At 48.4% G+C, this 70998-nt stretch overlaps 1 protein-coding gene and 1 long non-coding RNA gene across 8 annotated transcripts; one reads left to right on the forward strand and one right to left on the reverse strand.

Moving 5' to 3' along the window:
* Positions 1–15336: 15336 nt before the first annotated feature.
* On the reverse strand, positions 15337–30777 carry LOC116638018 (zinc finger protein 596-like). Of its 6 annotated transcripts, none has more exons than XM_032413777.1 (7): positions 30741–30776; positions 27658–27743; positions 20404–20486; positions 18651–18777; positions 17668–17763; positions 17119–17201; positions 15337–16661 (listed from the first exon to the last, which is right to left on the reverse strand). In XM_032413777.1, exons 3-7 carry the CDS (start codon positions 20413–20415, stop codon positions 15417–15419), a joined length of 1563 nt encoding a protein of 520 aa, XP_032269668.1. In that variant the 5' UTR covers positions 20416–20486; positions 27658–27743; positions 30741–30776; the 3' UTR covers positions 15337–15416. The 6 variants fall into 6 exon arrangements, with proteins under 6 accessions (XP_032269668.1, XP_032269664.1, XP_032269666.1 ...); XM_032413773.1 differs by having other exon boundaries at positions 15337–16664; XM_032413775.1 differs by lacking the exon at positions 27658–27743 and having other exon boundaries at positions 15337–16664; positions 30741–30777.
* Positions 30778–31423: 646 nt separating this feature from the next.
* On the forward strand, positions 31424–33366 carry LOC116638025. Of its 2 annotated transcripts, none has more exons than XR_004300595.1 (3): positions 31424–31601; positions 33078–33199; positions 33328–33366. It is a non-coding gene; the product is annotated as an uncharacterized LOC116638025 (long non-coding RNA). The 2 variants fall into 2 exon arrangements; XR_004300596.1 differs by having other exon boundaries at positions 33309–33347.
* Positions 33367–70998: the final 37632 nt, after the last annotated feature.

The following is a 70998-nucleotide window of genomic DNA, read 5'->3' on the forward strand; positions in this document are numbered from 1 at the left end:
GAGATAATGTGATATTTGTACGTTATATGTGTTATACACTGTATTTTTACAGTGAGGTAAGCCAGAGAAAAGAAATTATTGATATTAAGAAAACAGAAGGAAAATACATTTACAGTGTGTTACGGTGTTGAAAACAAGGCATGTGTAAGTGTCCCGTGCAATTCAACTGTGTACGTACACATGTACATCATACATACACACGTGTGTACGCACGCACATAACACACTACATACGTGTGTGTGTGGTGTCTTCCCCCACAGCCTCCAATCAGGCCCATGCTTGTCGACACAACCAAGGGGACATGGACCCTGGACCCTCTCACAAGTCAGCTGCTGGGAAAGAAACCTACTGTGAGATCCATGTGCCCTAGAGGGTCTCCCGTTAAAAGACCTGAAGTGAGCGTCACCCCACCACGGGCAGATCGGACCGGAGATGGCGGTCAGGATATGCCAGGACCCTGCCCTCATCATCACCTTGACAGACAGGCCTGAAGTTTGCCCCTAAAACACATGGCCTGAGCCTCGTCCTAATCACGTGTCATAATACGAACTCCAACCTGGGCCAGGACTCCAAGCTCAGCCTCCAGGCATTGGGCCAGAGATCTGACCATGCCCGTCCTGACTCCCCACAAGCCCCCAAGTACACTAAGACCTGGTCCCTTCCAGATCACGCAGCAGAGCTCTCAGAGACCTGACTGGGGCTGCGCAGACCGCAGGTTCTGTCCATCGCAACTGGCCTTGGACCGAAAGCAACCCCCACGTGGCAGGAAGCTGCGGGCTGGGGCGCAGAGCACTGGCCCGCCTGAGTGCCGTGTGGACCCGCACTGGTCCTCATCGTCACCAGCCAGCCCCGTTCTCGGCCCGTCCCTCCGAATGGTCCTCCCCACGGCAGACAGTGCGCAACGGGGCTCCAGACCCACGGCAGCTCCCGCCCCGCCCTCCGGTCCGCTCGGTCCAGTCCAGAGCCCTCCGCTTGCCCGGACTGTCCCGATGTCCCCTTGAGCGTCCTCTGTGAACCCCTCTGAGAAGAACGGCCGGAGCGGGACGCCGTGCAGGAGGTGAGCTCAGCCTGCAGTCTCACGGGGCGTGGACGTGACTGTCGCATCCGCACGGGGAGAGGTAGGAGGCCGCTGTTCGCGGCTCTGCAGAGCTTCCCAGCTCCGGCATGTGTGCGGCGGTGGAACCGCAGACCGTGCTCGGGGGACACCCGGCAGACGCCGCACAGGTGCGTAAACTTAACTGTTCTTAACTGGAACTTACTAAACTGTTAATGGCTTTTACTAAAAATGAGTCAGGTTGTGTGAGTAGGTTTTAAACTATAATGTAAATAGAATGCTATGAAATTAACCTGCTTTGGGTCTGTGAATGATTACATTTTGATAAAATCTGGGAAAAGGACCCAGCCTATCTGGTGTGCATCTTTTAAGCAGTGACCTGTCCAGAGACAAGCGTTTTTGGCTCTGTTGAAGTGTTTCAGTGGGAACCATTATGGGCAAGAGTCTGTTGTCTTGTATATTTTGGTTATTAAACATCATTATAAATGTCTTTTACTTTATTTTTTAAAAAATATTTCATTCATTTATTTGAGAGAGAGAGCTTGCACACAAGTAGGGGGAGTGCGAGGGGGAGAAGCAGACTCCCCACTGAGCAAGGAGCCCAATGCGGGGCTCCATCCCAGGACCCCAGGATCATGACCTGAGCTGAAGGGAGACTCTTCACTGAATGAGCCACCCAGGCGCCCCTGTAAATAAGTATTTCAAAAATTAGTTCAGGATCTGCCTGGGTGACTCAGTCAGTGAAGTGTCTGCCTTTGGCTCAGGTCATGATTTCAGGGTCCTGGGATCAAGCCCCAGGGACTCCGTGCTCAATGGGGAGTCTGCTTCTCTCTCTGCCCCTCCCCGCGCTTGTGCGCTCGCTCTCTTTCTCTCTCTGTTAAATAAATCTTTAAGATAAATAAGAGGCACTTGGGTGGCTTAGATGGTTAAGTGTCTGCCTTCGGCTCAGGTCATGGTCCTACGGTCCTGGGATGGAGCCCTGCCTCAGGCTCCCTGCTCTGCGGGAGGCCTGCTTCTCTCTCTCCCGCTTCCCCTGCTCGTGCTCTCTCTCTGTCAAATAAATAAATAAAATCTTAAAAAAAAAAAAAATTAATAAAATTCTCCCAAATAATTTAAAATACATACAATTATTTCAATATTAATAAAATTCTCCCAGATATGATATACAGGTATATTAACTTTTCAGCATTGAAGATCATTTTATAAATCAGTTTTATTCATCAAAGTTTATTTATCTGGGAATAAAAAGAAGTTTGGTAGAACCTGTGTCTTAATTAAAAACATGAAATCTTAGGCATAATTCAGCCCAGTGCATCAAGGTATGCATATAAACAATGTTCCTTAGTGGATCTTAGGTATATTAAATTGTGGAAAGCACTGCATACAGACTGATTCTGTTTTTCTCACACTGGAAATGGTTGTTGAGTTTTTGTTGTTGGTTTTTTTTTTTTTTTTTAAAGATTTTATTTATTTATTTGACAGAGAGAGACACAGCGAGAGAGGGAACACAAGCAGGGGGAGTGGGAGAGGGAGAAGCAGGCTTCCCGCGGAGCAGGGAGCCCGACGTGGGGCTCGATCCCAGGACCCTGGGATCATGACCTGAGCCGAAGGCAGACGCTTAACGACTGAGCCACCCAGGCGCCCCTATTGTTGGTTTTTTTTTGGTAACAGGTGTTGAGTGTTTTTTTTTAAACGTTTTATTTATTAATTTATTTTTAAGATTTTATTTATTTATTTGACACAGAGAGACAGCGAGAGAGGGAATACAAGCAGGGGGAGTGGGAGAGGGAGAAGCAGGCTTCCCGCAGAGCAGGGAGCCCAATGTGGGGCTGGATCCCAGACCCCTGGGATCATGACCTGAGCCGAAGGCAGACGCTTAACGACTGAGCCACCCAGGCGCCCCGAAATTTCACTTTTCAAGTCACGGCAGGTGCAGATGTTGGTCCCCCAGACACCCCCTCAAGTAGCACGAAGCTTAAGGAAAGAGCACAGCACACACGGTCCCTTACACTCAACCATCATTTCTCAGCGCACACAGATGTGGTTCCAGTGACATGCCTGTTAGTCCTCCTGCCCTTGTCTTTCTTGCTGACCCTTATTAAATTGAGAGAAGTCAGTCGCGTCTGAGCAAGGCAGTATTTGAGAACCAGCAAGCATTCATTCATTAAAACATGACTGAGCATTTACCATGTGCTCTCAGGCCTGCTGGGATAGGCTGTGGGCAAGGCAATGCGCTGGGGTCCTCAGCACGCTGTCGTTAACCCGCTATGTGCCCCGGCAGCTGGTGGTCCCCGCTGGACGGACCCGGTGGAGCCATCTGGGTTCGGTGGGGACTCTGTTGCCCAGTGCATGGAGCTCTGTCTTTGGAAATGACCTGAGATTCCGCCTGAGGCCAGGCCCTCTGAAGGCTGTGTCTAAGTCTGGGCGTGAGGGTCTCATTCGCCCATGGGTTTTGATTACTCATTGCGTTTGTGCTCACCATCCCCCACTTTCTACTTCTGGACTGTCGTTTCCTTCCCTACCAACTCGGCACTGGGAAACAGCATATACACTTGGTGCCTTCTACCCCCTCATGTGCTCACGGCCTCATGAGGGGATGGGAGCCCAAAGATACTAGAATTTATAAGTCATCTCTACAAGTTCTGAGCAGAACGAAGTCAATGGAAAGGAGAAAGGACTGAACGGGCATGTCTGTGTTTCTACCCTCCGTGTGGACCTGGACCAGCGACAGACTCAGGCCCTGCAGTCTCCCCGCCCTGGCCCAGCGCGGCCCGCCCCGCCCGGGGCCCCGGACCCCGCAGCCCACCCGCTCCACGGCCCGGGTGCGCCCCCGCCCGCCCCGCCCGGGGCCCCGGACCCCGCAGCCCACCCGCTCCACGGCCCGGATGCGCCCCCGCCCGCCCCGCCCGGGGCCCCGGACCCCGCAGCCCACCCGCTCCACGGCCCGGGTGCGCCCCCGCCCGCCCCGCCCGGGGCCCCGGACCCCGCAGCCCGCCCGCTCCCGCCGCACTCCCAGGGAACACTGAGAAAAAGCTTGTTGTGACCGAAGCCCTTTCCAGGTGCGGGCAGGAGCCGGCTCAGCGCTTGCCCCGTCCGTTGCTGCGAGCTGTAACGGCGAAGCACCTGAAGGACCTGCGGAACGGAAGCTCCCTGCGCACCCGCGCGTGCGCAAGCCGGACCGTCAAAGTCCGCGGCCGGAAGCCCAGACCGGAAGCGCCGCGGCCCGGAGGACGGAAGTGCTGGCACCGTTCCCGCTGGCCCCGCCCTTCTCGGGGCCCCGCGACCAGCGACCCTGCGACCCGCGACCCGCGACCCGGAAGCGCTGTCCGGAGGCGCCGCTCCCGCCCGCGAGTGTGAGCTTCCATGCGGCGGGGAACCGCGCTGCGCGGCAGGGGTGCGGCCCGGTCTTGCTGCAGAGCCCGGAGCTGGGAGGGAGGGCCGGTGTGCGCGGGACCCCCCTGCCCGGGCTGTGCCTGCCAGGGTGTCTTTACGTTCCGCCGGGCAACGCCTCCCCCGGAGGCCCTCTGGTGGAGGTGGGCGCGGGGGTGGGGGGGCGGGACGGGGGAGGGCGTGCGGAGGGGTGACGGGTCCGTGTGCACGTGGGGGAGGGCGCAGGGGAGGGGTGACGGGTCCGTGTGCACGTGGGGGAGGGGGCGAAGAGGGGTGACGGGTCCGTGTGCACGTGGGGGAGGGCGCAGGGGAGGGGGTGACGGGTCCGTGTGCACATGGGGGAGGGGGCGAAGAGGGGTGACGGGTCCGTGTGCACGTGGGGGAGGGCGCAGGGGAGGGGTGACGGATCCGTGTGCACGTGGGGAAGGGGTGCAGAGTGGGTGACGGGTCCGTGTGCACGTGGGGGAGGGGGCGAAGAGGGGCTGACGGTAGGGGAGCACCGTCGGAAGGTGAAGGACTGCGGTCTGGGCAAGCAGCACGGAGAAGGGACAGAAAGGGGTTCAGCGTGGAGATGGAGGAGGGGCGATGACCGAAGGGTAGACACCAGAGTCATAGTTTGTTTTTTATCTTCTGCGTTTATAGTGTCACACTCGGATCATGAAGACTCAGTAGTTTTCCGCTCTTTGTTGTATACTGAAAATATTCTTTGGAACTTAATAATTTTCCACTCTTTCAATGTGCATTTATTAAGGATAGTGATTTTTATTTTTTATTTTGGCATCACCAAAGTTTTGTTTAAGCAGTTTGTCTAATAATACATTTTCTTTATGTGATCTTTTAACCTCGTGGGCTGTGAACTGAAGTTTCCCACTAAGTATGTGCTCCCTCTATCCTTTCTCAGTGAATGTTCAAGGATGGGCTGGATGACAGGGATGTGTTGTTCTAACAAAGCCCATCTGTTCAGGATGAACACATCACACAGAGCTGTTTCCATGGGTGGCTAGCCTTCATGATTTCCAGTGCCAGTAATTAGTTCTTAACTTCATATTTTCTGAGAGTCCAATGTGATGTTTGAGCAAAGAGAACTACTTGAGATCATTATGATTAAAACCGTGAGAGAGAAGTTGCTGAGGGGTATGAGATACGGCCTGTAATCTGTGAGGTCGGGCTGCGAAGAGAAAGCCTGTTCCTGTGCGGGGGCTGGTGGTTGCATCCTGCGGCTTCTGCGGACCTCCTTGCCTGTCCCAACACACATGAACAGGGTTCCAGGGCAGTTGGGTAGGTGAGGGCCAAGACTGTTTACACTAAGCACAGAACATAGGTGTCTCTCCCAAGAAGAGGGGCACCCAGTGATGTGTCCTGAGCTTGGGGAAGGAAAAGAAGAATGCAGAAGGGGGTTAAGGAACCAGGAGTGGGTGGGACACTGGGAAGCTCCAGAATAGGAGAAGTGAAAATCTCTGCCTGTCTTCACCTGGAGATCTCTGCTCAGCAGGCACTACAGTGTCTTCAGTGTCTGATTTCAGTCACATGCCCACTGCTCCCAAGTGACATGTGGGTTTCACTAGGATAGGAAGACTTTCTGAAGAAACAGAAAAACCAGACTCTGGGTCTCCATGTTGAAGTTTATTGTCGATGCAAGTTCTGAAGAAAAGATTCATGGCAGCCAAACTCTCTGCTTCGAAGGGGAAAAAACACTCCATTGGTATTATAAAAATCTAATAGAAACCGAAAGAAGAAAAGGGAGATCTGCACATAGATGAGGGCAGGAGTAAGCAGTAAAGGAGAACAAGACAAAGTTCCATCAACTCGGGTGCTTAGAACATCCAACCTCATCAGCTGGGGAAGCCCTGTGGAAACAGCCGGGCTGCAGTCCCGGTGGAGAGGCCTGGGCGGAGTGTCCTCCGTCCTCCCCTCAGCTGAAACTTCCCACTGACCATCCCCACAAGGGCTGTATTTATAGGGCACAGGACGGGGTCTGAAGTTAAACATTTGTTTGCCTACGTGCAGTTTGGAGTGAGCTGCATTTCTGTGTTATCACGTCTTTGCATCTTCAAGGAGTCTGGGCTGTGTTTGTTTGCCTCCCTCCCAGACTCCATTCCGGGGTACAGCCCAGCCTGGAGCAGGAGGGGATGTAAGACGAGACTTACAGCTCTTGGCGTCCAGACCAGAAGGGCCCGTTCTGACCTGGAAGCCAGCTAATGTCCACTGACCAGGCTCCCGAGGTCACTCATGCAGCAGGAGTCTCACACACATCATTGTTTAGCCTGCCTGTGTTCGTGCAGGTCGGGGTGGAAGGTTCTGCGGGACAAATCACAGAAACCTCCATCCATATCATACAGTGTAGGAGTGTGGGAGGTGTCCCCATGTTTCAGTAGAAAGAGGACTCCTGATATGTATGGTTGTGGCACAAGAAGATGTATTGATTCCAAGCCCTGAAAGGCATAGTCTCAACACTCAGGAGTGAGTTAAGAGTGATCTTGCCTCGGAAGGAAGCTCAGACAAGAAGGAAGATGAGCAGGAGTCAGGAATGCCTCTTTCTTAGAAGAAAAATTATATTCTCTGTTGATCGTTATGTCCTCTCCCTCTGAAATGCGATTTTAGACCCTCAATGAGGTAGGGTAGCAGGGATTTCCTAGGGACCAAAGCAGGATGCCCTGCCAATTCTCTGTGAATAAGGACTAATTAATGTGCAGGAATTGCTGGAAAATCTTGGAAAATAAGATTGGTAATGGAAAATTTGATCTCCCTGACTTTATAATGCACTCCAACCTTAGCAAAGTGAGCCTGTGTGGATCTGGCTTCAAAATATTAATTTCTTGGAATAAGGTGAGAGAATGCAGAAACTGATCATGAAAATCAAGGTTGCATTCATTTAATCCACATGATGGGATGGGTTTTATTCCACAATTGCTTTTTAAAAATGAAATCAGGGGCGCCTGGGTGGCTCAGTTGGTGAAGCGTCTGCTTCAGCTCAAGTCATGATCTCACGGTCCTAGGTTCGAGTCCCGCATCTTCTCCCTCTCCCTCTGCCTGCCACTCCCCCTGCTTGTGCTCTCTCTGTCAAATAAATAAATAAAATCTTAAAAAAAAAGGAACTCAACCTAAATGTCTAAGAGTAGGAGTTTTAAAAATAGCTCACAACACATACATTCCAGAGACCTTACGTTACTGGATTTGTAAAGAATCGTTCAGTGGCTGCCTCTAAGCACAGTGACTTCTCTGAAGAGCTCTGTGTGCTCCTATGCTCTGGGCAAGATGGAGTCTGAGTGCTGGTGTGAAGTATGGTGCATTCATGGTTTGATAGATTCTGGCAAGACAGACCCTGCCTAGAGTCGCAGTGATACCGTCAACCATCACCAAAATGTGGGCTTCTCACTCAACTGCAAACAGGAGTCATTATTACATTCTTTATTTTTATGTATATAAGGAAAAATAACTATATTTCACTGATTACTGAATAAATGTTATTAATACAGTTGTATTTATAGACATGTCCATGTAAATTAATTTTCCTACTTGGCTCATTTTTCACGTATTTTCCTACCTGGCTCATTTTTCACGTGATTTTACAAAATATTTTGTATTCTAGTTTTATCACACACATAGTTATATGTACACATATGTGTGTGCACTTTGATCTATTTTAGTTATAATCTTTATACAGTGAAATAGAAATCTTTACTTCATGCTATCATGTTTTTAATTTTATTTTGGAAGTCTTCCCTTATTCTGTCATTATAAAATATTCTGTTCATTTTAGTCTGAGTATCATATTGTTTGATATACTTACACATGTTCTATCTTCTTGATGAACTCACCTCTGTGTCAACGTATAATGGTGCTGTTTCTTGTTATAATTTCTGAGTTAAAGTCTGTTTTGTCTGATGTAAGTATAGCTACCTCTGCTCTCTCAGGATTGCCGTTGACCTGGAATATGTTTTCCTGTCCCACCACTTTGGATCTGTATGTGTCTTTAAAGCTGAAGCAAATCTTTTGTAGGTAGGGTATATTTGGGTAATTTTTTTAATGCAGTCACCCACTCTGCCTTTTTTTTTTTTTTAAGATTTTATTTATTTATTTGACAGAGAGAGACACAGCGAGAGAGGGAACACAAGCACGGGGAGTGGGAGAGGGAGAAGCAGGCTTCCCGCGGAGCAGGGAGCCCGAAGCCGGGCTCGATCCCAGGACCCTGGGACCATGACCTGAGCCGAAGGCAGACTCTTAACGACTGAGCCACCCAGGCCCCCTCCCCCTTTTTTTAAGATTTTATTTGACAGACACAGCGAGAGAGGGAACACAAGCAGGGGAATGGGAGAGGGAGAAGCAGGCTTCCCGCCGAGCAGGGAGCCCGATGCGGGGCTCAATCCCAGGACCCCGGGACCATGACCTGAGCCGAAGGCAGACGCTTAAGGACTGAGCCACCCAGGCACCCCCACTCTGCCTTTTCATTGTAGAATTTATCCACTCATGTCTTAGATAATTATTATAGACGAGGACTCACTAATGCCATCTCATTCTTTTCTCGATGCTCTGCAGGTCTCGTGCTGCGCTGTCTTTGTGTACTGATGATTTTCTGTAGTGGTGTGCTTTGATTCCTGTCTTTGTATCTTCTGTGTATCTACTGTTGCTTTGTGCTCATCGTAAGACTTACATAAAACATCATCTAGATATAACAGTCTAACGTAAGCTGATAAGCAACTTAACTTTACTCTCCCCCATATGTTTTACGTTTTTGATGTCACAATTTATTTTTCACATTGTGTGTCCTTTAAAAATTATGGTGGCTATAGTTATTCTCAGTACTTTTGTCCTTTAACCTTGATGCTGGAAGTAAGTGGTTAATGTATCACCATATAATAGGATTGCAGTATTCTGAATTTGGGTATATAACTACATTATATGCTTATTTTATTATTTTTTAAAAATATTTCATTTATTTGTCCGAGAGAGAGGGAGCGCACAAGCAGGGGCATAGGGCACAAAGGAAGAGCCAATGTCCTAATTACCACGTTTTTAAAAGTTAAGGCTTCTGTTCTGTCCTCCATCCCTGAGGGAGCAGCAGAGGGAGAGGGAGAACCAGCAGGGAGCAGGGAGCCCGATGCGCGGGACTCGATCCCAGAACCCTGGGATGATGACCTGAGCCAAAGGCAGACGCTCAACCAGCTGAGCCACCCAGGTGCCCCTTTAAAATTTTTTAAAAACAGATTTATTTATTTATTTTAAAGATTTTATTTATTTGACAGAGAGCACAAGTAGGCAGAGCGGCAGGCAGAGGGAGAGGGAGAAGCAGGCTCCCCGCGGAGCAGGGAGCCCGATGCGGGGCTCAGTCCCAGGACTCTGGGATCATGACCTGAGCCGAAGGCAGACGCTTAACCGACTGAGCCACCCAGGCGCCCAAAACAGATGTATTTTTTTATTTGAAAGAGCGAGAACATGAGTAGCGGGAAGGGCAGAGGGCAGAGGGAGAGAGAATCTCAAGCAGTTTCCCTGCTGAGCTTTGAGCCCAGTGTGGGGCTAGATCTCACGACCCTGAGATCAGGACGGGAGACAAAATCAAGAGTTGGATACTTAACCGACTGAGCCACCCAGGCACCCATGTTCTTTTAAATCTTGTCAGACTTTGGTCAAAAAACAAATCCTGCATTTGCTGTATCCTCTCTCATACCTTTTCTACGTATAGTCGTGCTCTGCACTTCTTGTCTCCTCTTGGGGCCTGTGGAATTTCTGATTGTAGGCCTTCTCTTGATAGTGCAAAGCCAGGCCAGGTGCTGACAGCCTTCCTTTTGCTTTCCCTAGTGTGGTGCTGAGTGCTCCCGTTTTGTGTTGACGCACAGTCCCACAGAGTCGGGCCGGCGTTGTCTGCATGCTCTCTAGCCTTCTGCAAGGCTCACTCTGGACGCAGTTGGGAGCGCACTCAGGGAGCTGACCGCCAGGTTGAGAGATGTGTGGGTGATGTGCACTGAGCACTGGGGGGTTCAGAGGTGTAGTGTCCCTGGCAGCTCATGGACAGGCTTCCTGATGGAGTCTGCAGTGGAGTTAGCAGGATCTGCATCTCTTCCGTTGCCCCGTAAGACCTCCACCTGCTCTTTTCACAGAGGCTTCCCAGCCCCAGGTCATGCAGCACACCCCGGTATTGTAGGGAGTGCAGGAAGACCTGGGTTTCTTTGGCTAGAGGAGCAGGTCACTCACTTAGATGCTCTCCCTTTCTCCCGTGGGAGAAAACATGGGTTAGGATGTGCCACTGAGATGTGCCATTTTGGGAGAATGGTGATCCAGTTAAAGTGAAACTGTTACTCTTACCCTTTTTAATGCACCTAGTCTTCGATGACTTCTTTTTATTTCCTTGCTCCAACAGTGTGCTGGAACTTCTCTGCTGGGCTCCCGAATTTCCACAAAGGCCCTCTCATGCTGGATTTTTGTCTAATCAGTGTTCTTTGAGAGGAAGACAGTAGAAAAGTATCCTGGCATGTTGATGAAGTCTGTTTTCTCAGAAAGTAATATTTTATAATAACAGTTGGAGCCCTTTCACAGGAAGGCAAGAAAGAGGGCATGAAGGGAAGGTTTTATGTTTGACTGCATGAAAATTTTAAGTAAAAGATCCAGGAAAACCTGAGAAGTCTGCTATAGACATGGCTCTGTGCAATTTATCAGTCATGTTGAGCTCACTGCTCGGTGAGTCAGAAGATCACGTAAAGAAAGCAAGGATGCTGCTGATAAAAGACTAGCTGGTTAAACAAGGTCTTACTGGTTAATATGAAAAATCTAATGTCTTTACAAACTACATATTGAAATCATGTAAAATTATTTTATTGTCACGAGGCCTCAGTGTTTTTCAGTATTATATACTGAAAATATTCTTCAGTCCTTGTTAATTTTGAGGGGGAAATAATTTAAAAAATTTTAAAAACATGATAATTAGGACATTGGCTCTTCCTTTGTGCCCTATGCCGCTGTTAAGGCTTCTGTTCTGTCCTCCATCCCTGATGACCCCACTGATTCTTGTCTAGATCACTCTTATTTTGCTGCTGTTATGTCTTTATGAGCCCATTGGATCCACCTGCCCCCCATCCTTTATTTAACTCTCATTCGACCTTACTTTCTCTGACTCGTTCTGTCTCCCTTGTTGTTCTCCCTCTCTGATGTGTTCTTTCCTCCATACCCCACACCGGACTAGAAATCCGTACGGACGTACTGAAGATAGCCTCCTAGGAAGAGCCCACTTTCCAGTGACACACTGGGAATGTAAACATACCATGCCAGACACAGCACGGAAGGTGAAATTCGGAACAGGAGAGGTTGGTGCCCCCCCCGCCCCCGGCCCCGGGACCTTCCTGAGGCAGCCTGAAGGGCGGGCCTGAGAAACAGCAGGGCACAGCTCCCAGGAGAACAGAAAAGGGGTCTCAGGACAGGACTGCGGTCTGCAGAATGCTAGGACCAGGAATGGCATGGCACCTGGGGGATGGTCTGGAGGGCCAACAGGGTTGATGGTGGTGAAAGGCAATAATCCACTTCCCTAATTGTGACTTGTCATAGCGTTGGGACAGGAGACAGTGAAGAGCCCAAAGACAGAAAGTCCAAACAGGGATAGCTTCCCATCCATTTTAACTAGAAACAAAGTGAGTTAGACCTGGCGGCAGAACGGCCGTGTCCTGAGCCTCTCGGGGGTCTCCCTGCTGATGGTATGGACAGGTGCGTGGACTGTGCTATCTGCTGGGACTCCTGCAACGAGGTGTGAAGAATGGGTGGGGAGGGGAGGTACCAGTGAATGCAGGATTTGAGTCTCAAAGACAGGAGCACCTGGTCCACTTGGGTGGCACCTTTGCTCCAGCAAATCTGCTTCTAGCTCAACAGGAAGCTATAGGGCGGGTAGTGTTGGTCAAAGAGGCCTCCCCCAGGAAGGGGCAGGGCCAGTGAGGCTTGGGTGAGGTGGTGCTGGGCCTTGAGAAACACATAGCCAGTGTGAGCCGTCCATGCCCCACCTACCCTATTCAGGTGTTTCTGCACCTGCCCCTTCCTCCACCAGTATGTATCACCTCACACTTTTGCTTTGGGGTTTTGCTTCAAAGTAGCTTTGGTCCTTTCCCCTAGTGGAGAATTCAGAATCCTTGATCCCCCAACCTACAGGCTTTCCACCACATAGCTCTATAACTAACTCCTCACCATTCTGCCCAAACTAACACTCTCACTCAGAGCCCCCATCCCTGGTGCCCACAGCTCCCGCATCTCTGGACTGTTCAGACCCTGGGTTCTAGTCTTCCCTTCTCCGGAGCCCCTGCAAGTCCCACAGGCCTGACCCCACAATGCTGGTTTCACTTCTCCCAGGCTCCCCAGTGGGCGTGCTCTGTGGGTCTTTACTGCACTGCTGAGCTGGTGCTTTCTACCTCGTGTGCCCTCTAAGACATCACACACCCTGATCCCACAAGCCCTGACACGTGCATGTGCACAGAGGAGATCTGAGAACACGTGCCTGTGTTGTGACAGTCACGTGTGCACCTTGCACACTGATCACATACTCTCAGACACCATAATGACCCATGCCTTCTAAAGTCACAGAAACAAGGAAACATGACTGTGTACAGGTCACAGAATCACCATATGCCCTCTGCCCACACACACAATTGCTGACACAGTCCTCAAAGGAAAACCCGGCTGTGCCCACGTGTGCTTTGATAATAGGGTATTTCAGCCTTGGACATCAACACGGAAGCCCAGGGCTGAGGCGGCCAGGCATTTGGCACTGGAATGAAATGCATGCTGACCTCCAGCAGAACCCAGCACAACTGCTTTGTATGGCTGACCTGTGGGTTTGATACGAACACAGTACCAAGAAATTAAGTTAGGGAAGTGTAGATAATTAGGCCCATGAGAAAGTATCAAAGTTTTAATGTGATTCCAACTTGTAAACTGGAGAATATAAATAGTTACTATTTTCTAAATTCTGACAAATATATTATGCATTAAAAATAGAGATGAATCATTCTCTGGTTTAAAATGTCTCCAGGTGAATTATTTCCGTTTTGGCCCTGAGTAGCTTGTCCTGGACCAACTAACCAGTGACAGCAGTGAAACCTTACTAAAGTACACAAGCACCTGCTCAGAGGTACTGAAGTGTGGCCTGTTCAGATGACGTGATACAGTCTGAGAAAAGGGAAGCTCGACGATGTGATTTTCATATTCATACTGGCTTTTTCTACTGAAGCATCTGGAAATGAACACCACGGAAGGACAGTCCAGAGAAATAGGCAGCTTTTCTTGACTGAGAACAAAATCAGCTGGAAATTTGTTCAAGCAAAATATTGAGGCTTCTGCTTCCAGGTAAGATGTTGAGTAGAGACAAGACAGACAACAGGAAATTAGATGTTTTAAATTCAGAGATTTGTGAAACCAGAGAGCACTATAAGAACCAGGAAGAGACCATCTGATTTCCACACCTGGGGGAATTTGCTTAGTATAGACACTGAAAATCATGGGCAAAAAAATCACTACACGGAAATAACAAGTAGATGGATATATAAACATGTGGACTGACATAGGCTGATTGAAATATAGAGAATCTCCAATGCTGGGATCCTTTTCCCCATAGGTTTTTAGGTGGGGATAAAGAAGAAAAGAAAGTGTTTTGTCTTCTCAGTTTATACTACTTTGGAAGGTGTCTTCAGTAAATCTAGAGGAATGACTTGAAAGACATGAATGTCTGAATGAAATCAAAGCTGCCACCTAGCCAGAGTCTATTTCAATTCCTGGATGGAAGAAGTGATGTTTCCTCACTCTAAGAGAATAATAAACTTGTCTGGGTAAAACCACATCAACTTCAGTCTCCTTTTTTTGAAGACAATGTGTGAAATTAAAAAATACAAAAACATCTTTGCAAAGCAGCAGGAAAGGTGATGGGAAAAAAAGACACAATGAACAAATCCACATCTATCTTTAGGTTGGAGTTAGGAAAATTTATAATATTACTACACAAAATAGAAGTTATAAGAAACATGAGAAGATGGAGAAATTCAATAGTTCTAGGTTTGGGAAGCTATGTCCTGTTGGTGACATTAATGGGTGAGTTTAAGACTTTACACATAGAAAACAAATTAGTGTGAGGACACATCAATAATCTCTTCAAACCAAAGGGCAGAGATAAAGTGGGGATTGACAAGGCATTGCATACTCACTCATAACGTTATAAGTTAATCATAAGCATCTGCATTCTCTTTCTTGCCACGTGTGAACAAGGATGACTAATCATACTCAAGCGAGTGAAGACCAATGACTCGGCCTGTCCTCTGGCCTCCCGGCTTTCTGCGTTTGCCTGTGGGGGGAACCGGGACGCACAGGTCTCCTCAGTTGGGTGATGTGTGCGTCCGTGGCTGTTGTGTCAGGGACATGGGCAAGGCTGGGTTGCCTCTGCTTCAGCCCTCGGCTGTGCCAGACTGTGGTTTTTGCCACTAGCAGACGTTAGCGTGAGTGTGCTAGGCATTCTGGAAATAGGATACTCCAAATATCCTCAGTCTCTTTCATGTCCTAGTTCTCACCGAACACAACCCTTTGGCAACAAAATTCTCTTGTCTTCCTAGGAATGATTTTTTCCCCAGTTACTTCTTGTTTTAGCAGACTTCTTCTGCATGCCAAATGAGTTGCTAAATTGAATGAGTGCATAGTGATTACAGATCTAGGCTTTCCTGCACAACTGGCTTGTTTAAAGGATAAATGAAAGTATTTCTGCATTGATTACAGACATATTTTCTCTGACATGTAACTTCTCCATTTTATTTGACGGAACTGTGGATGAAAATTCTTCCACACTCACTTCATTTACATCCTTCCGTGTCAGTCCATTATCTAAAGGTTTTGTCATATAGATGACCCACATACGGATTCTCTCCACTTTGGATTACCTTCAGTTGAGTGAAGTAATAAGGATGAATAAATGCTCTCCCACACTGATTATAAATATGGTGTTTCTTGAGTATTTGAGCCCTCAGGAGTGTTTGTAGTTTGAAGCTACAGGTGGTGAATCTTCCACATTTATTACCTTTACATGTATTTTCTCGTGTTGTCTAAGGTTAAAATATTTACTGAAGGCTTTCCCGCATACAAAACATTTATATGGTTTCTCTCCAGTGTGGATTCTCTTATGCAATCTAAAGTTATAGCTTCTATTGAAGGCTTTGCCACATACATTGCATTCATATGGTTTCTCACCGGTATGAGTTCTCTCATGTCGTCTAAGGACAGAAGAGTGATTGAAAGCTTTCCCACATAGGTGACATTCATACGGTTTCTCTCCAGTGTGAGTTCTCTCATGTCGTTTAAGGACAGAAGAATCAGTAAAGGCTTTCCAACACAGATGACATTCATACGGTTTCTCTCCAGTGTGGGTTCTCTTGTGTCGTCTAAGGACAGAAGATTCAGTGAAAGCTTTCCCACACAGATGACATTCGTATGGTTTCTCTCCAGTGTGAGTTCTCTCATGTTTTCTGAGGTGAGAACAGTGGGTGAACGCCTTCCCACACAGATGACACTCATATGGTTTCTCTCCATTATGAGTTCGCTCATGTTGTCTAAGGTAAGAAGTTTTACTGAATGTCTTCCCGCATAGATGGCACCCATATGGTTTCTCTCCAAAGTGAGTTCTTTCATGTTTGTTAAGGTCAGAACAGTGGGTGAAGGCTTTCCCACATAGATGGCATCCATGGGGTTTTTTCCTGGTGTGAATCATCTCGTGTCGCCTAAGGTTATAACTCTTACTGAAGGCTTTCCCACATAGATGGCATCCATATGATTTCTCTCCCGTGTGCGTTCTCTCATGCTTCCTAAGGTCAGAGCAATGAGTGAAGGCTTTCCCACACAGATGGCATCCATGTGGTTTCACTCCAGTGTGAATCATCTCGTGTCGCCTAAGGTTGGAACTTTTTCCAAAGGCTTTCCCACATTCATGACATTCAAATGTTTTCTCTCCATTTTGAGTATTATTGGTTTGTCTATGGGCAGAGCTTTGAATAAAGGCATTCCCACGTTGATGACATTCGTATGATTTACTTGTACTGTGACTCTGCTTATATGTATTAAAAGATGTCAAATAACTGCTGTCTTTTCCACATTCTTTGCTGATATAGGGATTCTTTCTCATTTTAGGTACCACATATTGAGTCCATGTTAGTATTTCAGTAAAATTTTCTCCGAAATCATTGCATTCAAAAGGATCCTCTTGAGTGTGAGATCTCTGCTTTTTGAAAGGAAATGAGAGACTGTTAAAAATTCCCTCACATTTATTCCTTCCCTCTTTCATCTACATATAAATTCTACAGTCATCATTCAGTGATAGAGTCCTACAACATTGTCTCAAGATTAGTTACATAAACAGGGGGTATTCTTCTCCAGCAAGCATAGAGATTTTCTTTTTTGTAGCATCCCAAATGCAGAGATACCTGATTAAAGACATTATTATGTTTCAAATGTTAGGTATGTAAGTCATGATCATGCAGCTGTCTGTTTACAAGACCTCAGGTTATGGTTTTGACTTCAGATTAATTTCTTCCCTAAAATCAAACTAACCAAAACTTCCTGCTGTGAAAACCCTTGATTCCAACTTAAATTATGGTTGGGTAATTGTGCCCAATTCCTTACTTATTCAATACCCACATCATTTGGAAACACAGGTTCATTCCCTTAAAGCTTACCATTTCACTGATTAATGTTGTGTCCTTCTTGCAGATATGTTGCATGAATATCATTTCTTGTTTTTTAAGATCATCTTCCCTATCTGAAATGATTGGGGAAAAAATTGCCATAGTGACTGACGGAATTAAAATGCTGAAGACACTAAATGCTCGTTGAGTATGTTTCAAATACTGACAGAGATGGGAAAGAATGTCAAATTAAGGAATACCATAAGGAGAAGAAACACAAAGGACATCAACAGCTGACCTTTTCAGGACTGAAATATGAGAAAAAATAAGATGGAGATGGTAAGTTGGGGAGGAAAAGAGGGAAAATCTTCATAGAAGAGAATCATGGAAAGGGACATTTTGTGTATTTTAACTCCAATAAGTACATAACTATTACCTTCCCACAGACAGAATAGAAATTGACACCTGTTAAGTAGAATGATGATATCTGAAAAAATTTTCCCCTATCATACTGTTTTATTTTTTTAAAAAGCCACTAAATTTCATTTGATGATTCTTAGGGCCTACTCACTCACTGACTAGGCTCTTACTGTAGCTCACCTGGACTCTGGCATTGCAGCAAACCCCTCTCTTCTTTTGAAAGGTGCTCTCCTGGTTCCAAGTGGGAAATCGTATCTGATTTGTAGAGTTGTCTGCCTGTTCATAGAAAAAAGATAATTGAATTTTGACTTCTGTGCTCATAACACTGCATGATCATCAATATAGGACCAACTAATGAGAAAGAATAAGGTAACCTCTGAAAGTCATCCCAGGTAAGAGTATGTTGAAAACAACATGGACAGTCCTTCACCAACAGAAGTTTAACTCTTGACTTTTCCCAAAGACATTAAGGACCTATCATTGTTGATGCCTAACTAAGTTCAGAGATAAACTGTGTAATCTTCAATATTTTAACACAGCGAGAAGATACAAGTTCTCACAGTGTTTGAATAGTATATCCTAAATGAATCCAATAATAAACCCCACCAGAAAAATCTTGGTTCTACATGGAAAACCATTTGTCTGTTTTTTTTTTTTTTAGATTTATTTATTTTAGAGAGACTGGGGGGGGGGGGGGAGGGGGAGAGGGAGAGAGAAACTTAAGCAGATTCTGCACTGAGCATGGAGCCCGATGCAGGGCTCAATCCCACGACCCTGAGATCATGACCTGAGATGAAACAAAGAGTCGGATACTCAACCGACTGAGCCACCCAGGTGCCCCTGTTTGTTTGTTTTTTTTTTAAATACTGTGGTCTGATCGGTCCCCATAGGAAAAAAAAAAAAAGTCAGTATATTTACTTACCAATTCAAAAATAATGAGTTCCCACCACTGTTTGGTTGTTGTGGAGATTGAGTAGCAAGAAAGACATGAAATTCTAGTGGGATGACAAATGTAAAATGTGAAGAAGATTGCTGTGAGGTAGTTGTGGGTAAGAAAGAAGACAGTCTTCAGAAATCACAGAAATGAGCAATCTTTTCCACACAGCTGTTGAATGAATGAGTGAACGGACATATACATACATCATAAACACTAAGAGACTCACCAATTGAGACCAGGTGACTGATGTTCTCCAGCATCACATCTCTGAAGAGTTTTCTCTGGGACCTGTCCAGCAGGGTCCACTCTTCCTGAGTGAAGTCTACAGCTACATCCTCAAAGGTCACCGATTCCTAGAAGATGATGGACGTTGTTTTCAGACAGGGCCATCTCTGCCAATACTCCGGGGAGGTTGGTACAGGGGACGGCACTGAGGAAGTGGGGGCTGCGTGGACAGAGAGCTCACACAGGATGTTGGCCTCAGTCCGTTTTCAGTGCACACCTTGGACACTGGACTTTCAGATATACCCAGACACACACTCAAAGTACATATATTTCATTATAGAGATACCAAATGAGATGTGGATATAACCTGTGGATTTCCCAATAAACTTGTAATTAAGACTTCCAGATCATGAGTATAAAAGTCTCTCTGGAAAACTTAAAACTAAAACACTAGTCTCCACCAATTTCAAATAAATTTATGGACTCATTACACAACCTGCCACTTTTTAAGAACTTTGATTAGATTACTCCCTTATATGACCTCAGTTTCACCATCCATGAAATGGTGTAATGACCTTTTATGAGTTCTTAAAGATCCAGTGACATAGTAAATGTCAATAGCAAACATTTCTTAAACACAACTTCTAGTTTTATTATCCAATAACTGTCAGAGTATTGAAGCAATCTCCATAATTCTGCAAAACTGAACAGAATTCACACAGGATATGAGATCAGCAGCACATCCTTTTATCTTCACATTACAGGTGTTCATTATAAAGTATAAGCCTAAGTGGTTCATGAGCACAAGCCAGAGGCTCTGAGACTTCCGTAATGAAGGATAGTATTATCCCCGACCCTTCTATTGCATGAGGCCCTTCACATATCAGTTATCATTGTGCTTTTCTTTATCTTGTCTTTCTGTTCAAGTATGCTTAAAGCCATTTTATTGTTCTTATCTCTTCAGCTCATCAAAAATTTCCAGAGGTCCTTAGGTTTTATTTTACCTCCTATACTCCTTTTCCTGAATTACACTCAAAGTTAAGAAAACAATACTCCCTATACATTGTTTCCAGTTACCAAACTTGAACTAAGGGAAATTACAAAGAGGGGAAAAAAGAATCCCCTCATTTGGGACAAGAGAAGTAATGAATTTTAGTTTTCTCTTTTATAAGTTTCAAAAAGTACAAATACATTCTATCAAAACTTTTAAGAGGTTTACATTTGAAAAAAAAAAGAATGACTCCACATTGGCTTCTCTGGCATGACCATCATTTATTTTCCCTCAGTAGTAATTAGCATTCCCCACCCCCACCGCCCCAGCACATATAATACTGGATTGACTGAGCTCACATGTGGGAACATCTGCCTTCCTCTTGGGTTGTAAAGTTTCACTCCTTATTCATCTCTATCACCTGCATTGACCTGAATCCTAAGCCCATTACAGTCAATAAAATGGTTAATGAATGAATTTTTGGTGCCGACTAGGGCATGGGATGGATATGAAAAAAAACTCTCATCTCTCCTGAAAATACAGGGCATTAACTGAGGCTGAGATATCTTAGCATAACATTGGGAAAGAGATTACCATGTGATGAGTCCTTGACCAAACAGGACCATTCCACAGTTCGTGGAAAGCTTAAAGTTCAGATCCTTGAAACACTTGAGTGTACTTAGAACACGAATGCTTGTAGATTTATGTCCACATGATGGCAACAGACATGCTATTTCAGTAGAAAGAATAACTCCCTACTCACTTGTGAGTCCATTCTTAGTAGCTCGATTGTCAAGTGTCTTCTGGATTTTCACTCATACACAGTCTCACCAATAGGAGGCAAAGCTGAGGAAGGAGAAAGGAATCATGACACTCCAGCTGCCCACAATTTCCATACCCACTCGTTACGAAGCTCCACTCCTTCACCTGGAAGTAATCCCCAGCAGAACCAACAGAAACATGCAGTGTGCTCCAAAGGAAATGGGGAGGGGAGGACAGCTCTCCAAAGTTAAGGCTCTCTTGTTGCTTGGAGAGAAGATAGAAGTACCCTCAATTTAGGAAGAATGTGAAAAGCCAATTCCCTCCTGATTCCAAAACAGGATTTCTGGCACCTGCCAAACGTGTAAGCATTGTGAAATTTCTCAGACTTAGGTATTAGTTTATTAGCAGTTTCCCTAACTCCTCCTCAGCCCTCTGGTGTCTCACTCTATCCCTATTCTTCCCTGTCCCAGCCCTCTCTCTGGATACACATATCATCCATCATTGTCTCCTCCAAGGAAGGTCTCCAGCAGTACCACTCCAACACTGACCTTTAGATTTGTTCTGAATGGGTTTGTTTATGAAACAAGATTATTAAGAATGCATTTTATGGGGATGCCTGGGTGGCTCAGTCGGTTGAGCGTCTGACTTCAGCTCAGGTCATGATTCCGGGGTCCTGGGATGGAGCCCCGCATCATCAGGCTCCCTGCTCAGGGGGGAGTCTGCCCCTCCCTCTGCTCGTGCTCTTGCTCTAATGAATAAATAAAAAATCTTAAAAAAAATGTATTTTATGGTAAGATTAGTTAATTTAGTGACTTACTTCATTTTGAGCGACCAAAGACACCCATCTTACAAATTTACCCTTTAAAATCCCCTGCATCAGAAAATTACAGGAATATGTGGGTTACAGCACAACGTCAAGTCCAACAATCTTTACAGGGTAGTACTTCCAAAAATTATAGAATGAAAGGATTTTAGGAGGACTTTTATTTACTCTAGCTAAAGTTTTAGAAAATTGCACTGAAATCTGCATTAGCTGCAACTTCCCTGAATTTCGTTGTTTGATTTTGTGTATCTGTGTATCTGTGAAAGCATTTATAAATTGTAAATCCTCCCCTAAAACATCCATAGTAAGTAAATGTATTTCATGGACAAGTGATAATAATGAGTCATAAACAGAAGTAGGTTTAACTTACCCATTTGTATCTCACGTCAAGAAAAGATAAAGTTTTATTTTATGTGATTCTGTGCTTGTGAGATATACATAATTTGTTCATTTCTTCCTCAAAAAAATTCTGCTAATTATGATTTCATTATTAATTTTATAAATGCCATCATCAGAGTTTCAGGAAGCTTCAGTAGTATGACAAAACTCCATGCATGCCAGCATATACATGCACAGAAGCACATTAGAAAAGTGTTACGGGCAGAATTTGAATTTTCCTTTGCCTTTCTCCTACTCTCAAATTTTAAGCATTACACATCACACCTAGATTTTACCTGGAATAGTACCCCCAACATTAACAATCAGAGGCCCCACCCTGTTTTTACAACCCACCTGTCCTTGCTTTTTCACAGAATTAGATCCCGTGTCCAAGTTCTCTACTGCATGAGAACCACAGCATTGCCCCAATTTCCAAACGTCAGCCTCCAGCCCTCCTCATTTTTACCGCCCAGTTTAATTCAGTTACTCACTTCCATAGATATTTACCCAGACTAATGTTATTTATGTCTTTTTACTATGTCTGCTGATCAAGGCCCCAACAGAAGGTGACTCCACATACCTGCCTATTCCATGACTGTACGTGGTGACAGAGGACCGAGACGCTGACCCTCCTGTCTACGTCAAGTCACAACTCGTAGTAGCTTCCAAATGTATCTGGCAACACCATTCTTGTTTGGTAACTAATAAATCTTCGATGCTCCTTAAATATTTCAAACCTCCATGCCTTTGAACTCACACATTCTGATTTCTCCCCTCACTTTCCAAAAAATGAGATTTTTTCCTAGGTAAATGAATTAATAACTTGACAGATTCTTATTTTTCTTTTTGACAGATGATTTCCAGAGTGAATGATCACTGTAAGCATTGATTTTACTATAAATAGGATATTGTGGCATATTTACTGTAAATAGGATATAAACAGTTTATTGTGGCAAAATACACACAATATAACATTTACCATCCTAATCTTTTTTTTTTAATTGTATTTTTTAAGTAATTTCTACACCTAAGGTGGGGCTTGAACTTACAACCCTGAGATCAAGACTCACACGCTGAGCCAGCGGGCGCCCCCTACCCTAATCATTTTTAAGTGTATAGTCCAATAATGTTAATACATTCATAATATTGTGCAATTATCACCACCATCTATCTCCAGAACTTTTTCCATCTTCTAAACCATTAAACAACTCCCATTCCTCTTCCCACCCTCACCTTCTGACAACCATGGAATTTCTACTTTTATCTCTAAATAGTGTATGTTTTAAACTGATGGTAAAAGAATAAAAATTCTAAAATCTTAAGATATTTCTTTATAGAAGAATATACTGTTTCTGAGGAAAAATCATGTAATATAGTTTCCTTTTAGGTAGGATGCCGTAAGGAATGCTTTGTCATTTTCTTTAACATTTTAATCTTCTGACAGTAAAAGATCTTTAGTATGTATTATTTTAGTAGTAAACCGTTAGTTGATAAACTTTTCATTTTCATGTATCTTTGATGTGTTCTTTCTTTTTAAGATTTTATTTATTTGAGAGAGAGAGAGCACAAGCAGGGGAAGGGGCAGAGGGGGAGGGAGAAGCTGGCTCCCCACTGAGCAGGGAGCCCGATGTGGGGCTCGATCCCAGGACCCTGGGATCATGACCTGAGCTGAAGGCAGACGCTTAACCCACTGAGCCACACAGGCGCCCCTTTGATGTGTTCTATGTCTTTTTGTTGTTGTTGTTCTATGTCTTTTTAACCTATTTACTGCAACATTTGTACTTGAGAATAAGTGATGATCTCCTTTTGTCATTAATAAATGTTCCAAGTCAACTCAGAACAAAGACTGTACCAGACAGTGAAATTACATGGATGAATAAAGCAGAAAGATCATCCTTGTGGAGGTAAGTCTAGTTTAGAAGAGATTAAAGAAATAATGACAAGAATATTCTCTGTACAAATACTAAAGCATTTCATTTGTGGAGGTGGGGAAACACTATTAAAATGCACAAGTAATTTATTGGACACCTTAAAATTTAGTTGGGAAAGCATTAGAAAGTTTAGCGAAGATAGAAATAGGTTCAGCCCCCCCCCCCCTCCATGAGGGAGCAAGTGCAACACTGTAGACACACCGCAGAGCCCGCTGGGCCCCAGGAGGCCCCCCCCATGTGGGGGCAAGTGCAACACTGTAGACACACCGCAGAGCCCGCTGAGCCCCAGGAGGCCAGGACATACTCAGGCAGAGTTATGGGATGAACCTGAGATGGAGGCAAGCAAGCAGATTTCAGGGATCAAAGGGCATTGTAACTGGACTGGTCTTTTAATAAAAAAGATTTTATTTATTTATTTGAGACACAGAGAGAGTATGCATGAGAGAGAAGGAACATGCGGAGGGGCAGAGGGAGAGGGAGAAGTGGACTCCCTGCTGAGCAGGGAGGCCGATGTGGGACTTGAACCCAGGACCCTGAGATCATGACCTGAGCCGAAGGCAGACACTTAACCGACTGAGCCACCCAGGCACCCCTTTAATTTTTAAAGCTAATAGGAATCCACTGGAGAACTGAAAGCAAGAAACAAATAGATTTGTGTCTGTAAATGAGTCTTGCTGCAGAATGCAGTAAAACAAAGGTTTGATTAATTTTAAGAATAATACATTGGTCTGGCATAGGGTATTGATAGTGAAACTGGTGGGGCAGGTGGAAGCATATGAGAGCAAAAGAAAAGGAAGTAGCAACAAAATAATGAATTTTAAAATTTATCAGTTACTGAACCCTATGAGTCACACTTTGTGCTAATTATGTCAGGCTGTGCATGCACTTAAAAAAATATTTTTGGGTCACCTGGGTGGCTCAGTCGGTTAAGCCTTTGGCTCGGGCCATGATCTCAGGGTCCTGGGATCGAGTCCTGCATCAGGCTCCCTGCTCAGTGGGAAGTCTGCTTCTCCCTCTGCCCCCTCACAGCCCCGCTCGTGCTCTCTCTCAAATAAATAAAATCTTAAAAAAAAATATTTTCCTCTCTCAATGTATATAGAATACAATAAAGACATAAATATTAATTTGCAATACTATGTTACTGTATAACCTAAAGATATTTTATTAGAGAAGTAAACTTTGTACTTGGCTTGGGCACAGTGTTAGTCTGGACCAAGAACTGCTCCAAGTTTTAAGTCTCTTAATAAGAGTTAAGGCCAAAACTTTCAGTGAGCTTAAAAACATTTATAAACCAAGAAAAGGAAAAAGGAAACAAGACTTTTGAGTTTTCAAATGTTTACAAATAAAGCATGTATTTATAAAAGTTAGAAGAATAAAAGGAGTAAATAAATTTTAAAGAATGAAATGAAAAAACAGATTTGACAGAAATCAATAGAAGTTTGCACAGTGAAATCAAGCAATTACCAAGGACTTATGAAAAAAATAACACTGGCAAATAAAACAGACCATATATTCGTTTAAAAGCAGTAATTTAAGATGTAAGAGGGGTGCCTGGGTGGCTCAGCCGGTTAAGCGTCTGCCTTCGGCTCAGGTCATGATCCCAGCGTCCTGGGATCAAGTCCTGCATCGGGCTCCATGCTCAGTGGGGAGCCTGCTTCTCCCTCTCCCTCTGCCTGCCTGTCTGCCTACTTGTGATCTCTCTCTCTGTCAAATAAATAAAATCTTTAAAAAAAAGTAAGAAAAACAGGAATTCTATTCTTACTGTGTATGTAGGATAAATGGATTAATTTCCAAGAAAATGTTGTGAATATTCATTCACAAAGAACAATGTGATTAGCCAATTTTATTTATTTTTTTATTTTTTATTTTTTTTATTTTTAAAGATTCATTTATTTGACAGAGAGATAGAGAGAGAGAACAAGTACGCAGAGAGGCAGGCAGAGGGAGAGGGAGAAGCAGGCTCCTCGCTGAGCAGGGAGCCCGATGCGGGGCTCAATCCCAGGACCCTGGGATCATGACCCGAGCCGAAGGCAGCCGCTTAACCGACTGAGCCACCCAGGCGCCCCGCCAATTTTAATATATAATTTATGTTTATCACATTCCATCTATAAAATGGATTTGTGATTTCTCTCAATATGTTAAAGCACTTACACAACTTGTCAAGTTAGTTTAGTGCAATAATGAGAGATTCAATCATAGAAAACAATCTTCATTAAATTATTTTATTTTATTATTTTAAAGATTTTATTTATTTATTTGAGAGGAGAGAGATCACAGAGGGAGAGGGAGAAGCAGACTCCCGGCTGAGCAGGGAGCCCGATGTGGGACTTGGTCCCAGGACGCTGGAATCATGACCTGAGCCGAAGGCAGATGCTTAATTGACTGAGCCACCCAGGAGTCCCTTAAATAATTTTAAATACTGCAATAATTAGATCACATCAACAGATCCTTATAAAAACACTTGACCTTTCAAAATAATTGAGAATCTTTAAAATTCATGTCAACTAGTGGGGAATACTTCTTGTTAATCAAGGAAATCTCAGCAAACATATTCAGCAGCAAAGAAGCAGTCCCGCTCAAGTTAAGGCTGAGAAGAGGGGGCTGGCCAGGGTTGCTGCCACTCACCACTGCCCAGGATGCTTGAGTCAGGACAAAGAGAAACAGACAGGAAACACAAACACAGAGTCAAGGAACTGGAACCGCAGCTACTCTCAGAAGAGATGACTTCAAATTCCAAAGAACAGAAGAATCCTTAACGATCATACCTAATACAAATATTTTCAGATGTGGACAGATCTATGCTTAATATACTGAAATCAGTACTTTCTGTTTAGTTACAGTAATTTAAAAACTAAGGAAACACATTTAAAAAAGTCTACTTACAACAGCAAAATATTATGGCTCCCATTTGAAATCATTTTGTATACTCATGTAAAAATGTTTTAAGAACTTTTTGAGGACACAAAATGACAGGAGTAAAGCCTATCAAATCAATTCTTAAACTAAAGGACACTGTGACATAAAAACCTCAGTGACTATAGAAATTTGGTGCAATCCAAATTTAAAAGTAACACGTGGTGGGACACCTGGGTGGCTCAGTTGGTTAAGTGTCTGCCTTCACCGAGGTCATGATCCGGGGTCCTGGGATCGAGTCCCACATCGGGCTCCTTGCTCAGTGGGGAGCCTGCTTCTCCCTCTGCCTCTCCTTCCTGCTTGTGCTCTCTCTGTCTCTCTGACAAGTAAATAAATAAAATATTAAAAAAAAAAAAGTAACATGGTATTGCACATAAAAACTGAGAATTACCTTAAAAGTCAATTTTGTGTCGATTTTGATTTTGGGTGACAATATAGCCAAAACAATTTAGAACAGAAAAAAAATGAAGGTAGGTCAAATTACCTCTGAAGATACATTATCTGAAACTTTAACACAATTCAACTTAATTAAAATAAACAATAATCAATGATACAATATTAGAAATAAGTGGAATAAGGTATTTTTTAATGTGAAATAGGTGATGCCTTCCACAGGAAAAATGAAAAGCAAAGGGCATGAAGAAAGGATTGTGGTTTCATTATAAGAACAAAGTATGTGTCTGTGTATATATGATTTTTTTTTTAAGATTTTATATTTATTTGACAGTGAGAGAGACAGCAAGAGGGAACACAAGCAAGGAGAGTGGGAGAGGGAGAAGCAGGCTTCCCGCGGAGCAGGAAGCCCAATGTGGGGCTCGATCCCAGGACCCTGGGATCATGACCCGAGCCGAAGGCAGACGCTTAACGACTGAGACACCCAGGCGCCCCTATATATGATTAAACTACAAAATAAAAAATAGTGTGTAAATGCACATGAGAAATGAATTAGAAAAACATTTAATATTGTATCTCTATAAAAATAAAATATATTCAGTCTCTTACATAATTAGTAAAATGGAAATAAAGAGTTGTCATTTCATCCAAATCTACATGTATGTATGTACATAATGAATTCCTGGCTTTTGCAGAAGGGGAACCTCGTGAGTTGGTCATGGATAAAGATTTTTTTGCAATTCTGGGGGTTCATCAGGCCAGAATCTATTACAACATGAAAGGTGCCATCTCTTGGCCCAGCAAATTCCCAACTTACCCAGACTGTAGGAACCTTCAGAAACCTGCAGAGGAATCGACTCTTTGCTGATCCATTAAGAGTAATGGCGTGTTGGGATCGATGTGCTGTGAACAATTTTAAAATCCTTTTTATGTTATAGATTTAGGTTGATTTTAAATAGCAATTAGTGAATAAAACACTCATGTGTTGAAGTGCCATCTCAATTTGTCATGGCTATCAGTTTGTAATCTCTCCCTTCTATTGCAAATTACTAATATTTCTAGCTCAAATGCACACATTCACTTTGTTAGGCTTCAAATACATTATACAATCAGGTGCAAGTTTCCCCTTATTGGTATTCTTTTCCAGGATTTTTCTGGTATTCTTGAGATTAATGCACTTTGATCCTGGTGTGTAAAGAGCTAACGGTACATCCAGATTTGGTCCTTACACAACACCTACTGGGAAACCTCACTGATACCATTGTGCCCGGTCCTTGTCTCTAACCAGTGTCTGGGCATGAAGCACTTCTCATGAAGATCCCCTAAATGGAGCCACCTCACAAGTTCCACGTCGATTAGTCACAGAGAGATAGAACTGGTCTGGAGTTGGGAGAGTACGGAGGGAAAGTCATGAGTGGGTGAGGAAATGTGTCAGGCAGGATACCTGGGAGTCAGAGATTAGTATGTCCTAAAAACAGCAATTCAGGAAGAAGGGAGAATAATCAACAGATAAGTGAACTCTTTCCAGAGAAAGAGTCATCATCATCATCTTTCTCCTACTTTGAGCAACTCTCAGGCAAGATCAGTCTTGAGATGTTACTCCTTAATTTGGAAAATGTGCCATTCAGGTCTTTGAATAACTCGTCCCACTCCTGGGCTCCAACACTCACGTGGGGAGGAAATCAGCATGTGGAATAGGTGGTCCTCTGCAGTCTACTAAAACACCAGGGAACAGGCATGATAAACTTGCAGATGGAGAGGAACAAGTGTCTGCCCTGTGCTTCTTAATACCCCTGAACCCTGGTGAAGCCCACCTGTCACCTGGCATTCAGAGGAACAGGAGTCTGTGTGACCCTCCCTTTCAAGTCACAATCCTTGCCGTCTCTTGCAGTATAGGCTGAACACAGGATCACCAAGGGAGGATGTGGAGCTCTCCTCTTCTGTCTCTGAGCTCCCAGGCTCTCTCCCACCCATTAACGCCCATCACACTTTGCCCTCCCATCCCAGAACCAAGGTTTACCAAGAGATGTATCTGTTCTGTGCTTGTTTTAAAATTCTTGGTTTTTCCCTTCCCAACTGCCTTGTGCTCTGTGTGTTCTGGGTCAGGTAGAGATGAGAGAAGGAGAGGCTAGTGGAGAGTAAACCATCACTGGCCTTATGCATGCGCTGGCTTGCATTCAGTGTTGGCAAGGCTTGCCCTTCTCATCCCTGCCCCTGACGATTCCAGCCGGTATTCCATCCTCCTGAGCAAGAACAACTTCTCTATTTCATGGTTTTACTCACATTGATTAAAAGCTTTTAATTTCTTTTTTTCCAGAACATCGCATCAATACATCAGAAAATGTATTGTTAAGAAGACCTAATTATTGGCATGGGAAAACATACAAGGTCAAGTATGGAAATACCTTTAAGCAATGTATTTATTATGATCAAATGAGACATGTTAGAACAAAGTTCCAGAATGATGCAGCCCATCCTACAATTTTTGTTTTTTGTTTTGGAAATTTGAAGAAATCATATACTTAGTTGGAAACTTTAGCTCTCAGATCATATAATTAAAAGATCACGGGGCGTCTGGGGGGCTCAGTCCTTAAGCGTCTGCCTTGCTCAGGTCGTGATCCCAGGGTCCTGGGATAGAGCCCCCATCGGGGAGCCTGCTTCTCCCTCTCCCACTCCCCGTGCTTGTGTTCCCTCTCTCACTGTCTCTCTCTGTCAAATAAATAAATAAAATCTTAAAAAAAAAAAAAAAAGATCATGTAAGTGGGGCGCCTGCGTGGCTCAGTTGGTTAGACGTCTGCCTTCGGCTCAGGTCATGATCCCGGAGTCCTGGGATCGAATCCGGCATCGGGCTCCCTGCTCCGCGGGGAGCCTGCTTCTCCCTCTCCCTCTGCTGCTCCCCCTGCTCATGGGAGTTCTAAATAAAATCTTTTTAAAAACTACATAAAAGAAGAAAGGAAGGTGTTGAATATTAGACTACCTGTTTAAACCTGGTTTTGAATGTGAAGACAAAAATCATCAATATATCCAACAACTGCACACAGAAACACCGTAACACTATTTACTAATCAACAAAGAACACTTTGAGTATATAAATACAGCAAAAGCACTGTGGACTCATCTCTGAATGCGACTTAATTAATTTAATGGGGAAAGCAATTTAGAACTTTAAAAACATACTAACGCGTCTGCAATGTCCCTTCCCTCGCCCGCCGCCGCTGGAGGTCAGTCTCTCTGTACTGTCCCTATGCCCGAGCTGAGCTGTCTTCACAGGCTGTACGGTTCTCCCCAGGCCACTTTCTTCCTCACCTTCACTGCTTCTTCAAAGTCCCCTGTAACCACCCCCCTCCCATCCTCCGCGTAACTCCGTGCGAAGCCCTTGCCGCCCCTTCCTGGTCCCCTCTCCTTGTCTTTCCTCCTCACGCTCCCGACACACCGCGACACTCCCCGGGCCGGAGGAGCTCCCTCTCCCGCGGGACCGGGCACGTGAACACACGCCGTCACACACAGCCCGGGGAGCAGGTCTGCGGCGCAAGGACACGGGGTGCCACTGGACGGGCTCGCTCTCTTCCCTCAGTCCGGGCTCACGGGCCTCCCCGAGGCGGTGACGGCGCCCCCGGCCGCGGGAGGGCGACGGCGGCGGCAGAGTTTCAGGAGAGGACTGGGTTCTGTGGGAGGGCTCGGGGCGACTTCGACCGGAAACAGACTCGGACTACGGGACCAGGGAGCGGAGGGACCGGCGCCCCGAGTGTCTCAGGGCAACGCCGAACTCCCCGCGGGTCTCACGGGCGGCTGCGGGGCCTATGACGCCCGCAGGAATCCTCGAACCCCGGGCGTGGAGAACAGAGCCAGGAAGAGGCTGAGGAGCCCGGGTTTAAACCTCCAAGACCAGAGTTTACTTACCGGAGGAGGACCTTCGCTTCCGGAAATCCTCTTCCGGGTTAGGAGGAAATTACGTGAGAGGGCGGGGCCTTTGTCCGGGAGTGGCGAGGCCAACCAGGGGCGGGGCCGTGCGGGAGTGCGATCAACGTGGGGCGGGGCCGGTTCGGGGGGCGCGGCCAGCGTGGGACGTGGCCAAGGGAGGGCGGGGACGGAGCGGGGGGGGGGGGGGGGGCGGGGCCGGGGGGGCGGCCGGGGGGGGGGGGAGCGGGGACGGAACGACAGCGGGGGGGCGGGGCCTGGGGAGGGCGAGCACGAAGCCGGGACGGGACGTCAGCGGATGGGCGGGGCCGGGGCGCGGCCAGCGTGGGGCGGGGCCTGGGGAGGGTGAGCGGAAAGCGGGGACGGGACGTCTGCGGAGGGGCGGGGCTGGGACCCGGGTGCGGCCAGCGTGGGGCGGGGCCGGGGCGGAACGCCAGGGGAGGGGCGGGGCCTGGGGAGGGCGAGCACGAAGCCGGGACGTCGGCGGCGGGTCGGGGCCGCGGCCGGCGTGGGGCGGGGCCCGGGGAGGGCGAGCGCGGAGCCGGGACGGGACGTCGGCGGAAGGGCGGGGCCGCGGCCGGCGTGGGGCGGGGCCCGGGTGGGGCGAGCGCGGAGCAGGGACGGGACGACGGCGGAGGGGCGGGGCCGCGGCCGGCGTGGGGCGGGGCCCGGGCAGGGTGCGTACGGAGGTAGGAAGAGGCGGCCGCAGGCTTTCCGGTCGGCCCCTCGTTCGCTGCCGCGCGCCCGCCGGCTGGCCGCTCGGGTCGGTTGGCGGCTGCCTGGTGTCCGAGGGATCCGGCCGCTGCTTCCCTACTTCCGGGGAGCTGTTTCGGGCAGTTCCAGGTGAGACTTAGAGCCGCGAGGCCTCTTGCCCTGCGTGCGCAGACGCCTCCCGGGTGGGGTGACAGGTGTGTGCACGGCCCCCGGTTGTGTGGACGCGCCGGGCTGGGGGCGCGGGGCCGGCGGGACCCCGGCCGCCGCCGCCGCGGCTGCTGCGCTGGGCGCGGGTTCGCGGAGCGAGCGGGGGTGGCGGAGGCCAGGCGGGAGAGAGCGGGGCGTCCTCGGCGGGAGGCAGAGCCGCGGCCGCGGGCTCCGTGTCGGGACTTGGGGCGAGCGGGGCTGGCATCCGCGTGTCGGTGTAGGTCGTTAAGTGCTCCGTGGATGGCGAGTTCCCGTTGTCCGACGTCTGCTGTCAGAGCTATCCGAAAATGTTTAATTGTTTAAGGAAAAAAAATGACACGTGTTAAAGCACAGTTAAGGATACTTTCTTTAGGTTGGGGGTAATTTCCACTGTTGGTGTAGGGACACTGCAACTGGGTTTTGCAGTGGAGAGGGGCAGATTGGACTCAACTGGGAATACAGTGTGGCAATTGGTAATTTAGAGCCAAGGAGCAGAGTTGGGGGGGGGGGGTCAGTGGATAGCAAATTACTAGGAGGAAATATGAGGGGTTAGGGGTTGTGAGTGAAATGACCTAATAGGTTTCTTGCTGAAGACCGTCCAGGATTGTGGGATAGTGGAGGATAAGGAATCGGCCCAGGTATGTGGGGGCTAAGGGCAGGCTGCCCAAAAATGTACAATGACATATTAATTTTTTGTTTTAAAGATTTTATTTATTCGTTTGAGACAGAGCGATACAGAGAGCGAGAGCATGAGCAGGGGGAGAGGCAGAAGCAGGCTCGAGGCTTGATCCCAGGACTCTGGGATCATGATCTGAGCCAGAGGCAGACGTTTAACCAGCCACCCAGGCTCCCCGACATATTTATTATCTTAAATAAAAATTACTTAAGAGACAGCCTATGCAAGAAGGGCACTCAGACTCCTCTCTTTCTCACTGAAGGCAGGAATTAAATCTGCTATGTGGAAGGTATCATTTCTGTGCTGATGAGAGAAAAACTCGCTAAAGCCTAATGGAAGCCATTTTAGGTTTCTAAGTCAACATAACTGCATATGGAGTTTGTTCAAACCGCAAACTTGATTTTTGACCCCCCACACTCTCATTGTACATCTGCTTTGTGAATGAGTAGCCTGAAGGAAAACCATTTTGTCCTGTGATATCCATCAACACTCCTACTGTCTGCATTCCTTTATGATAAAACTCGTGATTCCTGCCAATGTGTTAATCTATAATCTTTTGAGCTTTTACAAGATGTAAAAAGTATATAACCCTGTAAAAACTGTTTATTCTCCGGAGCGGGTTCTTCTCTGTGAAGAGCGTGTTTCTTTCTTGGGCAGCTGTCTGAACTCGGGCTCGAATGAAACTCTCTCTTACTTTCTTTCTGAAAGGCGTGTGCACTTTGCATCAGCATTTCTTGTTGTAGTCAGCAGGGTATCAGAGCAACTCTGTGAGAACAGCTGCGGGTGTAGTCTGGAACTCAACACTCGGTACCAGCCCCGGACCTCTGTGCCCCTCCGACTTCTCAGCACCTCATGGGTTTGTTGGGTGAGTTCTGATATCCTGACCTCCTCAATTTGAGTTGAGGGGCCTGACTTTTATTCCAGCTGTTGAAGGGTGCTGGTAATGTTCTTTCTTTCTTTCTTTCTTTTTTAAGATTTACTTATTCATTTTAGAGAGTGGGAGAGAGAGTGCGAACAGGGGACGAGGGAGAGAGAATCTCAAGCAGACTCCCAGCTGAGCGCAGAGCCCAATGTGGGCAGATCCTGGGTCCCTGAGATCATGACCTGAGCCAAAACCAGGAGTCGGATGCCCGACAGACTGAGCCACCCAGGCGGCCTACTGGTAATGTTCTTTAGCTGGGAATAACCTAGAAGGGTTGGAGTCGTTGGGTTGTTTTAACTTGGCATTATACTAATTGATGTTATTGATAAAAGCCTTGAGTAAATTTTCTGGCTAGAAATATGAGAAACTGAGTCATTCATTTGGAAGAGAAGGACATTTGCTGCTTCTGGCCAAATAGCACTTTCGGGAGACCTCCCAGGAGAGACACCTGGGAAGCCTTGATTGCTGAAGAAGCCCCAGAGCCCACAGAGGCAGCCAGTACCAAAGGGACCGATAGTCCTTAGTTCAGATGAAGCCTCAGAGGGCTATTTGGAGTGTGGGGCCCCTGCACCCTGACGACTATGCCCGTGGGTGGGGTAGACCAGACCTCTGTGGGGCTGGAGTGCCCTCCGCTCACAGGGTGCTGACTGTGCATGTGTGGGTGGGGAGGGTGGGGTGAGGTTGGGACCTAGAACCTGGCGATGTCTGGCCCGGCTGGGTGACAGGAGGACATTGTTGGGGGGCTTCACGGCATCTGCCTTTTTCCAAGCCTTAATCTGCATAATTGGGCCTATCCCTCCTTAGGGCAGACCTGGAAGACTTGGATTGCCCTGCCAGGTTGGGGCCTGCCCACGGCCCGGGGAGCCGGCCAGCCGCAGCGCCTGGGAGCCTGTGGGGCAGCCTGCCTGCGGGGTGAGCGACTGGCGCCAGTTGAGAGCTGCCATGTCAGAAGGCGTTTCAGCGGGCGGTCTCCCTCTACCTGGAGGTTGTACAGACAGACTGGGACTCTTAATGTGGTGGAAGTGTTTCAGTATTGGCGCCGACATCTGCCTAATTCATATTCCTGTATTAGAAGAGTGCACGTATTTCACCCAGAATATAATGCTTTAAGTACGTGGACTGCCTTTCTGCAAGGACTGTGTGGTTTCTAGGGTATTCTTCACTAAGACAGTTGGGAGACTGGATTCCTGGTACGCCCGGGACCCCGTGGGCAGCCCCTCAAGTGAAGTGAAGACTGACGCCTCAGAAGTACTTTGGGATGGGAGGGCTCCTTGTGCCCTGATGGTGTTGGGGTGGGTCCAGAGCGAATCATGGCGCCAGGGGCCTGGAGGGCCTGGACCGGCCCCACTGCCCTCATGCGGTGGAAGAGGTGCTGGACTCTGCATACTTGAGCACAAACTGCAGCCAAGCCAGTAACATGGGCACGAGGCAGTGTGTGAGACTGGCCGTTAGGAGCAGGAGGTATCTGCCTCATTTCATCAGTCATCAGGACCACTGAGCGCATTTGCCTTAAGGGCAGAGCTGAAGGCATCTGGTGGGGTGGTGCAGGATGTTCTGGGGACCATCCAAACACAGACCTCTGGGAGCCTTGGGTGTTGGAGGATCCCTGGGCCCAGTGGGGCCTCCGGTTCAAGCTGCCGCCTTTGAAAGCATTTCAGGGAGAAACCACTCTTGACCGTGGTGGTATGTAGCTTTGGGAGTCGCAGCTGCGCCCAACAGCCCACAAGGTTACCGGCAGACAAAGGGTAGGAAGCCAGGAGGGGCCGACTGTGCACCGTCAGGCTGAGCCTAGTTGTCCGGGACCCGCTGTGCTCGCACGGTCAGCGGCTGGCCGAGAGGTGTCTGACTGGGCATGGACAGGCAACCCAGGCCTGAGGGCAATTCATGCAACTGGAAAGACAAACAGGGAGGGAGAGCCTGGCCCTGGAGCAGGCTACGGGTGGACCCCTCTGACCTCAACACAGACCCCAGGGAGCACTGGTTGTTTGAGAAGCCCAGGGACTCATGAAGCCCCCAGTTTCGAAAGGGATCTGTCTGTGCCAGTCTGAAGCTGCTGCCTTTGAAAGAATTTCAGGGAGTAACCACTCTCCACCCTGGGGTGGTGCAGTTTGGGGCATTGGCCTGAGCCCAGTATTCCACGAGGGGCTTGGCCCACAAAGTTGGGGGGGCAGGTGAATGAGGAGGGCTGACTGCACACGCACAGGCTTCTCAGGCCTGGGAGGGAGGCCTGGACTTGGAATGGGACACCATAGGTAGAACCCTGGCCCCAGAGCACGCTTCTGACCCCAGTAGCCCACCATGGCCCTGATTGGCAAGATGTCCTGGCGACACATGGGAGCCTCCTTTGCTGGAGAAGCCTGGGACCCCTCAAGCAGCCAGTCCACCTGGGGATGACTGTGGCCAGGTTCAACCTCCCACCTCAGAAAGATTGTTTTCCTGTCGGCTCCCTCCACCCTGATGCCATTCTGATGCCCTGGGGTCGACTTGGAGCTCCACAGGACTGGAGGCCAAGGTGGGCTGGTGGGCTGGCAAGTTGCAGGTCAGGGAAGCCAGGGACCTGGAAGGGGGGCGGGGAGGCAGCTGTAGGAAGAGGCCATGTCACAGGTGTCTACTATGTGGGTCCCTGAAGTCAGTCTCATTGGAAGTCTTAGCTGACACAGCGGTACATATTTCCACTGGAGGCCGAGCTAGAAGCAGTTGGACTCCCTTGTCAGCACTGGTCCAGAGGCCGCCTGGCTGGTGTATCCTCCCACAAAAGACCCCTGGGAGCCTTGATTGCTGGTAAAGCTGGGGACCCCATCAGGCAGGCAGGCTCGATGGGGACTGACTGCTACCACTTTCAAACTTCCTCCTCTGAAAAATTCTCGGGGGTGGGATCCCTCTGCCCAAGAGGCTCTGTGGGTGGTTGGGGTGTGGGCAGAGCTGCACAGGCAGAGACCCGGCCTCCTCAAAGCAGGTGAAGGGGTGGCTAGGCATGCAGATGCAGGGAGCCAGGGACCTGAAGAGGGCAGGGGTGCGGAGAGGTTGGCTCTTGTGAATGGGTCTTTGGCTATCCAAGTCTTCTGCCTAATTCCCACTCTGTGCTACACAAAGGAGCCTATTTCCCCCTCAAGGTAAAGCTGGAGGAGCATGGACTGCCTTTGCCAAACAGGGCCCGTGGGGCTCTCAGGGTATCCTTCACGAAAAGATGCCTGGGAACCTTGATTCCTGGTAACCCTGGGATGCCATCAGGGTCTGTTGTGGTGGGGCCTGACTGTTGACTCAGAAACATTTTGTGTGTAGGGGGGTACCTTCTGCCCTGGGGGGTGTTCAGATGGTTTGAGATCCACTGGAGACCCCAGAGGCCTGGAGGGCCCCGGCTGGCCCCACTGTCCTCAGTGGGGGAGAGGTGGAAGTGGGGGGCACTATGAGACTTGCACAAGGCAGGGGACCCAGAGCCCGAGGGGCAAGGCAGGTGTTGTGAGTGGGTGGTTGAGGGTATGAAGGGTCTGCCTCATTTTCATCATTGAACCTTGCTCTGAGGGCAGAGCTTGAGGAATCTGGTGAGCCCTCCCGCCCCCCGGATGAGCCTTTGTGGGATTGTCTGGGGGACCCACCAAACACAGACCTCTGGGAGCCTGGGGTGTTGGATGCTCCCTGGGCCCAATCAAGCATGCAGTCCAAAAGGAGTCTGTCTCTGGCCAGTTTCAAGCTGCCACCTTTGAAAGAATTTGGGGGAGTAAGCTATCTTGACCCCAGGCTGTGCAGGTCCAGGGGAGCTGGCCTGAGCCCAACAGGCCAAGAGGAAATCAGCAGACTCCTGGGCGCCTTTCACATATGGGCCTGTTGGGCCTCACTCTCCTGCCCACATGGGTTTTTAATAGACCAGGCAGGCCTTTTCTAGGGACTGGTTTAAGGAGGAGAACTCTCTTCTTTTCTGAGCAAGATTATCTCAGAGTGTAGGGTAAGTTGTGTCCCCAAAGAGGGAGAGGTCTATGTCCCAACCTCAGGACCTCATTTGGAAGTAGAACCTTTGATGTAAGTGGGTAATAGGAGCCGCTGAGGCTGGGACTTCTAGTATTATGTTGAACAATAATGGTGGGGGTGGACATCCCTGTCGTGTTCCTGACCTTAAAGGAAAAGCTTTCAGTTTTTCCCCATTGATAATGATACTCGCTGTGTGCTTTTCATAGATGGCTTTTATGATATTTAGGTATGTTCCCTATATCTCTGTACTTTGAAGAGTTTTAATCAGGAAAGGATGCTGTATTTTGTCAATTGCTTTCTCTGCATCGATTGAGAGGATCATATGGTTCTTGTCTTTTCTCTTATTGATGTGCTCTATCACATTGATTGATTTCTGACTGTTGAACCACCCTTGCATCCCACGAATAAATCCCACCTTGTGAATAATCCTTTTGATGTACTGTTGGATCCTATTGGTTAGGATCTTGTTGAGTATTTTGGCATCCATGTTCATCAGGGATATTGGTCTATAATTCTCCTTTTCGATGGGGTCTTTGTCTGGTTTTGGGATCAGGGTAATGCTGGCCTCGTAGAATGAGTTTGGAAGTTTTCTCTCTATTTCTATTTTTTGAAACAGCTTCAGTAGAATAGGTATTATTTCTTCTTTAAATGTTTGGTAGAATTCCCCTGGGAAGCCATCTGGCCCTGGACTCTTGTTTTTTGGGAGGTTTTTGATTACTTCTTCAAATTTCCTTGCTGGTTATTGGTCTGTTCAGATTGTCTCTTTCTTCCTGTTTCAGTCTTGGTAGTTTGTAAGTGTCCAGGAATGCATCTATTTCTTCTAGATTGCTTAATTTGTTGGCATATAGTTGCTGGTAATAATTTCTAATAGTTGTTTCTGTTTCCTTGAAGTGTTAGTCGTGATCTCTCCTGTTTCATTCATGATTTTGTTTCTTTGGGTCCTTTGTCTTTTCTTTTGAATAACTCTGGCCAGTGGTTTATTGATCTTATTAATTCTTTCAAAGAACCAGCTTCTAGTTTCGTTGTTCTGGTCTACTGTTTTTCTGGTTTCTTTTTCATTGATTTCTGCTCTAATCTTTATTATTTCTCTTCTCCTGTTTGGGTTAGGCCTTATTTGCTGTTCTTTCTCCAGATCCTTTAGGTGTAAGGTTAGCTTGTGCACATGGGATTTTTCTAATTTTTTGAGAGAGGCTTGGATTTTCCTCTTAGGACTGCCTTGTGTTTTCGTTAGTTGGTTTCAATGAATTGTTTAAGTTCTTTAATTTACTGATTGACCCAGTCATTCTTGAGCAGGACGCTCTTTAACATCCCAGTGTTTGAGTTCCTTCCAAATTTCTTCTTGTGGTTGAGTTCCAGTTTCACAGCATTGTGGTCTGAAAATACGCAGGGAATCATTTCAGTCGTTTGGTATTGGTTGAGACCTGATTTGTGACCCAGTATGTGTTCTATTCTGGAGAAAGTTCCATGTGCACTTGAGAAGAATGAGTATTCTGTTGTGTTAGGGTGGATTGTTCTGTATATATCTACGAAGTCCATCTAGTCCAATGTGTCATTCAGAGCTCTTGTTTCTTTGTTGATCTTCTGCTTAGATGATCTGTCCATTGCTGTGAGTGGAGTGTTGAGGTCTGCTACTATTAATGTATTATTATTAATATGTTTCTTTTTTTTTGTTATTAATTGGTTGTATAATTGGCTGCTCCCATGTTGGGGGCATATTTAATCTTCTTGTTGGATAGACCCTTTAAGTATGATGTAGTGTCTCCCTACATCTCCTACTACAGTCTTGGTTTAAAATCTAATTTTTCTGATATGAGAATTGCTACCCCACCTTTCTTTTGAGGTCCATTAGTGTGGTAAATGGTTCTCCATCCCCTCACTTTCCATCTGGAGGTGTCTTTAGGTTCAAAATGAGTCTCTTGTAGACAGCATATGGATGGGTCCTGCTTTTTTAATCCAATCTGCAAACCTGTGTCTTTTCATGGGAGCATCCAGTCCATTTACATTTTTTTTTTTTAAAGATTTTATTTATTTATTTGACACAGAGAGAGAAAGCACAAGTAGGCAGAGAGGCAGGCAGAGAGAGAGGGAGAAGCAGGTTCTCCACTGAGCAGGGAGCTGGACGTGGGGCTCGATCCCAGGACCCAGGGATCATGACCTGAGCTGAAGGCAGCCGCTTAACCGACTGAGCCACCCAGGTGCCCCTCAGTCCATTACATTGAGTAACTATTGAAAGATATGAATTTAGTGCCATTGTATTGCTTGTAAGTTCCCTGTTTCTATAGATTTTCTATTTATTTCTGGTTTATGTGACTCTTGGGGTGTCACTTACAGAATCTCCCTTAATATTTCTTGTAGATCTGATTTGGTGGTTGCATATTCGTTCAGTTTCTGCCTGTCCTTGAAGCTCTTTATCTTTCCATCCATTCTGAATGACAGCCTTGCTGGGTAAAGTATTCTTGGCTGCATGTTCTTCTCATTTAGTACCCTGAATATGTCTTGCCAGCCCTTTCTGGCTTACCAGGTCTCTGTGAATAGGTCTGATGTTACTCTGATGTTGCTTCCTCCCTACGTAGGAAATCTCTTCCCCCCGCCTTGGGGCGCCTGGGTGGCTCAGATGGTTAAGCGTCTGCCTTCGGCTCGGGTCATGATCCCAGGGTCCTGGGATCAAGCCCCACATCGGGCTCCTGGCTCAGCGGGGAGCCTGCTTCTCCCTCTCCCTCTGCCTCTCTCCCTGCTCATGCTCTCTCTCTCTGTATCTCTGTGTCTCAAATGAATAAATAAAATCTTTAAAAAAAAAAAAAAAAGAAATCTCTTCCCCCTAGCTGCTCTCAGGATAGCTACTTTGGCTCTAAGATTTGCAAGCTTCACAGTTATATGTCGGGGTGTTGATCTTTTTTAATTGATTTTGGGAGGGGTCTTCTCTGCCTCTTGGACGTGAATGCTTGTTTCCTTCCCCAGATTAGGGAAATTCTCAGTTATAATTTGTTCAAATACATCTTCTAGTCCTCTCTCTCCACTCCCTCAGGGATCCCAATAATTCTGACATTGGAATGTTTCATGGCATCATTGATCTCTCTAAGTCTATTTTCATGAGCTGCCTATCTCTATTTTCCTCAGCTTCCTTCCTATCAGCTTAATTTCTAGATCACTGATTTGCTCTTTTGCCTCATTTACCCTGGCTGTTAGAGTATCCATTTTAGACTGCATCTCATTCATAGCATTTTTAAGTTCGGCCTGATTAGATCTCATTTCTGCCCTTAGAGATTCTATATTGTCGTTAATGTTTTATTCAAGCCTAGCTATTGACTTTATGTTTGCTGTCCTGAATTCTATCTCTGACATCTGGCTTAGATCCATATCCATTAGTTCTCTGGCAGAGGACATTGTCTCTGTTTCTTTTCTTTGTTGAAAGTTCCTCCTTCTAGGCATTCTGTCGAGGGATGGTTGAGTGAATGAGCAAGTCCAAAATATCAACCATGACCCCAGCTAGATGCACCCTAGCAAAATCTGGAGCAGTCAGAGCCACCACCAAAAAACAAAGCCAAAATGAAACACAAGAATAAAATTGAAAATTTTTAAAAAAGGGAGGAGGGGAAGGGGGCCTATAATCTCTCAGAGTGGACAAAGCAGGGTGTTTCAGTTGTTATTGCAGGTATTTTGGTCTGTGTGTTAGAGGACACTATGTCCCAAAATTACTAGAAAAGTAAGATTTGTATATATTAAAAGGTAAAACTGACTAGAGTGAAAAATGGGCTAAAATAAAGCATATATCTATAAAAAATATAGGTGTGTAAAAATAGAAGTTAAAGAGCGAGTATGAAAATTGAGTTGATATAATAGACATCTAGTTGAAATGAGAAAGCAAAAAGAAAAATACAACAGAAAAAAGCATGACAAAAGGAAAAAAAAGAAAGAAAAGAAGAATTATATCTGAAGAATAATTAAGTCGTGAGGCCACACCTGGAGCTCAATATACAATTTTCCCCTGGCGTTGGGAATTTACAGTCTTACGGGGTCCATAGGGTTGTCGTCCACTTGTTCTTCCAGCCTGTCTTCTGGGGGAGGGGCCTGCCCGCTGTTTCTCAGGTAACCCTGCCTGTGCACAGTTGCCCCGTCCCCTGTCAGATGGGTGGGCTCAGTGGAAACTGGTCTTCTGTGTGGCTTTTGTTCCCTGGGGGCTTTCCGCTTCTCTTCAGAGGATCAGAGCAAAAATGGCCACAGCCAAACCTCTGGCCCAGAGCAGAAAAATCTCAGTCTGCCCTCTTTAATAGACCCTCCAGGACACAGTCTCCACTTTTGCATGTGCCGCTGAAAACTGCCGCCTCTCACGGTGCACGCTCACAGCTACTCTCTCAGAAGTGTTTTCAGGGGCCCAGGAGAGCCTCTGCCCTTTGTGCTTCTAAAACCGTGAGTGGCTGAGTGCTCTGCCCACCTGAAGTTCCACCCTAGAGCCCCTTCCCGGTCACTACTGCTCTGCGGGTTTTTACCCAGTTTCAGGTGCAGGTTCCAGATTTTTTCAGGTTGTTCAAGGAAAGAGCAGTTAACGACTAGCCCAGCTTGTGGTTTATGGCGATCTGAGCGGAGAGCCCCTTGCTGGGCTTACTGACCATAACCTACTTCCTGGCCCCAATGCTCAGGCCCTCTGCCCTTTCAGGAATCTCCTTTTGTTCTGTGGTCCCTTGTAACCTGAGACCACAATGCCCTACCTAGAATTCTGCCTTTTCATTTCCTGAGCTGCTTTCAGAGAGGGATGTCTCTTACTACAACAGATTTCTCAGGGTTCTGCTTTTGTGCTCTGGTGTTATATCACTTTCCAGGAAGCAGCTTAGGGAGGTTCCCTCCCCCTTCTGTTTATCTTCCGATTATCTCCCTGCAGATTCATGACTCTGCACGTCCTACCTTGCAAAAAGTGCTTTTCTGCTTGTAGAGATCCAGATATATTTCTTACATCTCAGGCTGATTTCATGAGTGATAAAAATGGTTTGACAGACATCCAGGTAAATTCAGGGACCAGTTGAAACAGGGTCCCCTAGTCCTCCGCTATCTTGCCTCCTCCCTACAGACCTCTTTTGAAAGGCTCCTTGTGAATGAGCCCGTCGGGACTTCCTGGCAGCATGCCCCTCCCTGGAAAGAGGGATACCATAGCCCCATGCTCTCCACAGGACGGAAGTGCAGCAGGACTCCTAGAGCTAGAACCAGCTCCACTAGTACCTGCAGAATTAGGGGCAATGCCGGGCTCAGAGGAGGAGCCAGCAGCAGCCCTGGCTCGAGCATGAGCTCCGATGTTACAGCCGAAGCCAGCAGGACTCTTGCACCGGCTCCAGAGGACAGGGAGATCTGGGACAAGCTCCAGAGGTAGAACACACTCCAGCAGCAGCACCACCAAAACTGGAGGCAGAAAACACTAGTCTCTGCTCAGACACAAAGGCCAGAAATAGAGGCAGTTTTACCACCAACTCCCATGAAAGCTCCAGCGATACTTCTCTAGCACCAGATCTAGAGCTAGATCGAGGTCGAGTCAGAGAAAGGTCCAGAACTCGCTTTGGCACACCAGTTCCCAGCTGGAGCCTGGCCAGCTCCAGAGCCAACACCAGCTACAACCGGTGCTCTGATTCCTACACACAAGCTACCAGTAGCTCAAGCACCACCAGCAGCAGCAACTCCAGACACAGAGACTGTGGGGCCACCAATTCTGGGGTCAGCCCGCTGCCCGCTCCAGAGCTGGAGCCAACGCAAGACTCCGAGCTGGACCGGCTCCACAGGCAGCTCCCGCGGCACCTCCGACCCGGAGCCAGTGCTGGCTCCCCCTGCAGAGCTAGAGCCAGGGGCCTCTGCGCAGCAAGACCCAATCCAGCACCAGCTCCGGAGCTAGAGCCAGCTCCGGCCCCACCTCCTGGAGCAGCTGATGAGCTACATCCAGGGCCAGTTCCAGTACCAGAGTCGGCCTGGTAGTTAATTCACTGACATTAACTACTTTTCCCATGCTATGCACCATCACCGTTATCCAGTTCCAAAACATTCCCATCACCCCAGAGAGAAACCCCACACCCACTAAGCAGTCAGTCATTTGTCATTCCCTACCTCCCCTGCTCCCTGGCAACCACTAATCTGGCACCTGTCCCTACTCGTTTACCTATGATGAATTTTTCATGGGATCATACAGCGTGTGGTATTTTGCATCTAGTTTCTCCCACTCAGTATAATGTTCTTGAAGTTCACCCAGGTGACAGCGAGTACTAATACTTCATTCCTGTTATGGCTGAATGAATTCCATTGTATGAACACCCCTCATTGTGTTTATCCATTCAACTGTGGATGGACATGTGGGTTGTTTTCATCTTTTGGTTATTGTGAATAGTGCTGCTATGAATACTTATGTGCAGGCTTATGTTCGAGTACCTGTATTCAATTCCTTTGGTTAGATACTGAGTGGAATTGGGTCAAATGAGAATGGTATGCTTAACATTTGGAGGACGTTCTACACCCTTTGCCACAGTGGCTCTACCATTTTACATCTCCCCCAGCAGTGTATGAGGGTTCCTATTTCTCAAAATCCTCTCTAACACTTGTTATTTCTGTTTATTCAGTATAGCCCACCCCTGCCCGGCACGGAAAGTACATCATTATGGTGTTGGCTTGCATTTCCCTACTATCTAATGATGATCATCTTCCCATGTGCTTAGTGGTCTGTCTGTGTATCTTCTTTGGAGAAATGTCTACTATTTTAATGGGATTGTTTATGTTCTTAAGTTGTAGGAGTTCTTTATATATTCTAGATGCAAGACCCTTATCAGATTTATGATTTGCAAATATTTCCTACCATTTTTTGGGGGGGTTTTCTTTACAGTCTCTTGAGATTGTCCTTTCATTCACAAACGTTTTTAGCAATGATGAAGTCCTGTGTCTCTGTTTTTTCTGTTGTTGCTTGTGCTTGGGTGCCATATTAGAGACACCATTGCCAAATCCAAGGGAATGAAGATTTACCCCTATGTGCTCTTAGTTTATTTCTAGGGTGTTAAGAGTTTTCTTTCTTTTTTTTTTTTTTAAAGATTTTATTTATTCATTTGAGAGAGAATGAGATAGAGAGAAAGCATGAGAGGGGGGAGGGTCAGAGGGAGAAGCAGACTTCCCGCTGAGCAGGGAGCCCGATGCAGGACTCGATCCCAGGACTCCAGGATCATGACCTGAGCTGAAGGCAGTCGCTTAACCAACTGAGCCACCCAGGCGCCCCTAGGGTGTTAAGAGTTTTCGCTCTTAGATTTGGTTTTTGATTCATTTGGAGTTAACTTTTTTACATGGTGTAAGGTAATGTTGTGACTTCACTCTTTTGTATGTGGATATCCAGTTTCCCAACACCAGTTTTTGCCTCATTGAATGATCTTGGTCTCCATGTTGGAAAACAACTGACCGTACATGTTTGTATTCCTTGATTCTCAATGGTATTCCATTGACTCCTAAGTGTTGGTCTTCTCTGCTCGTACCTTGGAGGAAATATTATAATCTCAAACAGTTTTTTTAATTCTTAGGATCATTTGATATAAGCTCATGTCATATATAAATACACTTTTCCTTCTTCCTTTCCATTTGGGGGCTTTTAATTATGCATCTTGTATAATTGCTCTGACCAGACTTCCATGACACATTGAAATGAAGTGGTGGAAGTGGGCATCCTTGACTTATTTATCATCTTAAGGAGAAAACTCTCAGTCTTTCACCACTGAGAATGATATACATATGAGTTTTTTCATAAATATTCTTTACCATAATTTTTAAAAATCTCATTTATTTTAGAGAGCGAGAGAGTGCACAAACCAGAGAGCAGGAAGGGGCAGAGGGAGAGAATCTCCAAACAGACTCCCCACTGAGTGCAGAGCCCTCCCTGGAGCTCAGTCTCACCACCCAGGAGATCATGACCTGAGCCCAAACCTAGAGTCGGACACTGAACCCACTGAGCCACCCAGGCACCCCTCTTTTATCACAATTTAATCTTCTATTTCTATTTTATTGAGAGCACTTGTTATGAAAGGGTTTGGCTTTTGTTGAAGCTTATCCTACATCAGTTGAGACAATCATGTTTCTTATTGATGTGGTATATGACATTAATTACCTACATTGAACAGCCTTTGCATTCCTGGCGTAAATCATACTTGGTCATGTATAGTCCTGTCAATGTGCTGCTAGATTCTGTCCGCTAGAATTCTGTTGAGGATTTTTACATCTCTCTTCATAATGGATTTTGGCCTGCAGTTGTCTTTTCTTGTAAGGTCTTTGTCAGTCTTTGGAGTCAGGACAATGCTGGCATTATAAGGTGACGTGGGAAGTGTTCCCTCCTCTTGTACTTTATGCAGAATTTTAGAAGCATTGATGTTACATCTTCTTTAAATGTGTAGGACAAATCACCAGGGAGAGCATCAGGTTCTGGGCTTTTCTTTGTTGGGAAGTTCTCATTACTGCTTCAGTCTCTTTACTTATTATAGGTCTACTCAGGGTTTCCATTTCTTCTGGAGGCAGTTTTGGTAGTTTGTGTGCTTCTCAGAATTTATCTGCTTCATCTTAGTGAGCCAGTTTGTTGGTATAAAGTGGTTCCATTTTTGTCTCTTTTATCAATTTGGTAAATCTCAAAAAGAAAGAACTATTGTTTTCACTAATTTTCTTGAGTGCTCTTCTCTTCCATATATCTCTGCTCTAATCCTCACAGTTTCTTTTGCTCTACTAACTTTGATCTTCTTCTTCTCCTCCCCCTCCTCCCCCTCCTTCCTCTTCTTCTCCTTCTCCCCCTCCTCCTCCTCATTCTTCTTCTTAACCAGAGGAACCCAATAGCAGTAACAGACACTAGCCAGTCAGAAGGCCACCATCTAGGTCTGGGTTGTTGGGTAGAGAAGCAATTACAGACTGGAGTGGATCAGTCTACCTGGGCAATTTCTACCTCACCTGGCATTCCAGGCCACCCCCAGACTGTAATTTCAGGCTGAACCTCTCCTACTGCAAGGTATGATGTCCAGCAATAGACTGGGCTTCCCATGGACGAATCACAGCCTTGAGCAACTTCTGTGCTCTGGGAACAAGAAGACTAGCTGAATTTTGCCAAGGAGCACTGTCCATGGGTAGGAAACCCTATGTAGTACTGGGCATTGTCTTTTGTGCACTTCTTTCACACCTTCCCATGTGTGGGTCACTGCCACCTGTGTCCATGGATACCCAGGTTGTCTGAGCACCCATTCACCCAGGGTGTCTGATCAATGCAATGTTAACCCTTCAATTCCACCACCAGACACCCAACACTGCACCCAAGACCAAAAGGAGCCCTCACTCCAAGTCCTGTGAGCAGCTCAGATGCAGCCCCTACCTAAGCAGTAGGGACATTGCCTGCCTACTCTGCATGCACTCAACCAGCAACTCCAGCCGGATGTGGAGGAGATCAACATGCTTTGTCCCAGGGTCCCTGATGGCCAGGAAAAGAAGGTGACCTCCTTACCCTTTCTCCCTGACAGACATCCCTTCCTGGAGCCTGGGTCCCCACTCCATACCCACAAGAAGCCAGGCATACTCAGTCTCTAGAAGCCTCTGGGCTATGCTGGCATGGAGTGCCCTGCACAATCCAGTGTTTCTGCTGATCTTGCAATTCCTCTCATTCTGGAGTTGACCTCCCAGTCGTCCCTGGAGACCTCAGGCACCATCTCAGCCTCAGACAGCACCTCCTCCTCCTCCTCAGTCTCCACCACATCCGTGGCAGCCTTGGGCTCACACGAGCTCTGTGTCTCGGTCTGCAACCGCAGCTCCTTGCTGCCGCTCTCCATCCAGCAGGTGGGCGATGCTGCCTCATCCCCATCAGCCTGGACATGAAGATTGGCACCAAGTACAAGAGCTTCCTGCTGAACTGGGCATGTGGGGCATCCCTTTGGTCCCCTCACTCAGACCTCTCTGGGTACTGACCTCACTGGAACAACTACTCTGACAAGAAGCCATGTCTGGACCTTCTAGGCGGCATGCCCAGGCCTGGAAGGACGCAGACGACCACCACGAACGCCACTCTACACTGGAGGAAACTGAGACAGCTTCAACACCCCTGGCTGGTGCTTGGATACCCATGCTTGAGTGGGGGCAATAACATGCCCACCAAGCTCCTTCCAAATCTAGGGTGCTGTGGCTCTGATAAGACTGCCCGGATTGTGTCCCCTGAACCCCCCAACCCGCAGTGTCCCCTGACTCCTTGCCCGACATCCAGAGAGCCCTGCGTGATCTGGTAGGTGCTCTTCCCAGCGTGCACTCCTCACCCCAACCAGCCTCCTCCAGGGAGCCTGCCAAGCCTTTGCCCCTCAGAGCCCCCTGCCATCCCTCCCCATGGCCCCCATCCAGGATGGCCTCACCTCCGAGGCTGGGCTCAAAGGCCACTTCCTCAGGCTTCTGTGCAAGCTCAGGCTTTGGGTCAGATTGACCTGGGTTCAAATCCACAGCAGGGCCATGTCACAGCCCTGTGACTGGCAAGCTCCTATGGGAACTCTTGGGACCTCAGGTTTCTACTTTGAAGATGGGGTCAGTGACTCCCACCTCAGGAGGATGTGTTGGGGATTAAAGCAGGGAGATGAAGGTGTTTGAGTGCCGGATTTTGGGGAGTGGGGGTGCTGCCAGGAAGACAGGGGGAGGGGATGTAGAGGAGGACAAGGCGGCCTGACCTCCTCCCTGCCCAGACGTGTCCCCATCACCCTCCCCTGACCCCGCCATGCACCGAGACGAACACTGGAGTGGAACGTGGGGGCCAGGACGGCAGGGTGGGGGGTATATTTCATTTCTCTTTAGTCCCCAGGTCTCCATGTCCACTCAGTCCAGCGGCCCTGCCTGGTGGGAGTGGGGCTGGCCCCTGGCCTAAGAGGACGTGAGGGTCACTGAGCAGGCAGTGGAGATCGGGACACGTGGGACCAAGCCCACAGCGAGCCCCTTGGTGTTGCGCATGCCTGCTGGGAGGTGGGGTCCCGCGCAGGCGCTGTCTGCTCGGCCGTGTGCGCGCCTGCGCAGGATCCACCTGCCTCCGACCGACCGTTGGTGGGAGGACCCCCCCCCCACCCAGAGTGCACCTGCGCCACGTCCACCCGAAAGCTGGGAGCCGACCGGCCACGCCGAACCACACTAATGAAGTTCCTCCTCCAACCCCTCATGGGACAGTCGGCAAACAGGGCAGGAGAGGCAGGGACTGGCCTGGGACCCACCAGGTGAGCAGATGCTAGAGGAACAGGGAGGGTTCCAGCTTCCGAGGCCAAGCTTCACCTCCCATGGGTTTCCTTTGGGAATGAGGGCCCCTAAGATCCGGGGGACCCCTGCCCACACTCCCATGTGGGGCCCTTTCCTCTGGTCATCCTCGCATGGGCACACGTACACACAAGGCTCTGTGCACACACACACACACACACACACACAAACTAACTCCCCAGGGGAGTCAAAGGGGGCGTGGACCCTGGAGGTGACAAGGGGGAAAGAAGAAGGAGGTTGGAGGCAGCTGGGCCGTGGGGTATGTGCATTGTCTCCTGGGAACATGCCCGGGGCTGTAGCATGGGGCTCGGGGGAGACATGCCAGGCTGATGGCCAGGGCGTCCCCAAGATGCCCAAGGGCTGTCACAGGCACCCGCATTCTAGAGACAGCCCCTTCCTACTCAGTTCACTTGGCTGGAGATGCTTCAATCCTGCTGTATCCTGATGTCCCCAGGATGTGGTCTCAGCAAAGCCGACAGTGAGAGCCGTTTCCTACACTGCAGACCTGGGGTCAGGTCTCACCCCTGACACCTCTGGCCATTTGCCTGGAGGGACCCAAAGGTAACACAGGGAGGCCCAGAGCCAGCCAGGCCAGCCAGACACCGCTGTGAACTGACTGTGCAGCCCAGCTCCCCTCCTGTGTGTGTGTGTGTGCAGAGGTCTCAGGCAGGGTAGCCCACACTGAGCAGGAGCAGGGTGATGAGGTGTCAGAGCCCGGTGGGTGGGTCATGTTCACACCCCAGGTCAAGGCTGGCTGGATGGGACGGGGTGTGCTGGGGCGGCATCCTTCTCCCCAGGGTTTATCCCAAGCCCTGTAGGTATATATCACTGCATCCTAGGTGCAGGACTGTGATCTGGGAGCAGCAGGGTGAGTGGGTAAAGAACAGTGAGGATGGCTGGGCAGGGCTGTGACGCCTCCGAGCCAGCTACTGGTCCCTGTCTTTGCAGAGCCCCATGGAAGCTGCATTGTTTCCTGCTCCTGCACCTGGCTCCTCACAATGGGCAGACACGCCGTTTGGAGGCATCTCCCTCCCTCCAGAGCTGCTGATGCAATGGGTGAAGTGGCCTGCAGCTCAGAAGCAGCTGCTGCAGGTGGCCCCCAGCTGCAGGTGGTCTGTCCTCTGGCTCTGGAGCTGCGCTGGCTCCCACTCCTGGACTTGGCTCCTCGAAATCTGCAGTCGGACACGTCTCTGATGGGTCAGATGCGTTCACAGCTGCGAGAGGAGAAAAGCTCACCCCTGTGCCTGCTCTCCGTGGGCCTTTGCAGAGACAGAGCCCAGCCCAGGGCCTCCCAGAGAAGCCACAGCCAGGAAGGAGCCCTCATGGGGCCGTCTCCCCGACTGCAGTCCACTCGCTGGGTGCTCTGAGCCCAGTTGTTCCTCCTGGCCCCACACCAGCCTCTGGGGGCTCGTCCCTGTGGGGCCAGCACCGACCCATCTCCGCACACCACAAACACCCAGCCCCAGCCTTCTCACCCTCGGGCTTGGCCTCCGTGGGCTCCGGCTCCTGGACCACAGTCCAGTGAAGGATCACCAGGGAGAGTGGTCTGGGTGGTGTCAGAAGTCTTCCAAGGCAATCCCCAGCACCTGCTCCCAGACAACACTATGTGGTTACTCCCTCGGGGGAGAGCATGTCCCCCAGCCTCCTCTCCATGTCCTCCGTGGCCTTCTGCAAAGATAGGGACCAGTAGCCGGCTAGAGATATCACAGCCCTGCCCAGTCATCCTCACTGTCCCCCTGCCCAGTCCCCCTGCTGCTCCCAGATCAGACACACCTGTGTGTGCACAGCCCAGAGCCTCCCAGAGAAGTCGAAACCAGCAACCCTCACCAGGACCTCTTCCCGACTGCAGTCCACCAGCTGGGCGCTCTGAGCCCAGTCTTTGCTCTTGTTCCCAGCCTCTCAGGGCGTCTCCCGGTGGGGCCCAGCACTACCCCATCCCCAGACACCCACATACACCCACCCCTGGTCTTCTCAACCTTGGGCATGACCTCCGTGGGCCCAGGTCCTCCAGCAGAGTCCAGGGAAGTGGACATGGTGCTCTAGGTTGGAACCGGGCATGTTGAGCTGCATATAGGCCACCAGCTGCTTGAGGCAGGGAAAGTCTGGGGCTGACAAGTGCTCTGAGTACTGGTCCAGCCAGGGGCCCAGAATGGAGGAGATGGCCCTGGAGGTAGAAGGACAAACAGCAAAGTAAGTGGCCTGGCCCTTCCTTCCACCGAGCCCCCTGGGGCAGCCCTGGGGAGGCTCCATCCAGAGGCCAGGCCCACCCACCCCACCCCCACCGGCCATTCAGGCAGGGGGAGGTCCGGCCAGCATGTGCGGGCTGGCAGTCTCCATGGGAGGGAGCCCTCCATCACTGGTGTGAGCAGCGCTGCCTTCCTCAGGGGGCCTGCCCCACTGCTCTGTCTGGTGTCCCTCCTGCTGCAAAGGCATCTCCAGGAGGGTGGGGGGCCAGTACCCTCCTCCTCTCCAGGAGCCCACCCCACAGCTCCACTCCTGGGAACGTCCCACACTTCCAAAACTTTCGTTTGAGCTCCACTCACTGTGTGCAAAAAACCTGTGACACTCAGTTCCCCCGTCTCCCCAGTCCCTGGTCCAAGAGGTTTTCGTCTTGTTCAAACCCGACACCACGCTCTCTCAACTCCTCTCTCCATCTCCTTTTCTCTCCCCACAGAAAGGGCTCCCTCCCCACCACAGCAGGGCAGCTTTTCTCTTCCCCAATTCCTTTCCAGGCACCTTGCACCTGCCCCACTATCTCCCTCCAATGGCGGACATCCTTCTTCCCATCTGCATCGATTTCCTGTGTGTTCCAGGTGATGTGGCCTCAATACAGCTGTGTTCCAGGGACCAGGAAGGCCCAGGGTCCCCCTACTTCACCATCTTAACTCCTCCCATAGTTTACAAGATTCCATTTAAATAAAGGCAGACATAGACTCACTCCTAGGGACATTTTGTTTATAGCAAGGAGGTTCTGCAAAGCAGTGACAGAGGGTACTTCTGAGTAAATGGTCCAGGGTCAACAGGTTACCATATGGGAAAAAATTCACCTTTACTCTTATCTCATACCATGAACAAAAATCAATACCAGGTGGATCTCAAATAAAATGTGGAAGTTTGAGAGAATAATATTTTTAAAAGGTACCTTAGGAAATAATTTCAAGATCTTGGGGCCAGCAAAGATTTATTGGAGCATGAAGTGTACTAAACACAAAAAATTGATTAATTGGTAATCATTTAAATGAACACCTATTTTTATCAAAAGACACCTTTAAGAGTAAAAAAGGCAGGCACAGAATGGGGATACACATTTGTCATCTTTTTATTGGACAAAGTGATGTGGGAAACAAAGGCAGAAGGAAATGGACACAAAATTAAATGTCCTAACCTGCAGCCCATTGACAAATACTTGAGGCAGGCAGAGTGTAAGATTCCTCCAGGAGAGTCCCAACTGTCTTAATGGTAATGCCTTGCTAGACGGAAAAACAACCTTAGCTTGACCATAGCAAGGCCTCCAAAATCCTGTGAGTCCTCTTTAGCATATGAAAATCCATTTATAACTTCCTTTGTCTTTACTTCCCCCAACCCCAAAGTGTATAATCAGTTGCTCCTCACAATCCCTGGACAGCAGCTCTTCCTGCCAGGGATCCTGTTCCCCTGATTTAATAAAACTGCCCTTTTGCACCAAAGAGGTCTCAAGAATTGTTTCTAGGCCATTGGTTCTAGACCCCTACACCACTACTACAAGCCACATCAAAAGGACTCATATCTAGGATACGTACCTACTGTATTGATCAACATACAGACAATCCACCAGAAAACATGGCATAAGATCTGACGAGGCATTTAGCAAGAAAGGTAGCCAAATGGTAAGAAGTGTATGAAAGGGTGCCCACATCATTCCTTCTCAAGGAAATACAAACAGAATCCACAGTGAGACACCTCCACGCATAGACCCCATTGCTGAAACGCGCTGAGCACACCTCGTGTTGGTGAGGATGTGGACCCACTGCAACTCTCACACCCCGCTGTGAGTGTGAACTTGGAAATCTCTTTGGTACGATCTCCCAAGATCGACACACACTTATTCCCTGACCCGCCCATTCCACAGTAGGCGCACACGCAACCCAGATGCGCCCTTGTGTGCGGGCAGGGCTCAGAGCAGCGTTCTTCTGCCTGTCAGCACAGTGAGAACAACCCAAAAGTGGCTCAGTCGCCGCGTGGGTAAATGAAGCGAGTGACATGCTTTAGAGTGGAATACTCTACGGAAATAAAAATCAACTGAGCCACATCCAAGAAGAGGGATGAGTCTCAGAAGCATGACGAAAGTAGCCAGGCATGACAGCGGACGCTCTGTCTGATTCCATTCCATGAAGGTCAGAGACGAGAAAACGAAATTTGGAAGTGACAGTATGGGGTCCCCTTGGGGAAGAGAGGAAAGGGACGTGGGATGCACGCATCAGGGGGTGTCCGGCGAGTTAGCAGTCCCGTGGGTTCTGTTTCCCGCTGCGCTCCCCTCGGACGGTTCGTGCAGCGCTGCAAGTATGAGTCCCAGACCGTTGGTATGTGTGCTCTGCTCCAGCCTGCAAACCCAATCACACGATGATAAAGTGCTTTTCTGGTTAGTCCCAAGGCCAGATCGCACAGTGCCGGGCTCCGGACTCTGGCATCTTGGGGCACAGATTCATATCCTGGGTCTAACCTCTTCCTTTCTGGAGACCCTGGCCAACTGATGAACTCTGGGATTCAGCTTTTTCATGGGTCAGATTTGGTACCTCTGTCTTCTTTAGTGAGAGGATTAAGTCCTTGCTGGTGCTCCGCAGGAACTCCATAAATATGGCTCTGTGTTTGTTCTTGCCTCCCTCCCTCTTGGGCTGGAGAGGTGGTAGATGGTGGCTTGTGCCAGACGCAGGAGCGTGATGGGGATGGAGTCCACGTGTCTTCCAGGTGAGGGCCAGGGAGAACCCCCCGGGGCCTGCTGCCCACCACCCTCCCGGTCTCAGGCTCCTCCCCATCTGTAAAGACATGGTGAACTAACCAGGTGATCTCTAGCTGGTTAGTCCCACTAACTACCACACTGAGGACCCAGGAGCCTCCTTTGTAGGACACGCTGCGCGCCTTAGGATCCGGGACCCCTGCTCAGAAAGGATTCTCTTGTGCTAGTGCCCCCAGAGCAAGGCAGGAAAGGTGCCTTGTGCACTTTGGCGACTATGGAGCTGAAGTTGTTCTGTGTCCTTGACCACGTGGTTACTCCTGGGAGGGTGTCGGCCCTGCTGGGGAAGAGTCTCTCTGTAGCTTGGCTCTGGGTCTTTGTGTCCCACAGGTTCCACCCAGAGAGGGGGGAGGGACAAGGAATGGCGGGGCTGGGGACGCAGGCGCCCTCGCCCAGAGGGCTCAGGTGATCTGGACTGAGAAGTGCCATCGGCTCTCCCAGGGCCCCTGGGGCAAAGGGGCGGGAGCTGCAGGCTCTGGGGACCATGCACAGGATGTCCAAGGTCACTCGCCACCTCTCGAGAACCCAGCTGAACACACACGTGTCCTGGCTGCACGTGCCTTGGAGTCGCTCCCTCCAAGCTCCCTGACTGACAAGAAGAAACTGAGGCTGCCTCTCTTCTGGCTGCCCGCACACTAGGGGGTTCCTCCCAGTTTTAGACGCAAAGGGGAGTGGAAACAGAACCCTAGCCCCTTGAGCTCTTGATGGCACCTAGGGATGGCCCCAGCCCATGCGCCGCATGGCCATTTGGCAGACATCCCGGCCATCAGCTTGGCAAGTCTCCCCTCCTCATATTCAGGGCGCTGAGCATGTTGCGAGGACTCGGGATGCCCCTGCCCCATGGCCCAGCTGCCTCCGACCTCTTTCTTCTCTCCCCCTTGTCACCTCCCCCGCATGCACTCCCCTTTTGATGCCCAGCTGGGCAGTCAGTGTGTGTGTGTGTGTGTGTGCGTGTGTATAACTGTGCCGGGTGGGGATGCCCAGGGAAAAGGGCCCCCCATGGAAGGGTGTGGGCAGGGGGCCCCAAAACCTCAGATGCTCCCATTCCCAGTGCAAACCCCATGGGAGGGTGGAGCCCTGGTCTAGGAGGAGGGAACCCTCTCTTCTTCTTGGACTCTACTCACCTCGAGTGTCCTGGCCCAGTCTCTGCCTCTCCCCTGGCCTCAGTTTCCCAATTGTCCCCTGAGGAGCTGGCATTGCACCTTAAGCCTGAAGACATTCTGGAAGCAGAATTCCCTCTTCTTCCAGGGACCTCAGTCCGTTTCCTCGAATGGCCTTCCACTGATTGCATGTGGCCCACCCAGGCCAAAGAGGGTCGGGCTCACTGATGAAGCTCACTGGTGGCCACGATGAATTACTAGCTCATAGGTCAATGAATGAGGGAGCCAGTGAAACCACAGAAGCCAGGACCATGCACCAGGAGCCATGATTTGGGTGGGGATGGAGGGCATCTTAGCATGGGCCCTGAATGGTCCACGGGGTGCGTCCAGCTGTCCTCTGGCCACTGAGCCTCCTTTGCCTGCAACACGCTCTTGTCCTAGGTCTTCTCCATCTCATCCCCAAACCAGGCTGAATATCCTGGGAGGAAAGCAACAGCAAGGGCCCCCGAGGAGGGTCTTCCTGGGCTCTGTGTCCTTGAGGACTGCTGGGACAGCCTGGCAGTGGCTCAAAATACCTCCCAGGCACTGGGCAAGGGATGCACAAGTCATTCCACAGGAAATTCTCCTACAAGCCTTCAGCCGGCCCAGTTACTTCCTCATTTCCCAGATGAGGCTGAGAGATGTGCCCAGGGTCACGGATTGGAAAGAGGATGAGCAGGGACTAGGAACCCCACCTATCTGATGCTGGAGACTGTTCGTCCTAAGCACTGCTGCACAGTGGTGCCTGGGGCTGGGCAAGGGTGGCCAGGGAAGGGCCAGCCTTGGGCTTTGTGGCTATGCCCAGGACCTGGTCCAGCCTGTCTGCCCCCTGGCAGCATGAGGCTTATGTGGGCACCAGACCAAAGGTTCCCAGGACCCAGCTTCAGGGTGCAGTCTCCTGGTGAGGTGGGCCGTGCAGAGTCCTCAGGCCCTGGGTTCAAATCCTGGCTCTGCCCTCTGCTGGGTGCAATTGGGCAAGTCTCCTGAAGCCTCAGTGTTCCCATCGGCGACATGGAACAATGATCCCTCTTTCCTCATGGAATTGTCAGGGCGATTCAGTGAGGTGACACAGGTGGGGAAGAGTGGACAAGGAGACTGCGGATGTGCTAGACGGCAGACAGGACCTCACATCAGTTTTCCACGAGAGGGAGACTCTTCATGCTGGAGGCCTGTCCAAAATAAACAAGGAGGACGGTCACAGATGTTCCCAACAGCTCCGTGATGCAGACAAAACAGTGGAATGGCCCCTGGTCCAGAGCCCGGGCTCTGGGCAAATTCTTATGCAGAGACAGAAAAAGCCTGGGAGGAGGGGAATGGAGGGGCCAGTGTCCACCCATTGGAAAAGCAGGTTGCAGGAAGAGCACACGCTCCGGCACCCGCCCTGCCGCACACGAACACACAGGTGCCCCCCCATCCACGTGCGTGCTCTTCCGGGAAGGGGGGTGCGTGCACAGCGACCCCCAAAGGCCAAAGGAGCCGGGAGACTGAAGAAAAGGAGACAGGTCCTGTTGACAAGAAATGGTTTTTTCCAGGGACCTAAGGACAGAAGGAAGCCTTGGGCACCACCAGACACCAGTCCATCTCCACAAGCCCATGTCCGTGAGACCTGTTTTCACAGCCCCAGGAGGAGGATGTGGGAGAACAGGTGTGTGTCGCCGCCCAATCTCCAGGGCAGATGGAGGACCTTCTTGCCAGAGGGTGTCATTAAAGGTGTGGCTCACAGAAAGAATGTGCAAGGGGGGAGGGCTGTGCTCTGGAGGCTGAGGTCACAGAGCAGTGTCAGGGTGGGTTTGTCCAGCTGGTGTGAGTCTGCTTCCCAGGGGGACACACAGGGACCCGCGGGCGCGTGTGGGACGGGACCCAGGGGCGGGCACTCTTACACATGGGGACAGACAGGGGAAGGACTGGAAAGGTGACCACTCCCTGTTAGGGCTCTCGGGGGTGGGAGGCTCTGCTACTTTCACTCTAGATTGCTTCTCTTTATTTTACTATGATACACATTTATTGTCCTTGTAATAAATCCTTGATGATGAAAAATGAATAATGTACTTGGTCCGCGGATGACTGAGACATGGAGAACACTTAACCTAGGACTTGACTCTTTTTGGAATTACACAAGTAAGACACACTGTACATGAAACATGGAAACACCACTAAGGGAGAAGAGGCATTTGCAAGTCCCACCCTGAGGTGACCATCAGGACGGGATTGATGCACATCTCCAGTCTCGGGCTCTCTCTCTCACACCTGCACACCTCTTTCCATCTAGGTGTCTCCCTGTGGAGATCACATCCGTGTGGTCTTACAGGTGGGGTCCTGGATGCAGACGGTGGGTCTCAGGGGAGAGGGCCCCGAGGTCTCCCTCTGGGCACAGAGAGACCCCACGCCCACGTTAGCACCACCTGGCATTCTCTCCACCCTGTGCACCAGGACTGTGGATCCCATCCATCTCCTTGGGCATTAGTGTTGTTCCATTCCCTGCTCTCTCCCTGCAATGCTTTTGCCCAGCTTTCTGCATTTCCCTGGTTTCTGTGTGGGCCACAGGAGGAGCCAGCCCTGTCCTGTCTGGGGTCAGGCTGTGGTGTCCCAGCAGGAACAGGGGTCTCGGCCCCGAGATTGTGCCCATAATTCCTAAAGTGACCTCTCTGATGTGTAATCCATCAGGCATTTCAATATCGAATAAGGGAAATTCTATGTCAAATAAACACAGAAGAAAACAAGTCCCCTGTGAAAATAGGTGGGCAGACACAAAGGCTCCTATTGCGTGATTCCATGTATAGAAACATCCAGAACAGGGAAAGGAACAGGGAGAGAAAGCAGCTTGGGGGTTTTGATGGCCTGGGCTGGGGGAGAAATGGGCAGGGGGGGCTTCTGGTTCGGGGACTCCTTTGGGGAAGGAGATATTCCGCAGCAACGTTCTGGGGTGTGGTGGCACAGCATCGGGAATGTACTTAATGCTCATGACGTGTTCAATTGAAAACAAGTAATTTTATTTAAAACAAATAATAAACAGTATAGAGAACATGAAAAGATAAAATAATAGTTAATATGTACCAGAGAGAAAGAACATAGGGGGAGGGGATGAAACAATCTGGCGGGGCGTCGGGGTCCAGTGATGGAACTAAGGGTAATTGTACAAGGAGCTCTCCCCGCAGGGCTGTGGGCTCTGGATGTGGCTCTGGGAGCCCTGCAGGAGCAGGGGTAGGGGCAGGGGTTAGGATAGGGGCAGGGCCTGGGGCAGGGCCAGGTGTAAGAGCAGGGCCAGGGGCAGGGCCAGGGGCACGGATGGGTGTAAGAACAGGGCCTGGGGCAGGGCCAGGTGTAAAAGCAGGGCCAGGGGCAGGGGCAAGGGGAGGGACGGGGTCAGCAGTAGTGGCAGGTGCAGGATCCAGGGCAGGAGCAGGGACAGGACCTGGGTCAGGGGCAGGACAAGAGCACAGGCAGGGGAAGGGGCAGTGGCTCTGGCAGGGGCAGGAACAGGGGCAGGGGCTGGGGCAGGAGCAGGTGTCCATTCTTCCTGGCCCACGTCAGGCTCTCCGTGGGCGGGTGCCGGGTCACCTGCCGGCTCCTGGTCTCCTCCTGAAGTCGCTGCAGGCACCACCCCTCCCTCCAGAGCTGCCGATGGAGTTGGAGCTGGCTCTAGCTCCTCAGATGAAGCAGCTGTGAGAGGAGAAAAGCTCACCAGCTTCTGGGGGCTTCTCCCTGTGGGGACAGCACTGACCCATCCCCACACACCACAAACACCCAGCCCCAGCCTTCTCAGCCTCGGGCTCGGCTTCGGTGGGCTCCGGCTCCTGGACCACTGTCCGGTGACCAACCACCTGGGACAGTGGTCTGGGCGGTGTCAGAGGCCTTTCCAGGCAATCCCCAGGCCCTGCTCCTCGAGAGCCCTGTGGGGTCACTCCCTCTGTCAGGGAGGAGGGCATGTCCACCAGGCTCCTCTCGATGTCATCTGTGGCCTTCTGCGAAGACAGGGACTGGTAGACGACCCCAAGACATCACAGCCCTGCCCGGCCATCCTCCCTGTCCCCCTGCTCAGTCCCCCTGCTGCTCCCAGATCAGACGCAGACCTGTGGGTGCACAGCCCTGCACCCGGGATGCAGTGACCCATCCCTGCAGGGCTATCGGGATAAACCTAGGGTAGAAGGGGCAGCGCCCGCACACCCCATCCCACCCAGCCAGGCTTGACCTTGAACATGACCTGCCCACTGGGTATCTGACCCCTCATCAGCCTGCTTCTGCTCGGGGTGGCCTCACCCCGCATGACCCCTCTTTACACACACATGCACACACACACACACACACACACACACACACACACGGAAGGCACCTGGGGCTACACAGGTCAGATCAGAGCATGTGGGGCTGGGTGGCCAGCTCTGGGCCTCCTGGTGTCACCTTTCTGTCCTTCCGGCCAAATGGCCAGAGGCGGTGGGGAGCCCTGACACGACATCCCAAGGGGGGACAGCGTTTGCAGGGCGCTCTTTCTTCAGCCTGCAGCCTCCGGACTTTGAGATGCAACACCCGAACACGCTTTTTGTTGGAGGGTCTCCAATGAAATGAGCTGGGCAGGGGGCTGTCTCTGGAATGTGGGTGCCTGGTTACCGGGGTTCCAAATTCTGTTGGGCTCTGTTGTCAGGGAAGTGAGGTCACCACTGCTTGGGGTCCCCTTACCCAACTTCCTCCTCACACAAGAGCCCCCCGAGGGCCCCCCTCCCACAGCTGCTCAACGTTCACCCTCCCCCCCATGCTCCATCCATACAGTGACACCCACACAGCCCATCCACAGCCCCCGGGAGGCCTGGGTGCAGCCGGTGTCCCCGCTGTGAGGACACAGAGCTGGGTTCAGACCGGGCTCCTGTGCGTGCCCAGGGCCGTGACCCAGGACAGACCCTGTGCCTCTCAGGGCCTCCCCAGTCTGCCCATCTGCACAGTGGGGTATTCTGGCTTCTACTTCTAGGGACGCCATCAGGGGTAGGACCCCTACATACATTCCGTACCTGCTACCACAGGAGGCTGGTGCACACTTGGCAATGCAAGGATGAGCCAGGGGCTGGGCTTGGCATGGAACACAGAGGGGTTTGGGTCTGCTCTGGGGTCCGGGCAAAGCCACCCCCCTCCTGCCTGTGTCCCAGCCCCCGTGGGAAGGTTGTAATGAACTGATTCTGACCTTGTCCTCTCACAACACACACTTCCAGGGGCTCCCATTAGGGTTCGGCTCAGGTCCCAGGGCCTCGTCTGTGCCCATGTGCTGGGCAGTCCCCACAGTGGCTCCCAGCATCCCCGAATCCTGGTCATACATCCCTATGGAATCCCCTCCCCTCCAGGGTGGATGGCCTGTGTGACTGCACTCTCAGGCATAGAATGGGGCAAAATACTGGGATGTCATTTCCAAGCTGATCGAGGAAAGTCTGTGACTTCTTCTGGTTCCCTCTTTCCTGTGTTCATTCTCTGTCTCCTTCTCTGTCTCTGTCTCTGTCTCTGCGTCTCTCACAGGAGCAGGATCTTCAGGCTCTGGGGGCGATGTGAGAAACCTCAGAAGCCTCCCTTGTCCCCATTTCCCTCTCCTGTCCTGGTGCTCCGTTCTTTCCTAAGGCCCCCTCACCCTGAGCAGAGCAGTGATTCTGGAACCTCTTCCAAATGGGGACCCTGAGGCTGCAACAAGGAGGGTCTTGACCTTGGTCCCCAGACCAGTCGTCCAGTGCTCTGCCACGTTCTGCGTACCCAGGTCCTCAGCCCCCCAAGCCCCCAGGCTGTCCTCTGCTCAGAAGGACCTCAAGGGAGTCCAAAGCATTTTCCCAGGACTGGGAGCACAGTGGGTCAGGGATGGAGATCCAAGGCCAACAGGCTCTTCCACAAGCCTGTGGGACCCTAGGGACACCGCATCTCTACAGCCCAAGTGACAGAAGAGTAAGCTGAGGCCTTTTGTGCTGTAGCCCCTCTGGACTTGGGGGTGGGTATCTCTTCCTACTTCCAAGTGCCCAGGGTGGTGATGGACACCGGAACCCAGACCCTGTTCTCTCCCAGTGCCCTGGCAACCCCCCTGGGCCCCTTGGGGACCCCTGACCATCAGCCTGGCCTGTCTCCCCTCCCCATGCTATGGATCTGGGTCCTTGCCAGGAGTCCTGCTGCCCTGCCCCATGGCCCAGCTGTCTGCAACCTCTTTCTTCTTTCCCCCTTGTCCCCCACCTCGCTCCCAGGGTGTCCTCCCCTTCTGACCCCCAGCTGGGCAGTCAGAGTGGTGTGTGTGTGTGTGTGTGTGTGTGTGTGTGTGTGTGTGTCCAGGTGCGCATGCCTCTACGTGCCTGGGGATGCCCAAGGTCGTGTCCCCACAGGGGACGGGGTGGGTAGCTATTCCCGAGGATCTGAGGGGCTCTCACCCCCAAAGCGAACCTCATGGGAGGGTTGGGACTGGCCTAGGACTGGAGAGCGGCCCTGCTCCTTGGACTCTGCACCCCTCATTTGTCCTGGGCCAGCCCCTGCCTCTCTTGACCCAGGTTCCCCACTGTCCCTGAGGGTTGGACATGGAAATGCTTGAACATGGCCGCTCCTCCAGGGGTAGGTGGGGGACAGGTGCACCAGGCACACAGGCCTCCCCACCGAGAGGGCCAGCCAGGTGTGTCATGGCCAGGTGTGCACGGACGACCTGCCCACAGCACCTGTACCATGACCCAGCCCTGTGGTGGATGTGCACGAGACCCAGGGCTCTGCACCTGACCGGTCCCCCACGTTCTCTCACCACTGCCGACTGCTCTGTGGCCCCAAAGTCCACTGAGCCCCGCAACCACGCCCACCCTGGGCGGCAGGCCTCAGGGTGCAAGGCCAGGTGGGTTGGACATCTGGGGATGCAAAAGTCACTGAATACCCCCCAACCAGCTGGCCTGGAATGTAGACTCCCTCTCAGGGTCCAGCTAAGTGCAGGGCTGGGCCAGAGGACCTGGAGGCATCCGTGGAGGCCAACTCAGGGCAGGGAGATCAGTCCGCCCCTTCCCCTTCTCCTCTCCTCCTTCTGCCGTGTCTTCCTGGCAGGACCCGGGACAGAGGTCCAGCCTGTCCCTGGCTGCAGCCCTGGCTGGAGTCAGAGGGGCAGGAAGGAGGCCGGGGAGGAGGGGCCCACCAGCAGGATGCCCGAGTGTGAAGGGGGTCTTTACTGTAATGAGGGACCCTGTGGGCATTCAGGGATTTCAGCCCTTTTTAGACATGAGCAGTGGCCCCAGGACTTGGCCCCTGCCCCATCCTTCACCCTCCACAAGGCCCTGCATCCTCCCCAGCGCAATCCTTGTCTGCAACCAGTCCTCCCTCCAGCCCCAGGTAATCCAGCTGCTCCCGGGGGGCTGCAAAATCATTACAAGGTGGAGCAGAGCCAGCTCAATGGGGCTTGATTCCGGGTCCTACAGCCCCACAGTGAGGAGAGGTGAGGCCAGGCAGGAGCAGGGAGAGGGCAGAGTGGACTCTCCCTGGGGGCCATGGCTCCCCAGTCAGCACAGACCCTGTTGTGTGCTGGCCCCTAAGGCACCCAGACTCCTACTCCTGGGCAGGCTCTGGGAGCGAGACCAGAGTGTGGCTCCTGCTAGCTTAGACCTGTCACTCTGTCCTGTAGCTACAGCCTGTCCCACGAGCTGGACTCCCCCTCCTAGTCGGCCAGCAACACCTTCAGGGCCAAGAACAGGCCATCATGAAGCTCAGGGGCCAGTGCGTGACTGGGCAGGCAGGGGAGGGCTCGCTCTAGGCTCAGGGAGTATCTGGCTGGGCTAGTGGGGTCTTGGGAGCACTGGCCTTCCAGCTTCTCTGCTGACCAGCCCTGGGACTGGAGCCATTTACCTCCCCTCTCTGGGCCTCGCTCTCCTCCTCTGTGCAATGGGGTGATGCTGAATGATCGCTCCCATGGCAGGAACATGTGGGGTGTTGGTGATTGATTTAAGCTGGGCACAGAGCCTGGATTGCAGAGTGCAGAGGGGGATGGTGAGCGGTGTCGCCAGTGAGCACCCCTCCCCCCAAAAGCAATCCAGGCCTTCCATGCAGCCCCCATGCCCCTGGCTGGGAGCCCAGGAGCAGTGGCTGACGACACTTCTGGTTGATCCATTCATTCTTTAGTAGGATGCTCTTTAGCCTCCATGTATTTGAGTTCCTTTCAAATTTTCTCTTGTGATTGAGTTCCAGTTTTAAAGCATTGTGGTTTGCAAATATGTAGGGAATGATCCCAGTATTTTGTTACCAGTTGAGACCTGATTTGTGACCCAGTATGTGATCTGTTCTGGATAATGTTCCATGTGCACTCGAGAAGAATCTGCATTCTGTTGCTTTAAGATGTAATGCTCTGAATATATCTGTGAGGTCCCATCTGGTCCAGTGTGTCATTCAAAGCCCTTGTTTCCTTGTTGAACTTCTGCTTATATAATCTGTCCATTTCACTGAGGAGGGTGTTAAAGTCCCCTACTATTATTGTATAATTATTGATGTGTTTCTTTAATTTTGTTATTAATTGGTTTATATATTTGTCGCATAAATATTTACAATTGTTAGATCTTCTTGTTGGATAGACCCTTTAACTATTTAGTGACCTTCTTCATCTTTTACTACACTCTTTGGTTTAAAATCTATTTTGTCTGATATCCCAGCTTTCTTTTGATGTCCCTTAGCATGATAAATGGTTCCTCACCCCCTCCCTTTTGATCTCGAGGTGTCTTTGGGCCCAAAATGAGTCTCTTGTAGGCAGCATATGGATGGGTCCTGCTTTTTTATCCAATCTGATACCTTGTGTCTTTTGATTGGAGCATTTAGCCCATTTACATTCAGAGTAACTATTGAACGATATGAATTTAGTGCCACTGAATTACCTGTAAAATCACTGTTTCTGTGTATTGTCTCTTTTCCTTTCTGGTCTATGTTACTTTTGGGCTCTTTCCTCACTTAATGGATCCCCTTTAATATTTCTTGCAGGGCTGGTTTAGTGATCACAAATTCTTTTAGTTTCTGTTTGTCCTGAAAGCTCTTTATCTCTCCTTCCATTCTAAATGACAGCCCAGCTGGATAAAGTATTCTTAGCTGCATGGTTTTCTCATTTAGCACATTGAATATATCATTCCAGTCCTTTCTGGCCTGCCAGGTCTCTGTGGATAGGTCTGCTGCCAGTCTAATGTTTCTTTCCTTGTAGGTTACAGACTTTTTGTCCCGAGCTGCTTTCAGGATTTTCTCTTTGTTTCTGAAATTTGCAAGCTTCACTATTATATGTCCAGGTGTTCACCTATTTTTATTGATTTTGAGGGGGGTTTGCTGTGCTTCCTGGACATGAGTGCCTGTTTCCTTTCCCAGATTAGGGAAGTTCTCAGTTATAATTTGTTCAAATAAACCTTCTGCCCCACCCCCCCTTTCCTCTTCCTCTAGGATCCCAATGATTCTAATACTGTTTCATTTTATGGTATCACTTACCTCTCAAATTATCCCCTCATGGTCCAGTAGTTGTTTGTCCTCTTTTTCTGTTTCTTTATTCTCCATCATTTTGTTTTCTTTATCACTGATTCTGTCTTCTGCCTCAGTTATCCTAGCAGTTAGAGCCTCCATTTTTGATTGCCTTGCAGTAATAGACTTTTATTTTGACCTGATTAGATTTTAGTTCTTTTATTTCTCCAATAAGGGATTCTTTAGTGTCTTCTATGCTTTTTTTCAAGCCCAGCTAGTATCTTTATAATTGTTATTCTGAACTCTAGTTCCAACATCTTACTTATATACATATTGATTAAGTCCCTGGCAGTTAGTTACTGCCTCTTGTTCTCTTTTCTAGGATGAGTTTTTCCGTTATGTCTTTCTGTCCAGAGAAGAATAGATGAACAAGTGAACAAAATACAAAAATAGTAACCATGACCCTAGCAAAATATACCCTAAACAAATGAGAAGAGATCAGAAACCAAAAAGAAAAAATGGAACTAAAGAGAGAATATAATCAAACAGGTGGACAGAACATAGGAATACACTAGGTCTTGGGTGTATTTTTGCCTATTTATTAGAAGAAACCAGATCCCAAAATTGTAAAGAAAGAAAAATTTATACATACACAAAAATAAAATTGAATACAATGAAAGGAAGCAAAAAATAAAGAATATATATATAAAATGTAAACATAAAAAATAAAATAAAAAAACAAAAAAAGAATTGATAAAATAAGAAACTAGTTGAAAAGGGAAAAAAAGGAAAAAGAAGAAAACATTTGAAAGACTGAGGAATCAGGATAAAACCCTGAATTCTATATACTATTGTCCCTTAGCGCTGGAGATTTGCAGTTCTGTGTGATCTGTAAACTTGGTATTATGGGATGTTCCTGCTGATCTTCTGGGGGGAGGGGCCTGTTGTGCTGATTTTTAGGTGTCTTTGCCCCAGGTGGAATTGCACCACCCTTGCCAGGAGGCCAGGCTCAGTGTAAGCGGCTCTGGATTGCTCTATGTGGCTTTTGTTCCCTGAAGGTTTTCCCAACTACTTTAGAGGATGGAAATGGCTGCACCCTGATCTCCAGGCCTGGGGCTGAAAGATCATGCTCCCACTCTTCAGTGTGCCCTCATAAGAAAACAGTCAATCACTCTTGTCTCCCTCATCTCTGTCCACACTCTATGTTCACCCAGCCATTGAGCAAGAATTTTTATCTCAGGCAGGCAACCCTGTTTGGAGTTTCCAAACCCTGCAAACTCCTGTGGTGCACACCTGCACTGTGCCTTCCTGAGGAGGACTGGGGGGGGTGTCTTGTCATGGTTCTGCCCCTTGCTGGGCCCCTGCTCCAAGACTGGTGGCCCCACTATGCCATGGTTCACAGTGTACGGCAACCCCGAGCTGTGAGCCCACTTTGGGACTCACTGACTGTAGCCAGCTTCCCAGCACTGATGCTTGGTAACTCTGCTGCACTCGGGCACCCCTGTTCTTCCTGTGGCCCTGGGGATCCTGAGACCAGGCTGTCCCATCTAGGATTCCCCCCACTTCACCACCTGAGCGCCTTTCATTCAGGGATGTCCCTCACCTGAGCAGACTTCTAAAGGTTTTGTGCTCAGCTGCTATATAATTTTCTGGTCCCAAGCTTACAGAGGCTCCCTCTCCTGTCGTTTATCTTCTGATATATCGCCTCAGATTCACTTCTCTGCACTTCCTACCTTGCAAAAGTGGTTGCTTTTCTACTTGTAGAATTGCAACTTTTTTTTTCTTATATTTCACCTGAATTCTCAGGTGTTCAGAATGATTTGATAGATATCTAGCTGAATTCAAGGGGTCAGATGAAACTCAGGTCCCCTAATCTTCCTCCATCTTCCCTCCTCCTCAAGAGTTTTTAATCGTGAGTTTTATGATTTCAGTGTATGTTGAATTTTGTCAAACGTTTTTTTGGTATCTATTGATACCATCCTATGATTTTTACTTTTCATTTTGTTAATGTGGTATGTCATATGATTGTTTTTTAGATGTTGAGTCATCCTTGCATTCCTGCAATAAATTTCACTTGATCACAGTGTATAACCTTTTTAATGTACTGGTTTTTTTTTTTTTAATTTTTTAGAGAAAGAGATAGAAAGAGCAGCGTGGGGAGGGGCAAAGGGAGAGAGAATCTGAAGCAGACTCCACTCAGCACAGAGCCCAATGTGTGGCTCGATTTCACAACCCTGAAATCATAACCTGAGCTGAAATCAAGAGTTGAACGCTTAACTGACTGAGCCACCCAGGCTCCCCTTAATGTATTGTTGAATTTGGCTTGATAATATTTTTTTGAGGGTGTTTGCATCTATATTATCAGAGATTTTGGTTTTTAATTTCTCTCTCTCTTCCTTCCTTCCTTTCTTCCTTTCTTTCACTGTCTTTGTTTATTTTGGTGTAAGGATAATGTTGGTCTCATAATATGAATTGAAAAGCAGTCACTTCTCATTTTTAATAGTTTGAGATTGATAGGTTTAAATCTTTGAATGGTAGAATTAACTGGTGAAGCTGTCTGGTCTAGTAATTTTGTTAAGAGATTTTTGATTACTGTTTTAATCATCTTACTGTATTTTTTTTTAAAGTATGCTTCATGCCCAGCATGGAGCCAAATGTGGGGCTTGAACTCACTACCTGAGCTGAGATGAAGAGTCAGATGCTTAACCCACTACACCACCCAGGTGTTCCTTTATTAGTAACTTTTTATTCAGGTTTTCTATTTTTTCATGATTTAGGCTTGAACGATTTTAATGTTGGTATGAATTTTATCCATTTCTTCTATGTTGTCCAGTTTGTTGCCTTATAATTGTTCATAGTAGTCTCTTATGATCCTTAGAATTTTTGTTGTATCATTTGTAACTTCTATTTCATTTCTAATTTTATTTATTTGAGCCTTTTATTTTTTATTTTTTTTCCTTACAAGTCTAGGTAAATATTTGTCAATATGGTTTATCCTTTCAAAGAACCAGCTCTAGTTTCATTGATCTTTGTAATTTTGGTTTTGGTTTCTATTTAATTCCAATCTGATCTTTATTATTTTCTTCCTTCTATTAACTTTGAACTCTATTTCTTACTCTTTTTCTAGTTCAATTAAGTGTAAAGTTAAATTATTGATTTGAAATTTTTCTTGTTTCTTTCTTGTTTCTTTCTCTCTTTCTTTCTTCTTTCTTTCTTTTCTTTCTTAGAAGACTATTGTTATGAACTTAGCTCTTAGAACTGCTTTTGCTGTGTCCCATAGAATTTGTGTTGTGTTTCCATTTTCATTTGTCTCAAGGCACTTTTAATTTCTTTTTTGATTCCTTCATTGACTCATTGTATGCACAGTATCATGTGGTTTAAACTCTACTTATTAATAAATTTCCCATTTTCTTCTTGTGATTGACTTTTAGTTTCATACTTAAAGAAACAACTTCAGAAAACATGCTTAATATGATTTCAACATTCTTAAATTTATCAAGTCTTGTTTTGTGGCTTAATACGTGATCCATCCTGGAGAATGTTCCAAGTGCATTTGAGAAGAACGTGTATTCTGCTGCTTTAGGATGGAATATTCTTCATATGTTTGTTAAGTGCATCTGGTCTAACGTGTCATTTAAGGCCAATGTTTTCTTACTGATTTTCTATCTTGATGATCTATCCAGTGATGTAAGTGGAGTGTGAAAGTCCCCTACTATTTTCTTGCTGTCTTTCTCTCCCTTAATGTTTGTTAATATTTGTTTCATATATTTAGAGGCTCCTAGGTTGGGTGCATAGATATTAATAAATGTTATATGCTCTTGCTGGATTGACACTTTCATTGTTATAGAATGTTCTTCTTTTATTACAGTGTTTTAAAATCTGTTGTTTTTTTTTCTGTATTGCTACACTGGGCTTCTTTTGGTTTCTATTTATAGGGAATATCTTCTTACATCCTTTCACTCAATCTATATGTTTCCTTACATATGAAGTTTTGTCTTTTGTGGGCGGGATATAGGTGGATTTTTTTTTTTTAATTATCCAGCCACTTTCTGTTTTGATTGAAGAATTTAGTCCATTTACATTTAAAGTAATTATTGACAGATATATACTTATTGTACTTTTGTTAATTGTTATCTGGCTATTTTTGTACTTTTCTTTCTTCCTTTCTTCTCTTGCTCTCTTCCCTTGTGGTTTGCTGACATTCTTTACTGTTATGTTTATTTTTTATTTATTTTATTTTTTATTTTTTAAAATTTAAATTCAATTAGCCAGATTGTAATATGGGGATTGGGGCAAGATGGCGGCTGAGTAGGGGACCTCGTTTCATCTGGTCCCTTGAATTTAGATGGATATCTATCAAACCATTCTGAACACACAGGAATTCAACCTGAGATGTAAGATTTATCTGGATCTCCACAAGCAGAAAAACTACTTTTTTTTTTTTTTTTTGTGGTAGGAGGTGCAGAACCTTGAATCTTCAGGGGAAATATCCAAAATTAAGTGGAGTGGGGAGGGAGCCTCCATAAGCCAGCTGCCAGAAAGTGATATAACACTGGATCAAAAAAATCGAGACCCTTGAAAATCTACTCTAGTGAGAGGCATCCCCTTCTGAAAAGGGTACAGGGGGTGAGTAGGGCAGAACTCTAGGGGGATCATTGTGGTCTCAGGATTCCAAGAGATTCAGAATGAATGGGGGAGCCTGAACAGATACAGTGCCCAAGCAGTAGAGCGGGGAGACTGGTTATGGCTAGTGAGCCCAGAGGGGACTTTCAGCTCCAGACATCCTAAACTGCTAGCTGAGCTGGTAGGGAGACCGCCCTCTGCCTGACTACCCTGAAAAGGACTAGTGGGTGCAGGCTGTCTAACATCCTAGGGGAGATAGAGATTGCTTGTGCCCATGACAGGGACAGCTCTCGGGGTGGTGTGGCCCCAGAGGAGATGCTGGGGCAGCAGTCAGCATGACCTGGGAGCTGTGGAAGAGGGTGCACATGCAAGCCCATGGCTGCTAGCAATTGCAAAGTCACAAAGCACAGAGATGCTCACAGGTCCCCATGAGTAGCCCAGGAGAGGTGTGGTGGGCACAAATTGCGTGAGTCTGTAGAGTTTGGTATGCACAGAGGTGGAGAGGATTGACCTGGAGGACTTGCTGAGAGGTGGGGGGCTGGGGGGAACCACGACATGGTGGCTCTGGGCCAGAGATTCTGGCATGGCCATATTTTCTTTGACCCTCTAAAGAGAAGTTGAAAGATGCCAAGGAACAAAAGCAGCACAGCCAACCAGCTCACATTAAGCCCATCCCCCTGACAAGGCATGGGGCAACTCCACCCAGGCAAAGATGCCTGAGTAGCCAAGCAGCAGGCCCCTCCCCCAGAAGACAGACTGGAAGAACAGGTGAATGATAAGCTTATTTCCCACGGGACTGTAAACTCCAGCGCCAGAGGAAAATAATATAGGGAGCTCCAGGTGTTCCCTCATGACTCGCTTATACTTCAGGCTAAAGTTTTACATTTCTTTTTTAGTTTCTTTTCTTATTCCTTTTTTCTTTCTCTCTCTCTCTCTTTTTTAACCCTGCTCCCATTTCAAATAAATTCGTATTTCCCAACCTGTGTTTCTAAGTCACTTCTTAACTTTTATTTTCTTTTTATAGATTTATGCCCCATACTAGCCCATTTTTCACTCTATTCAATTTTATCTTGCTATATATGTAAGTTCTGATTTCTTTACAATTTTAAGATATAGCGTCTTCTAACACACGACCAAAAATCAAGCAGGAATAGGCAAATCACCCTGCTGAGTCCACCCTGAGAGATTATAATCTCTCTCCCCACCCCCTTCTTTTTTTCTCTTCTTTTTTCTTGTTTTGGATTATCCTGGCTTTTATGACATATCTGTGGTAGCTTTCGACCACTTTGGATTTTTCATAGGTGCATTTTGCTTGGGTCATGGTTGATATTTTGGACTCTGTACATTCCCTCAACCATCCCTCAACAGAATGACTAGGATGAGGAACTCCCAACAAAGAAAAGAACCAGAGACAATGTACTCTGCAACAGATCTAATGGATATGGATCTAAGCAAGATGTCAGAGATAGAATTCAGGGTAGCAATTATGAAGTCAATAGCTAGGGTTGAGCAAAGCATTAATGACAATATAGAATCTCTAAGAGCAGAAATGAGATCTAATCAGGCGGAACTTAAAAATGCTATGAATGAGATGCAGTCTAAACTGGATATTCTAACAGCCAGGGTAAATGAGGCAGAAGAGAGAATTAGTGATCTAGAAGATAAGCTGATAGAAAGGAAGGAAGCTGAGGAAAACAGATAGGCTGCAAGTAGCACATGAAAAAAGAATTGGAGAGATTAATGATACCATGAAATGTTCCAATATCAGAATTGTTGGGATCCCCAAGGGGGTGGAGAGAGAGGGAGGTCTAAAAGGTATATTTGAGCAAATAATAGCTGAGAATTTCCCTCATCTGGGGAAGGAAACAAGCATTTGTGTCCAAGAGGCAGAGAGGACCCCTCCCAAGATCGATAAAAATAGACCAATACCATGGCATATAATAGTGAAACTTGCAAATCTTAGAGCCAAGGAAACTATCCTGAGAGCAGCTAGGGGGAAGAGATTTCTTATGTACAGAGGGAGGAACATAAGAATAATGTCAGACCTATCCACAGAGGCCTGGCAAGCCAGAAAGGGCTGGCAAGACATCTCCGGGTACTAAATGAAAAGAACATTCAGCCAAGAATACTTTATCCAGCAAGGCTGTCATTCAGAATGGATAGAGAGACAGCTTCCAGGACAGGCAGAAACTGAAAGAATATGTGCCCACCAAGCCAGCCCTGCAAGAAATATAAGGAGGATTCTATAAAAGAAGAAAGATCCCAAGAGTAATAATTGATAGAAACAGGGACTTTACAGGGAATATGATGACACTAAATCCATATCTTTCAATAGTTACTATCAACGTGAATGGGCTAAATGCATCCATCAAATGGCACAG

The sequence above is a fragment of the Phoca vitulina genome, unplaced genomic scaffold (assembly GCF_004348235.1).
Source record: "Phoca vitulina isolate PV1807 unplaced genomic scaffold, GSC_HSeal_1.0 scaffold15, whole genome shotgun sequence".
NCBI lineage: Eukaryota > Metazoa > Chordata > Mammalia > Carnivora > Phocidae > Phoca > Phoca vitulina.

What these genes read in the sequence shown, in the direction of transcription:
- LOC116638018 (XM_032413775.1), bottom strand. An exon ending in CAGTCACCTGGTCTCAATTG is followed by an intron (nt 17,764 to 18,650) that starts GTGAGTCTCTTA and finishes TTCTATGAACAG; the next exon opens with GCAGACAACTCTACAAATCA. An exon ending in GCTGCAATGCCAGAGTCCAG is followed by an intron (nt 17,202 to 17,667) that starts GTGAGCTACAGT and finishes CAATCATTTCAG; the next exon opens with ATAGGGAAGATGATCTTAAA.